At 43.4% G+C, this 72089-nt stretch overlaps 1 long non-coding RNA gene and 1 pseudogene across 2 annotated transcripts; both read left to right on the forward strand.

Annotated features, from left to right (window-relative positions):
* Positions 1 to 7052: 7052 nt before the first annotated feature.
* On the forward strand, positions 7053 to 27479 carry LOC123794609 (uncharacterized). Its single transcript, XR_006780214.2, has 6 exons — positions 7053 to 7114; positions 11365 to 11562; positions 12234 to 12410; positions 16699 to 16883; positions 18294 to 18453; positions 27299 to 27479. It is a non-coding gene; the product is annotated as an uncharacterized LOC123794609 (long non-coding RNA).
* A 10112-nt stretch (positions 27480 to 37591) lies between these two features.
* On the forward strand, positions 37592 to 52183 carry LOC123794607 (large ribosomal subunit protein eL6-like; annotated as a pseudogene). The gene is made up of 7 exons (XR_015721701.1): positions 37592 to 38392; positions 42176 to 42291; positions 43481 to 43542; positions 44181 to 44305; positions 46595 to 46793; positions 46889 to 48087; positions 48292 to 52183. The product of XR_015721701.1 is annotated as a large ribosomal subunit protein eL6-like (transcript).
* The last annotated feature ends 19906 nt before the right edge of the window (positions 52184 to 72089 follow it).

The raw sequence follows: 72089 nt of genomic DNA on the forward strand, positions 1-72089 counted from the left end.
ACACTTTTGGCAGCAATGAACTAAAACAAAAAACAAACAAAAGTTAAGTAGCGGATACTCATTTCCTAGAGAAAGCTGTTGGTGAACATGGCACTTGTACCCAATGCTTGACATTTACTATCCGTTACAGAGACCATAGTGCTATGGTTTGAACATCGTATCCCCCTAAAATTCTTCAGTTGAAATCCTCACGCCCAAGGTGAAGGTATTAGGAGGTGGGGCCGCTGGGAGGAGCTGAAGTCAGGGGGGTGGAGCCCCCAAGAACGGGATTAGCGCCCTTGTAAAGACACTCACAAAGAGAGCTCCTGTGCCCCTTCTGCCAGCTGAGGATACAATGAGGAGTTAGCTAGGAACCAGGACGAAGACCTCACCAGAGTTCGACTTGATCTCGGACTTCCCAGCTTGCAAAATTGTGTGAAATAAATTTCTGCTGTTTCTAAGCTCCCCGGCTTCTGGTACTTTTGTTACAGCAGCCCAAACGAACAAGACACGAAGTGCTACCACTGACCACAGGAAAACCAGAGGACAAGCCCGCTGGAGAAGCATTACCATCCACTGTGACTTTGTGGTGATTGAAGAAGACCGCGCTCAAAGGCAAAGCTTTAACATCGACAGCTGCAGAAAGCATATTTTTGTATTAGTCTCCGGTAGCATGGCTTTTCATTTAGATAAAATGGCTGTTCTAAACTAATTTTGTTCATTTTACACTCCAAGTTTTCTGGAGTGTGTGTGAAAAGGGAACTTCTGGCTGTTAAATTATTGGCTCCAATAACAAAAGGACTTGGCAAACATTTAAAAGATGCCCATTTCATATGAATGTCATCAGATATTTTAAGTAGAAAATCAACTAATTCCAATAATGGTTCGTTTTTTTTTCCCCATTCAATTTATGGAATCAAAATAAAGATTTTGGAAGTCCACTTGACGTTATTGGGAATGCTACGGTAAATTTAGTTAAGCAGTTTAAATTTGAAGATAAAAATTATTTGGGGGCGCCTGGGTGGCTCAGTCAGTTGAACGTCTGCCTTCGGCTCAGGTCGTGATCCCCAGGTCCTGGGATGGAGCCCTGAGTCGGGCTCCCTGCTCACTGTGGAGTTTGCTTCTCCCTCTCCCTCTGATCCTCCCCCCATTTGTGCGCTCTCTCTCTCTCTCTCTCACTCTCAAATGAATAAATAAAACCTTTAAAAAATTATTTGTTTTATGGTGATAATATGAATATAAGTTTTGGTGGATCATAACGTCATGGTAAAAATGTTTTAAAATTAAAGAAATAGGAATGTGCCTGTGATGCACATGTAATTTATATTTGGGGCCAAATAAGTGACAATATTCTGCCAATCCAAACAGAGCTACAGTTGTCAAAATTAACAAATATATATTAAATTTATAAATATATATATAAAATGACAAGCTTGCATATAATTAATGTATGTATAAGCACACATATATTCATAATAAACACGCATACACAAACATAAATAATAAGTTAAATGTATATAATTTATGAGGAAGCTGATACCATCAACCTAATTTAAAAAATAAGCAGAGTAATTATTATCGGTTTATATTCATGGACATTAATCTGTGAATTCTGAGTACATTTTGTTTCAAAATCACTGGAAGCCTTTAAACAAAATATTCATTGAATGAAATGCCAAAAACTTCAGCGTTGGAAGCTTTTAATAAATTGTAATGATTGAAAAGAAAGCCTGCAACAGAAGGACACTGGAATTTATTTCCATAAAAACAAGTGGAAAACCAAACAAATCAAAGGACCAGCACTCAAACATTGTGCAAGTTTTAGTTTTGAGATTTTAGAATAGCTCAACCTTGTGGGAAGAATGTTTTGATAGAGCTTCTATATTTAAACAAACAAATTGACATTTTGTTCTGGAATTTGATGCAATTAAGGAGCCCTCTGATGTAGCATCTCCATCTGGTGAAACATTCAATGAATCGTAGGGAGAGATTACTTGTCAATTCTTCCTGCCTTCTAAAAATATTTGTCAAGTAATGCTGCTCTGAACACGCTAGAAAGACAGGATCTGTGGAATTTCTGCGCTGAGATGTTTACACATTTCAATAAGAAAAAATTAGAATAAAGTATTTTTTTGGCAGAATTTTCTGAGTTTACAGATACTTCAGCAATTGTAGAGAGAGTGTTTTTCTCACTTAAAATATTATGATCTACAGAAAAGAGGTAATTAAAGGTGCCAACAATTTCAAGTTTATTACCATAAAGTGCAACTTTGGGAAAGGTTGGCAGGGGTAAAAATAATAAAATCATATTGAAAGAATATTCTTGAGAATAAAACCAGTTGACATGACAGGCAGAGATGGCTGAGACAGAGATTGAAGTCTGTGAGCACACACCCTGAGTAATTATTCTGCTGACATTATTTTTTAGTGTGTGGGTTGAGGCATGATGTGTCTATTACATTCTATGAACTTCAATAATTGCATTATAACTTGCTAAAAAATATTAAGTGACTGCCATTCTGTAATTTTCTGTGTTGTTCTCTGGAACTGTTAGGAATAAACGATCTTCCAGAAACAGTTCACCTTGAACTCCCTGGGTGAGCGATGTTTAATCACATTACCTGTCAATTTCTGGGGACCGCTGGGAAACTATCAGGTCATCAGAATCAACATAGTAGAATATTTAATACTTGAAGTGATTTCTTTGTCAAAGACAGGGCGCTGAGGTCTCTTGAAAATACAGCACTGGGAGCTGGCCTGGTCACCCTTCCCATCTGACTTACTGTTTAGGCAAAGAGAACATCAGTGGAAGTTCCAGTGACAAAGATGGCCCTTAGTTCTCAGGTCTGACCCTTGTGGAGAGGAAAAAGTCAAAATGGGACTTTAGGAAAGCTTTATCGCCAGAATCCATGTCTCAGAGAAATCAAAAGGAATGGAGAGTTCAGGAATACAGCTCCATGGCTACATTTCACAAAATGGTAAGCAATAACCTCAGCGATCATAATCTCTTAGGATTTGGGTCACCTGCACAAGTGTTTCTCTACTAGTTTTTCACTACATATTAACCTTTTTTCAGGGGATTCAAATATTGAAAACATTTGATTCATGTAAAGTGCCATGTAAAGACCGCCCCCCCCAAAGAACCCCCAAAACCTCGTAGAAAATGAGTCTACAATAATCTGGGAAGAAGGCAAAAGATTGTTCATGAACACTTAGACCTTGTGAGATAATCTGGTGTTGTTTATCCAGGGCATTTAAATGATAATTTAAATAATAATGCAGTTTGCATAAAATTGTTCATACTTTAGCGTAAACGAAAAGTCTGGCATAGAGCCCTTACACACAATAATGACTAAGGATCCCGAGCCTGCCTCCTTGGCGCCTGTCTTTCTTCACCTGAACGTTGTTGGAGAAAATCATAAGCTGGCTGGTCTTGGTTTAAATGTATTGCTACAAACCTATGCTGGGCACTTATCGCTGCCCCTCCACCAAGCACGTTCCTCCAGGAAATATGCTCCCCACTCACTCCTTGCCTTCCCTCTTCAAACCTTCCATGAACACTGAGCTACTGTCCGTGCTCAGGGACTTTGCATGACTTCAACCTTCTTTTCTGCAGATCAGTCCCATCTTTCTCTCTATCCCAGGTCGCTCTTCGACTTCTAGACTTGTCTGTACAACTTTCTGGTGGACTTCCATGGAATGTTTCACAGGTATCTTAAACTCAATGTCATCTTTATTACCCTCGCCCCCCACAACTGCTCTTCCTTCAGTGTTTCTCATCCCACGTAATGGTGTGAACACATTCTTAGGTGTCCAAGTCAGAAATCTTGGGCTTACCCTAGCTTTCTCACTCATCGCCACATCCAGTTAGCTATGTGACCTGGTAGATTCCTCTGGATTCTTCCCCTTGATTTTCAGTGCCAAGCCCTGACTGTCTCTCATGCCAGCGAGTTTACCCGCCCATGGTCTGCTCCATCCTCTGGTTATTGCCAGAACGGTTTTTAAAATTTAAATATGATCTTGTCATTTCCTGCTTAAAATCTTCCAACTTTCTCAGCTGCCCTTGAGAATAAACTTCTGATATTTAGCAAAGCAAACCTGGCCTTTCATGATCTGGCCCTGCCACATTTTTAGCTTTTTCTCTCCTCAATCCCTTATTGGACGTTATGCTTTCGACACAGATTTTTTGGGGAAAGTTTTCCATTAACTTACAGCTTTTCCTCTGTTGTTCCCTAAACCCGAGAGCCCTTGCCTTATTTCAGGCTTGTCTAAATCTACTCCTTCTTTTGGGGTCAGATTAAGAATATTAAAAGCTTTTCCTGGAGTTCGCTGAATCTTCCCCATTCGTTCAAGTCTGTCTCAGGGATTTTGCCCGTGGGCTTCCATGGCACCTGTGGAGGATGGGCCCAGTGAGTTTCCCCAGGACAGGCCCTGTGAGAGGTGTCGGAGGGAGGTTAAGGCATGTCTGGTAGGTGGAGAGCAGCCCTGCCCCATCTGAATGGCTGCTTCTTGTAGGGGCTGCTGTATAGGGAGGAAGGTCAGGTACGTCTGCAGGAGGCAGTGGGCTCACTGTGAAATAAATGGAAATAAAGTGATCAGGAATTGGAGGGTCTGGGGGCCAGTTGGTTCTCTGATTAAGAGTGTTCAGGAGAGGGGCGCCTGGGTGGCGCAGTCGTTAAGCGTCTGCCTTCGGCTCAGGGCGTGATCCCGGCGTTCTGGGATCGAGCCCCACATCAGGCTCCTCTGCTGGAAGCCTGCTTCTTCCTCTCCCACTCCCCCTGCCTGTGTTCCCTCTCTCCCTGGCTGTCTCTCTCTGTCAAATAAATAAATAAAATCTTTAAAAAAAAAAGAGTGTTCAGGAGAGATTTCTGGCAGAGAGGGGTAGAGTGGGGGGGGATAGCGGGAGATGGGAGAGGACAGGCAGGTGTGGGCCCTCACTTCTCCATCAGATAAACTTTTCGTCAGGCACTAGTTATAGAGAGTTGACGATGGCAGGTTCCCATCATCAGGGGATTCATGTTTGGGCTTGGGATTAAATTTGCGATGGAGAATATTTAATTTGTCTGGTTCTAGCAGGGCATGTCCTAGAAGAGAGAAAATGAGGTTGTGATGTACTTCAGGATCAGTGGGTGGGGAAATAGGGATTTCTGGATGAATATTTAAAGGCAGTATGGACCGGGCAGTTGGTTAGATAAAGGGAATGAGGGAACGGACAGGTGCTGTGTGGCTGAGGGTTTGAGTCTGGGAGTGTGCTGGTGAGTGTGTGTATGTGCGCACACGTGTGCGTGTGTAGTGTGTGGGTGGTGGTGTGCAAAGGGAAGAACTCTGACTCCAGGACCCAAACGTCTCTAGCACCAGAGCACTAGAGCTGAGCGCTAAGGCAACCACTGCAAACGTCGCCATTTGTGCAAGTCTTTCCTGAGAGGGGTTTGGATCTCCGACACCGACACCAGAATTGCCACGGGGCCGGGGCTTTATCAACATCACTGCTTATTATTGAACGTTCCTCTAGTTGCCTCACTCCCGACCCCAGGAGCTAATTGGGAAATCATTCACAGAAATGGGGGCCTCAGAAATGGAGGATATGTTCTGAGTATTTCCCCCTTTATTTTATAGTAAGTCCCAGGTTCAGTGCTACTAAATGTGAAGAAAGGGAAGGAATTGAACGTGTGTGTTGGGGAGGCACCTCTTTCAAAGAAGGTTCCTCCCCTCTCGCGTGTCCTGTTGAAGGGCTTCTCTCCACGAGGTCCCGTTAGAGCCAAGGGACATCCCTGTATTTGCAAGTTGTGTACTTTTCCGAACTTCTTTTCTCATTCTGCCTGCTTGTGCAGATCCTGCATGGAAGTGGAATCTCAGCTAGAGACCCCAAAGGGAGGAGGTGGCTTTAACTCACTGGGGTTGAGATGTAGATAGAGGCTGCGCTATGAGGGCCATCTCACCCTGACTCCTGCAATCCGCGCGACTGGTCTTCTCCGCCAAGCCCCTGGGACAGTGCCGCTTTGCCCCTCTGATGCCTTTGACACTTGACCTTGGCCTGGGTGGAGGGCGGGGAGACATGTGACTGGAAAGCAGTGGAGCTGAATTTTTACTGGATGCCTCAGAAGATCCTTGTTTCAGTCCTTGAGAGTCAACACGTGGCAAATCTTGGTCTTTTGTGGGTAAACTTGATTTTTGCAGACAGTTATGTCCGTGTTATTTTCTGACTATCGTTGCCCCCACGTTGGCTTTGTGGGATCTTACTTTCCTTTAATGACGCACTGGGCAGATACCATGACTTTCTGCTCATTAGATGATTGAGGGTCCATTCTTGAAAATTTACGTTCAAGCTTTGTATGAATTTCATCTCATTTCTTTCTGTCCACACAGGCTAAGCATGTGGACGGAGGGAGCACCGAGGGATAGGTGTGCGGTCTGGTTCTGGGATGTCTCGTGTTCATTGGACAAATGAGGCCCCAGGCCACTTTTTCTGTTCAACCCCATCTTATACTGTTCCCCCTGGGCTTCCCTCCAGCTATTGGGCTCTGGGGTCAGAGAAATTAATTTGACAAGATTCCCCCCTATAAGAAGTTTGCAGTTTAGGACTGATACTGAACTTAACACAAGAGTGTGAGATCAGTCGAACTTGTAATAAGAAGCCTCTGGAAAAGAGGGGTAGTAGTTTGGGGACAATGAAGTGGTGGAAAGGGCATGTGCTGGGTAAACCCTGCAGTGTCTTTGAGGACAGGTCTTGACAGCTGACCAGACCCAGGGAGTGAGGGGGAGGGAGAGAGTTTCAGCCTGAGTGAGTAAAAGGGCGGTTGTGGCCTTGACAGGCATGAGATGGGGGGGAGTCTGAGGTAGAAGACAAAAGTCCAAGGGGGGTGTGTGCGTGCACATGAGAGTGTATGTATGTGTGCTTGGGGTTGTAGAGACAGCCGTGGATTCTCCCCTTCTCCTTGAAAGGACCTTGAAAGCTCAGCAGGGGTGGGTCCTGCTATTTGCACCAATCTTTTTTCAGATGTAAATTAGTCTAAAGGGTTCCGGAATTCTAAACTTGCTGCAGGAAATACCTCCCCCCCTCCAGCCTCCTTGCCTGGCTGAGGAAGTGGAGGGGATACACTCACAGGAGTGGAGGTGGAAGCCAGGGATCTGAGTGGTAAAGATTTTTTTTTCATTAATTTAAAATAAGTGCCCCAAGTTTAATGTCGGTCCTAAATAGGATCGGAGTGGGAAGGCATAGGACGGGAGAGGGAGGGGCTACTCCAGAAAGGGTTCTTCTTTTTTCCTCCTGAGATGGTTAAAAAACATACCCCTTTGTACCTGGATGGCTCGAGAGGCTGTCTTCATGGACCTCCTGTGGAAGGTCGTAGTGATTCTATGTCTGACTGGCCTCACGTTGGGTGTGTTCTCTCTCTAGTTCTCCTACCTGTGTGCAGAGCCCTGTCCTAGAGAGCAGGGGATGGAAAATATAGAGTTCAGTGGGAAAGAATGACCCAATCCCTCTGGGAGCTCCTAGCCTGGAAGAAGGAAGAAGCAAGCATAAACTGTCCTTACGGGAGCTGTCTCACACTCATCTCTTTGACCTCGCTCGTCTTTCTGTCAGGCACCTGTTGGCACTGCAGGACCGAGTTCTTGCCCAAGCTGACCAGTCACTTGGGTGACGGCACTGGGTATGGGCAGCAGGCAAAGAGGTTTGCTTTCCCAGGAAAACACCTTAGAATAAATGCCCCAGGCTTTGAATACTGTCATGTGACGTGTCATAGACCTATGAAGGAGGAGTGGATATTTGGAAACAGTCAAAGGCCATTCAGTTCCAACACTGAGGAATATGAGGAGAGAGGCTGAAGTTGAAAATGGGGTTTGGACACCCTGATACGAGGCTTTCCCGTTTGCATTTGTTGCTAAAGAGATTCTAAAGTTCATTTTAAAAAGGAAGTTTCCACAAATATTTTTGGAGCAAGAGACTCTCTTTTTCTTCTTTCTACAGCTTTCTGGAGACAAAATTCCCACATCCCACAGTGTTAAATTCCAGGTGTACAGCGGTGTTGATCTGTTACATTGGTATGTTGCAAAATGGTCACCATCATAGCCTTAGCTGCCACCTCCATCCCGACACATAGCCCCTATTTCCTTTTTGTGATGAGAGCATTTAAGATCCACCTTGTTAGCCACGGTCAAGTATATGACACAGTATTGTTAGCTATCATCACCACGACATGCATTAGATCCCCAAACATGTTAATCTTAGAACTGGAAGTCCATGCCCTTTGCCCAGTCTCACCCCATTTCCTGCATCCCCCAGCCCCTGGTCACCACCACGCTGCTCTCTGCTCTTCTGCGTTTGACTCTTTCAGATTCCATATACGAGCGATAATTGGTCCTCTTTGGGACAAGTGTTTTGCCTCTCAGAATGACTAGTTTGAAGAGGAGAATGGCCCATTGGAGGTAGAAGTTCTGATTCATTTGTGACAAAGTTGTTCTCACCCTGTCATCATGTACCTTGGACTTGGCTTTAGAAGGCCACTGACATATTGAGCCAAGTTCCTCTGTCTCAAAGCAATGGAAGGCTGAGGCACCATTTGATCCTGGGCAAGTGTAGGGGAGGCAAGGGAGGCAATACATTTCGGGGCCCCCCTGAAGGAAGAAGCCTATGAGGTGGAATTAGAAAGGAGGAGAAGTAGAAGTCAGGGCTGCCAAGCTAGAGACTGCTGTCGGGAGTCTCGGATGCGGAAGGGGAGGCAAAACCAGGACAAATCAGCTTAGTGGAATTGACAATTGTCAATGAGGGTGACATAAATGTGAGGCGAAAGGAGTTGTGTGAAGACTGGGCTGGTCTTTATGGGAAGCTGGGATAAGATGTGATCCTAAACAGGGGAAAGGGGCTCCCTGTTTAACTCTGTGTCTTTGTCTACTTTTGGCAATTAGAACTGGTTCTAAAGTACTGATGGGACCTGGACTGGGTTCTCCCCAAGTCCTGATACGCCTGACCCATCATTTAATCCCTGGAGGCACCAGGGAGGCAAGCCCAGATACATGAATTGCCAATTCAATCATGAAAATGACTTGGACAAATAGGATTTGTGTGTTCCTGTAAGTTCACGTGTGAGCAGGCCTTGGGGAGAAGCAGCTGCCCAGTGGAGCATGAAGGACACTAGGGTTTCTGTTCCCTGCCCAGACTCCAGGAAGCTTAGGAGGCCATTGTATCCTGAAATGTCCCAAATGGCCACAATCCTTGATTCCCTCCGGTTCTCTCTTGGGTAGAATTCCATTCTCTCCCTCTCTTCCTGTTCTGATGGCAACAAAGAAGAGCCAGCTGGGTGCGTGGAGGGATTTGGCTTCCTTAATGGATCAGAGACACTTAGAGGGGGAGGGGTTAAGTAGATGTCATTGCATCCATATCTGTTAGCAGGGAGGACGGAAGCAAACACACCATGTCTTGTACACAGTAGAGCTGGTGTGGGGTAATTCTTTTTTATTCTGACTTTACCTCCTGCTATCAGTATGCAGCTTTGCTCTATGGATATACCCTGTGCTTGTATGTTTACAAAAACATCTTTCTTAAGGCTGGGAGTCTCCTTGTTCCCCAACCTTCTTTGATATCCCCTTTTTATACATGAGAAATACTGTATGGGGGGTTCTAGGTCGTCAGCAAGTATCAGTAATTCCCAGGGGCTTCTATTCTCATGATCATTCTCCCTATGATTTCCGTTTCTGGCAGGACTACCAATCTGTCTTGTTCCCAGGAGCTATTCTATTGGCTTTCACTCTCCCCAAACATAAGACTTGGTCCCCTTTTTCTGAATTCCTCCGAGCACGACCAACATGAGGCTGTTGTGTGAGGGGCTCTTGCTGAAGGTTTGGGCTGACAGCCCAGGACGACCATTTTTATTGACCATCGATCACCAGCACTGTATGTTCAACAGCCTTGGCCGACACAGAATTTCTCACTATCCAGCCCCCTCTTTGGGGCTGTCATCCTGCCACAGTGCTTCTCTTCCTGGACTTCCACCGTCCCCTGCTGTTGTCCCCTCCGCAGGCCCCCTCCCCTGATTTTTTCACTTTCTTTCCTCACTCATTCACAAAACAAGGGTTTATTGGGTGCTTGCCCCTTGCAGGGGCTCTTCTGCACGCTGGTTCCTTTCACTGTCCTTGTTTCTTTGTGCTCACGTGAACCAACAAGAGGCATTCAGAGATCCTCAGGATATATATATATATTTTTAAAGATTTTATTTATTTATTTGACAGAGAGAGACAGCCAGCGAGAGAGGGAACACAGCAGGGGGAGTGGGAGAGGAAGAAGCAGGCTCCCAGCGGAGGAGTCCGATGTGGGGCTCCATTCCAGAACGCCGGGATCACGCCCTGAGCGGGAGGCAGACGCTTAACCGCTGTGCCACCCAGGCGCCCCGCTCAGGATATATTTTTAAGCAACAGACAAAGCAGAACAAAACAAACAAAAGCACCATCTGCTCCTGGATGGAAGTTGTCACTCTTCTTTAAGACAGGAGATCTACACAATGTTATTTTTGTCATAGAGTTTTTTTACTCTCTGGGTCTATAATCAGGGTGAAGCTACAAGGGGTAGTGTGTGTGTGTGTGAGGGATGGGGAGAACAAGGGAGGCACACTGAAGGATGCGGTGCTTCCCTGGCCAGTGTGGACAGTGTAAGTTCATAGCAAGGTCCTGGTGCTGAGCCCAGGGCTGGGGCTTCCTCTCCCCTAGGTCCCTGTGAGCTCCCTGTCCTCTGACTAACTGTTTTACTTCCACAAGCGCTTCGCAGCTGATCTTCCGTGGGGAGGCAAGGGGCTCTTGGCAGCTGGAGGGGAGTGGGCTGTGTCATTGACAAACTGCTGGGTGGAAGGGTGTAAGAGAGTTCCTGGGCAAGGAGTGGAGCCGGATCAGGGAGATTTCTGCCCGTTGTTTCAGGGCGTTTTGGGAGCAGTGGCCGGGGAGGCGGGAGCCTGCATGGGACGGTGGATCTGTGCTGTGAGCTCACCACGGGAAGGCCAGGGCCCTGTTCTTGAGGCCGTGGAGCGCGGGCGTGTGTGTGCTATGGGATCTCTGTGGGAGGTGGGGTATTGGGTATCTGCTTTGTCTGTGAATTTGTGCACAAGTTATATGTTTAATTGAATTTAACTGAGTTTTAACTTTTCTGGGCTGGTCTTAGGGGAAGAACTGCCATGAGGGGCAGAGCAGGTGATGGGAGCTGGATGGAGGAATGTCACAGCTCCACGGCCCAGGGGGGCCTTCGGAGAGGGTCAGGGCTGAATCAGGAGGCTGATTCATGTGGTTTCCCGGCATGCCACTGCCTTCCCAAGTGTCCCAAGCTTAGAGCTTAGAGCTCTGCGGGCTGCTTATTGAGGGGAGATAGGAGCCCCAGGTAACCTGGAAAAATATCTTCTCTTACAGGGTCCATGTCTCCACCACTGCCCGCTCCCCTGCCCCAGCCTGCTTTTATTATGACCTTTGGGGACTGTACTGCAGGGCAACAGCAATGCCAAAGCAAATACCAAACCAGAGCTGGCATGGAACCCTGGGAAACACCTGCCAAGGAGCAAAGTAAATGCCCTCAGGCGGCAAGAGGTGGCCTAGTGGATTTGGAGCCAGGTGAGAGGGTGGGGGAGAAAGCCAACTGAAGAAGGGCCCTTTTGACAAAGGGGTCTGAGCCCTGTCTGCGTCCCTGGGAACTGAGGGTACATGCTCAGAGGAGGGCATGTTTGAATGAGTCAAGAGAGGGGGCAGAGCGGGGCCTGGTGTGGGTGGGTGGGCAGAGACACAGGAAGAGATGGAGACACATGCAAAGAAAGACAGGAAGGGACCAGGAGGGAGAGGGAGAGATTTGGGAGACAGAAAGTTAAGGGAGATCTGTCTAGAGGGAGAGACTCCGCAAGAGGGAGATAAAGAGACAATATAAAGACTGTCCTGAGAAACTCTCCTCTTCATGTTTGAGTTCGTGGAGAGAAGGCTGGTTCACCTTGGTGGCTGCGGCTCAGAAAGGCTTCCCAAGATCTGGGGGAATGAAGATGAAATGGGGTATCGGCAGATAACCTACCAAAGTCAGGGACCCTTACCTGGCCGGAGGGAAGAAGTTGGGGTTGGAATGGGGTGCGGCCCTGTTTCTCTCCCCCCAGGAGAGAACGGCCCGAGGTTTCAGGGAGGTGCTCCCCTACTCGGATGACAAGGAAGTGTGGGCTGGGTGAGAGAGGAAGGCCATGAAGTCATTTGCCCTGGCCGGGGTGGGGGTTAAAATGGAGTCCACTTCTCTTCCGGTTGGTAAGGGCCGGCGGAGCGCTCAGAAACGAGCACCTGTACCTGTGGGGTGTGTCATGTCTGTGTGACCTGGAGTGGAGGCTGTGACTGCGTCGCCTGCAGCAGGCGCCCTCCAGACTGGGGAGAGGCCCTCACTGCGGAAGAAGCTGAACAGCTCTGCGGACGGTGCATGTGGAAACGTGAGGGTAGGCGGCTCCTCCAAGCGCTTTCTGTGTCGCTCCCCAGCCAGCCTCCCTCCCGGGGCCCCAGGACTGTGGCCTTAGCTGCAAGCTCCTCACCGTCCTCCCTCGTGTGTCTGCCTTCTTCTTCCCCTTTCGTGCTTCTGGGCGTGGTTTCTCAACCTCCTTCACACCTGTGTAACTATTCCAGGCTTTAAATTCCCTCTGTGCTAAATGATCAGATTTGTTTCTGTGTTCCAAGTTGGGCCCCGGCTGAGAAAGACCAGTGGTCAAACAGAAGAAGTCCTTGTGGTCACGAGCTTATATGTCCCTTGAGGGGGAGCACCGAATATAAACGAAACACGTAAGATTCCAGGAGGTGACTGTCGCGATGAGGGAGATAGGTAATAGAGAACCCCACACCGGAGGTGAGGTGGTCAGAGAGGATCTCTTTGACGAGGGACATCTGCGCTGCCGGAAGTGAGGCTGGCAGATATCTGAGGGCAGAGTATGGCGGGCAGAACCCCTGAGCCTGGACCATCCTGGCGCCTCAGGGACCGGCAGGACAACCACGTGGCAGAAGCGGTGGGACCGAGAGGGGTACAGTGGGAAACGGATTCCGAGTGTGGGGGAGCAGATCATCTGGCCTGGCGTCTTGGAGACCCTCTCAAAGACTTCTGTGTTTACTGAGTGACCAGGAAAGCCAAAGGAAATAAAAAATTTGAGTGGAGAAGTGATACCATCTCACTGACACTTTAAAAGGATCCTCTCCGCTGGGGAAGCAGAGACCGCTTCACAGCTAGGCTTGCTGCGTGTTAGAGACAGCCCGAGACAGGCTTGTGTTCTCAGACGTGCGCAGCTTCGGGCGGGCAAGGCAGCTCCACGTGGTCATCAAGGACGCCCACGTCACTAGTTTTGCTCCGCTCTTCTACCTGGCTTCCAGCCTCCTACACCTCCTGTTCTACCACGAATTCTGAAACAGCAGCCCCTGAGCACTCTGCAGGCAGCGTTCGAGCAATGGAGAGGAAGGGCCAGCTCTAGCTCTCTTCTCTTAAGGCTTCACGCCGCACGTTTGATTTTATCACGCCGGCCAGAACTGAGCCACATGGCCGCACCCAGCTGTGGGGGAGGCTGGGAAGTGTGGGTTATCTGCTGCAATATTGTCCAGGTTTCGGTCACGGAGGAAGAAGGGGAGGATGGATACTGGGTGGCAATTAGCATCCTCTGCTACACAGTCGGGAGGCTACTGCAGTCATCCAGGGGGAGGGAATGCTGGCTTATACCAGGTGGTGTGGGGGACGGTTGGATTCTACACTATTTTGAAGGTAAATCTGAAGGAATTTGCTGGAAAATTGTTTGTTGGTGAGAGAGAGAGATTGGTGGTGGGGGGAGTGGAAGATGATGCCAGGTGTTTGGCCTGAGCAGCTCCGAGAATGGCAGTTGCTGTGGACTGAGTTGGGAAAGACTTGAGGGAACCCGGTTGGTGAGGGTAGTGTTGGAAATCATGAGCACTGTCCTGGCCATTTTGAGAGGCCCATTAGACATCTTGGTGGAGATTTCAAACAGGCAGTTTGATGTATAAGGCTGGAGTTCGAGGGGCATTTCTATATTTCTGGGCAGGATAATATGTAAAGCCAAGAGCCTGGATGAGATCACCTTGAACATAGAGGCAGAGAGAGAAGAGATTGAGGTCAGGAAGATGGAGGGAATCAATAAAGGAGACAGGGCAACAGTGATCAGTAGGGGAGCAGGAGAACCAAGAGCAGGGTCCTGAAAGCCTCGAGGACCCGGTGTTTCAAGGAGGCTGTGATAACTCTGTCATGTGCTGCTGATGGGTCAAGAAAGACAAAGCGAGGATTAATCAGTCACAAGGTGATCGATCATCTTGATAAGAGCGTTCCAGGGTACCCGGGGGGACTAGAGTGAGCTCAAGGAAGAACAGACGAGCATATCATGCACTAGGTGTTCTGACAGCTCTTTTCACTGCAAAACGAGTAGAGCCTGCATAGAACATATTTTGAACTTGCATCACTGAGCTGGCAAGAAGTCAAAGAGTTCTTCAAGGGGCAAAGTCCTGAAGTAAACCATGAGTTAGACCAGAGTGATGAGTGTTAAGCTTCCCCTTCTCGGCAAGGAGATTCAGGCGAGTCTGGAAACGCAGTTCTTGGCTTTAGCCATTCTACCCAAATATCCCCATTTCAAGATCCCCCTTCTTCCTTACCGGTGTCATACCTTTAGCATAAGAAGCGTGGAGGGCTGGGACTTTTAACTGGTGTTGCGATTCTGAAAGCTTTCCAGTGAAACTCTCACTGTGGTCCTCAGCCCCTTTTCCCCGTGAGTACAGGAAATGGGAGAATCCTTCAAAGGCCTCTGGTTCTCCACGTGTGTTTTCAACTGTAGATTCATAGCCTCTCTCTCCCCCCTTACTTTTCCAAGTACACATTCTAGCACCATGAGAAGAAACCAGGTGACTATGATCTTTATAAGACACCTTTGTTGTCATAGCAACTAAGTGCCCAAACCACCTGATCTCTTGATGCCTTCCTTGCTCCCCAGCTGCACTTTCCCCCATATTACCACTTGTCCTAATCTGAGTAAAATGATAAAGTGAGCTAAAAACACGGACTACTAGTGCCTCAATTCCCCACAGCAAGGAAAGCTGTTATGTCTTCTGTAGAGAAAAAGCCCCACCTTGCGTGGCCTGGCCGGACCTGATACACAAAACCCAAAGAGAGTAATAAATGGACAAACTCTAGCTTGAATTCATGGGGGAAAGAATCACATAACGAATGATTCAACTATAATTGACTTTTCAACTAGGAGAAAGTAGTTTCCTACCTCATCTAATGTATAAAGTGTATTCCCCATGGTCTAAAACCCTAAAAAATAAAAGAAAGCAATTGATGAGTATTTAAGAGAATATGAAAATACCGTGGGGAATGGAAAATACCTTCTCACACAAGGGAGAAAAACAAGAGAAACTGAAAAAGAAATGAACATTCATGATTACGCACCAATTTAGAAGTTGTGTATGTCAAAAGAGAGGAGACAGATCAGAAAATATGTTTTGTTACACATGTGATATTCAGAGGGTTACTAGTCATCTTATAAAGAGGATTTCTGTAAGATGACAAGAAGTGAAAAATAACACCAACCCCCAAAATAGGCCAAATATGCTGAAGATTTCCTCTGCTAACAATAAGAGTATAGAAATCTTCTCTACCTCATTAGATAAATGAAAATTAAAGCATCAATGAGGAACTATTTTTCACCATCTTATAAGCAAAAATTAAAAAATAGATACCATGGTGCACTGTCAAATATATGAGGAGACAGACCCTCATGTCCTCTTGGTGAGGACATGGCTTGCCATACCCCTTGGCAAACTAATCTGAAAATATCTATTAAAATTAAAAATGTATCTATCATTTGTCCCAGCATCCTGAATTATGGGAATCATTCTACAGAAACAAAAGCATCCATGCACAAACTGTATGGACAAGGATATGTATCATAGGCTTGTAGGAGCAAAATACATCCATGCATTCAATTAAAACCAAAGGAAAAGTACACTAGAACCCCACCCACAGTGTGCCAGTGTGTCTACCAGTAGGGGGATACTTGTATAGAGTAGGGTGTAATTTCAATGCAGAATATTATTCGGATGTTGAAAGAATGAAGTGGATCTGGAAGGATGTTTATACTGAATTATTAAGTGGAAAAAAACCCCCAAACAAGTCATAGATAGTACACTGAGTGAGATTTTACGTTTGAAACAAAATAGCCTATATATATATTTTATATGATCTTAGAGAAAGATGTGGAAGAATACATATAAAACTACTTACATATGGGGCTGGGATTAGAGAACGTGGGGGCTGAGGGTTTACGACCTTTTCCTATCTCTGCGGTGTTGACTTCTTGCAATGAAATGAGTGCCACGAGGACGGCAGTTTTGGTCTTGTTTATCGCTCCCTCTGTAGGACCTAATAACATCACAGGTATATTGGATCTATTCAACAAAATTTATTGTGTAAATAAACACTTATTATTTCTTTAATTAAACAAAGAGAAAGCATATGGGATGAGACGATGGAGAAAGCAGAGTTGAGTAGAAGTAAGAACAGCCCCAGAAGTGATGTGGAGAGAGCCACTGCGGGAAGAAAAGCCTTCTTCCCAGAGGGACCTGGGGGGACTATTAATTCAGAATCAGAAAGGAGGAGGGGTGGGCCACAGGGTGATCCCAGGGGTAATTAAGCAAATAACTCCCCCTGGCACAGCTAGGTCACTTCTCCTTCCCCTCGTTTGTTTACAGAGTGGCTGGTTCAAGAAGGACTGGCTGTGGTGAGAGGTCAGAGAGGCAGAGCGTGACTGGGTCTCCGGAATGGTCACAGAAAAAGAAAAAGAACTGTGCTATAGGCACCAAGATATACCAGAGCCAGTCTCTGAAAGCCGAATTGCCGCCAGGTCACCTGCTCGCTCTCCATCCGCACACCCTCGGTAATGCCTTCATCCCACTTATGCCCTGACTACAAAGTCCTTACAAATGCTGAGCATCCAACGCCCCCATCTGTAAAGTCCACTTAGCACCCCGCTTGAATCGAAGCCAGCAAACATTCGAGGGAAATTAACGTCATACTGAAGAAGGGCCGAGAAGAATAAAGGAGATAACCAGCTAGGGATGAAGCAAACTTTAAAAATCTTCAGGAAATCTTATGTTATTATAATTCATGAATATCACGAATATTTTGTTTATAAATCAAGGGCTGATGATACACAAAAAGTTTTTTTAAAAAATATTTTATTTATTTATTTGACTGAGAGAGAGATGGGGCAAAAGCAGGAGGAGCCGGAGAGGGAGAAGCAGGCTCTCTGCTGAGCAGGGAGCCGGATTGTGAGGGGCTCAATCCCAGGATCCTGGGATCATGACCTGAGCCAAAGGCAGACATTAACTGACTGAGCCACCCAGGCGCCCCCCAAAAGTCCTTACAAATAAAAAAATCACTTACCAAAAGAAAGTTCCAAATAATTGGAAGATATGGCTGTAAAATGAACCACTGACTTGGAGCATAGACCAAAAAGACAAGGAGATGGAATTAGGACGATAAAGATAGGAGTCATGAAGGACAGATCCAGGAGATCAGATAAGTTTAAGAGGCAGTTAGAAGAATAAATCAGAGTATGAAGGAGAAAAACTTTGGATCAAAATTGCCTACTGAGAGGAGAAAGGAGTGGCTAGATGAAATCGCTGGAATCTGAATTTTGGGGGTAAGGATAATGATTTACCAGTTTCCAGAAAAAAATCACAAGCAAAGGAAAGCCAACTGTAATGGCCCAAGACTCATCATTAAGATTAGATGCCAGTGGACAAGGAGGGAGAGGCTACTTGGTTTTGAGGAGAAAGGATTGGGAAATGGAACTTATGTAGTTAGAAAATGTCAGAGAAGAATTAGGTACAAAATAACAGGGCCACTCACAGACCATTGAAAAAATTACTCTCGACAGATTAAAAATTCAAGAAAGAAGACGATGTAGGTTACAATAGCAGTTGGTAAGCGCTAATTATAATTTACAGTTAAATTTAATAATAAATATTGTTAATATATTTTATACAATTTTTGAAAATTGATCTCTAATGAAGGAGTATACAGTATGATAATTGATCATAATATGGAAGTAATACTTCACTATTATTTAGGAGGGATGGGTGGGAAAGACAGAAAATTAAAGAAATGATACACTTTCTTATTTTGAGGAGAGATCATAGTGTTTAGTTGCTGATATTTATAGAGAAAGGCCTGTTTAAATAGCTTTGTTAAAAAATTAAACGTCATGGCTAATAGAATGTTGATTCTTGGTGGTGATCTCCGTGGGCCATATCCTTTCTTCTTCTCTTCTTCCTGCGTGGAGCTTGGACGTGATGGTGGGAACCCTAGCAACCACTGTGTAACTCTGAGAATGGAAATTATTCTGTGAATGTGGAGCAGAAGGAGAGCAGGAGCCTGGGTTCCTGGGACTGTGGAGCCCCCACCTCGGCTCTGAACCGCCTGCCTTTGGACTCCTTTTACATGTGAGAATACATATGCTTTTTTTTTCTTTTTGAGCAAGTGTTCTTTATTTGCAGACATTAACTGTTTAATCTGTCCCAATGCCTTTTTTTTGTTTTGATTTGCATGAATTTAATCAAAAATTGTTTCTAAATTTAAATTCAATTAATTAACATATGATGTAATTATTGTTTTCAGAGGTACAGGCCTGTGATTCATCAGTCTTATATAACACTCAGTGCCCTCCTTAACGTCCATCACCCAGTTATCCCATCCCAACACCCCCCTACACTCCAACAACTCCCAGTTTGTTTACTAAGATTAAGAGTGTCTTATAGTTTGTCTCCCTCACTGGTTCCATTTTGTTTCATTTTTTCCCTCTCTTCCTCTAGGATCCTCTGCCTTGTTTCTCAAATTCCACACATTAGTGAGATCATAGGATAATTGTCTTTCTCTGATTGATTTATTTTGCTTAGCATAATACCCTCTAGTTCCATCCACGTCATTGCAAATTGCAAGATTTCATTTTTGATGGCTGAGTAATATTCCATTGTGTGTGTGTGTGTGTGTGTGTGTGTGTGTGTGTGTGTGTATCACATCATCTTTATCCATTCATCTGTTGATGGACATCTCTGCTCTTTCCATAGTTTGGCTATTGTGGACATTGCTGCTATAAACGTTGGGGTGCAGGTGCCCCTTCTTCACTACATTTGTATCTTTGGGGTAAATACCCAGTAGTGCAATTGCTGGGTTGTAGGGTAGCTCTATTTTCAACTTTTTGAGGCATCTCCATACTGTTTCCCAGAGTGGCTGCAGCAGCTTGCCTTCCCACCAACAGTGTAACAGGGTTTCCCTTTCTCCGCATCCTCGCCAACATCTGTTGTTTCCTGACTTGTTAATTTTAGCCAGAGAATACATACTCTTAATTCAGCTTCTCTTATTTTAGTGTTTCTGTTTTAGTCAGTGGAATCAGATACTAACTGATACGTAGATTCTGAAACCACTAGGAGAAAAATAGAAGCAGCAGCCTAAAACTCGATTGATTTTGGAAAGGCCAGCAAGGGTGTAAAAATACAAAAAAGAAGGGAAAAATGCCACACATAAAACAGATGGCAGAGTCACAAAGTAAAATCCAGTTGTATGCTTTTTATGAGAGATGCACCCGAAATAGATGGACACAGCAAGGTTCAGCAACACATTGATAGGTAAGGATAGGAAAGGTGCATGCTGACCAGGAGGAAAACAAGATAGGTAAGGATCGGAAAGGTGAATGCTGACCAGAAGAAAACAAGATAGGTAAGGATCGGAAAGGTGAATGCTGACCAGAAGAAAACAAGATAGGTAAGGATAGGAAAGGTGAATGCTGACCGGAAGAAAACAAGATAGGTAAGGGTAGGAAAGGTGCATGCTGACCAGAAGAAAACAAGATAGGTAAGGATAGGAAAGGTGAATGCTGACCAGAAGAAAACAAGATAGGTAAGGATAGGAAAGGTGCATGCTGACCGGAAGAAAACAAGATAGGTAAGGGTAGGAAAGGTGCATGCTGACCAGAAGAAAACAAGATTAGCCATGTAAGTATCAGACACAGCAGATTCAAGGTTAGCAGTGGAAGAATTCTAAAAAAAAAAAAAAAAAAAGAGTGGAATAATTCTTTAAGTGGAAAAAGGAATGCCTTTTATTTGGAAAAAAAATTGTGATTTGCTAAGAAGTCAGAATAGTCATGAACTTCTATATACAAAATTACTTGGCACTGGGACGTGCAAATATATAAGGAAAGAAGAAGGATCCCAATACGGGACATTAAAACCCCCCCACAAACCCAACGTCGAAGATTTGAGTGCTAGGGTGAAGAAGATTTATGGCTGTGTACACAGTGAACAAAGAATAAACATCAGTTTCAGTTCCCATGGGGCATATAATAGGGACATCGATCCATACTAAGCACTAAAGAAAATGTCAATAAATCCCTAAGGTTGAAAATGTACAGGTCACATTTTCTAAAATAATGTAATGTAATTGAATTAAAAACAAAATAGTAATCAAAAATTTTTAACCGCTTGGAAATATTTTTAAAGTCCGTTTCCTAGGTATCTCTTGGCCAAGAGTAAGCCAAGCATTCAGTTTCTGGCAATTTAGGAATTGAAACACAAACACTTTACGTCTTCGCATGTGGGTTGCCGTCAATGTGGTTCTGAGAATTCTCCATTTTTACTACAAAATGAGATACAGCAAAAGTAAAGGAACAAAACCAGTTAACTTTAGAGGCTAGAATATAAAAGCCAAATAAAGCAAAAGAAAGTAGGAAGGCATTAGCACATATAAAAGCGAAACCCATTTAAGTAAAAACTGCAAATGGAGCAACGCACGGTTCTCAGGTGCCCCCTTCCCTGAGGTGGGACACACAGCATGTTGGCCCCTCCGTGGGCGGTGCAGTCTGCAGACCGGGCAGCTGACTAACACCCCTGCTTTCCTGACGTTCCTGTCCTCTGGTTACCCTCCTCACTGCTTCACCGGCTCACCTCTCAGGGACTCCTCTTCTTTCATTTAAGACTGGCTCCTGGATTGGTCTTGCTTTCCATCCCATGTCCTGCCAACGTCCTAGATAATTTTCTTTTCTTTTCTTCTTTTTTAAAAAATCACTTATTTATTTATTTGATGAGAGAGAGAGAGAGAGAGCACAAGCAAGGGGAGCAGCAGCAGAGGCAGAGGGAGAAGCAAGCTCCCCGCTGAGCAAGGATCCTGATGTGGGGCTTGATCCCAGGACTCTGGGATGGTGACCTGAGCCGAAGGCAGACGCTTAAACCGACAGAGCCACCCAGGTGCCCTTAGATAATTTTCGTTTCCTGGAGCTTCCCAATTCTTTGACCAATTCTGCTAAGTTTCATCTCGACTGCTTTGGACGCCCATGGACCTAATTCATTACTTAAATTAGCTGCATTTATGAAATTCTTAGTTCAAATATCCTCCCGTCCCTGACCCTGACCTTGACTTCCAATTCCTAACTCTCTGACATAGATATTTCATGTACACCTCCTCTTTCACCTCCAGTGCCTTGGCTGCTTTGGTTTCTCCACTCCTGTCTTTACAAGTTTCCCTTTCTGCATTAGATTTCATGATCGAATGCGCTCAACTCATGACACGTAGTTCTGGTTCATTTGTGAGAAGTGACAGCTGACTTTGCTCACCTTACCATCATTCTCTTGGACGTGACCTCAACAAAGTCATCAGCTGATTTATTACAAACTGTATTTTTAGGTTCTGAGGAATCATCGGGAGCCCTGAGGACTCCTCAGATTTTGGAGCGTGGGGGTCATCTGGGGAAGCTTCACGAAGGAAGAGGCCTGTGGATGGGTGGTGTAGAGCTTGTTAGCAGGGGAAGGAGAGGCAGAGCGGGGTGGGAATGCCACTGGGAGCCCTGAAGAATGAAAACGTGGGGCTGATTTGTGAAAGAGCCAAAATACCATGGTGGTGCTGTTAGAATGGCCGGAGAATTAAGGCCTGGGGATACAGTATGGACGAAGCAAATTCTGGTCCCCTTTAAGGTTCCGGGAGCTCCAGGTAGCAAGTGAGACCAGAAATCCTCCAAGCATGCCACATACGCTGGATCCTTCCAGTCTTCTGCCCTTCTCTGGGCAGCGCTGCATCTCCAAGTCTGAAGGAGTAATGAACAAAGAAAGGGACAAGCTCCATTACAGATACAGGCACGGTGAGGGGAAAGGAACTCAGGGAAGTTGTCCTAGCCATACCCCGCTCACGTAGGAAGAGATCAAAGTTGTCATTCCTATTTTTGGGTACCTAAGGGGTCCTGTCTACAAAGCACAAAGGAGGAAGCCCTTCCCAAAACACCTGTCAGTCAGCTGGTGGGTCAGTCTTCTCTGTGGCTTACGAACGCCCTGTGCTAGGTTTTAGGCAGTGAGGAAATACGGAGACAGAAGTCAGGACACCCACTCAGATTGTCTTCAAGGCTTTTTAGAACCCAATTCAAACTTCTTTCAGCCTCATCTCCCAGCCTTTCATCCACTGCATATTCAAGACACATCCAGCTGTTCCTGAACATTCCAAGGACATTCTCATCTCTGACTGGGACGCTCTTTCTTCCTTTTCCTCTTGTCAAAATGCTATCGATTCTCAAGGTCCTGCGTAAAAGCCATCTCCTCTATCCCAGGCTCAGAGGTAATTATCCCCTCCCGGCACTCAGGCGCTTCTCCAGTGCAGCACTGAGCTCTGAAGTTAGACCGTGTGTGTGTGTGTGTGTGTGTGTGTGTGTGTGAGAGAGAGAGAGAGAGAGAGAGAGAGAGAGAGAGAGAGAGACCAGAGTGTCAGGGAAGATTAAGAGAGAGTGTCAGGGAAGGTTAAGGGAAAGACCATGAGCTGAAGTGTGCAGTTTCTCTTCAGGCCAGCACTGGCTGGGACGCAGTGTGCTAGGCAGAATAACGCCCCCGCCCCCCAAGATGTCCACATCCTCATCCTCACAGCCTGTGAATATGTTATGTTACATGGCGCATGTATGTTACACGGCACTCCTGTGGGGTGATTGTCCTTCCAGCGGAAAATCCAAAGCAGTTCTGAGTTTCCAGCTGACGTGGCAGGACAATTCTGTCCTAGCCCCCTCAGGCCCGTGGGGTGGGCGATGGTGAAGAGGGGAGCATCTTAACGGGGGCCTGCTGCAGCATGGAATTTTATGGAAACAATCAGGGATGTCAGTGAGGACTCATCAGGGACAGACTGCCTTCTTCCCACTCTCCCTGGGTGCATTTTGTCATGCGGCTTGAAGTCCCTGGGACCCAGGAGGAGATACTCTTCTTCTTTGAGGCTCAAACTCCTCATTTGTAAATAACGAAGTTGGATCAGATTTCTCTCAGGTCACTGGCAGCTCAGATATTGGCCTTGATGTCCACTCAGTGTCCCCCCCCCCACCCCACCCCTGTATTCTCTTGTGGAAACACACAGACACCCAGAGGGCCTGAGACAGTCGTCTCTCCGGATGTGCGCCCAGCAGACAGCTTTACTCAAGTTCCCGGCTCCTCTTTCACCTGGGAGAAACCCCTTCTCTACAATAATTTCCACAAATTGTGTGTATTTGCTATATTTTCTGAACCCCAAAACATGAAACCGCTTCTTGCTGGAGTGGAAGGATAGGAAGTGTGGGAGATCTCTGGTTTCTTGGGTGGTGTTGATTTTTGCAGAAAATTGTTTGCCATAGCCTATTTGGAACAGCAGAGGGCACTGTTAGACCACTAAATTTTTATGTGTGCAATGACCCGCTGTATGAAAATCAGCTTCGATAATTCTGTTATAGGTATTTCAGACTGATCGCAGCTATTCTAGTTTCTGAAATACTTCAAAAATACACGAGAACAGAACAATATAATGAACACCCATATTACATACCCACTGCCCAGCTAGATCAAATTTTAATAGTATGTGTATTTAATGAAAAGAATAAACATAATCAATTGAAACTTGAATGTTCTTCCTTTCAAATCAGAACTAGCCACTATTTTTTAACTGAGTATTACTCCTTTTTTGCATGTTTTTGGCTCTTTTATTCCATAACCATATGTCCATTAATATTACAAAGTATTGCCTTATGGATTTTAAACATTAAATAAATGCTCTCACATTTTTGTTTCCTTCTGAAACTTGCTTTTTTTTTTTTTTTTTTTTACCCCACATTTTATTTTGAGACTTTTCTCTGGTGAAAATATACCTGTAGTTCATTATTAAACTGCTCTCCAGGATTCTGTTGTGTGAACATAACTAATGTATTTCTATTCCCCTGTTCATGGATGCTTGTTTTTCCATTTCTTTCTCCTACTAAACATACTACGAAAATATTTTGTTCATGTCTCCTTGGGTATGTGGGTTAGAGTCGTAGTTGTGTGATATGAGCCTCTTCAATTTTTTTAAAAAGGTTATTTATTTATTTATTTGAGGGACAGAGAGAGAGTGCGAGAGAGAGCAGGAGCGGGGGAGAGGGAGAAGCAGACCCCCACTGAGCAGGCAGCCTGTTGCGGGGCTCCATCCCAGGACTCTGGGATCACGACCTGAGCCAAAGGCAGACACATAGCGACTGAGCCACCCAGGCGCCCCTTAGCCGACTGTTTTGTTTTAATTGTATCCATTTGCCAGTCAGGCCACTTTTTTCGGGACCCCGCTAAAAGCCCTTGAATATCTCTGAAGGTGCTTGCTCTGTTCGTTCTGCATTCTTGGCCGTTGTTTCTCTTTCTTGTAATATTTAGTATCTCTCATAATGCTGGTTTTCCTGAAAGGCTTGCTGCATGTCTTTCCGTTTGAAAATCTGGGTTTGCTTATTCTGTTACTGCCGTCTCCCTGCAGTGGTTGTGGGTAATTCCCCACTGTGGGGGCCCCTCACCCTTCCGAAGCTCTGGAAAGGCAATGCCTCTGAGCCCATTGCCCACGGCCTTGCCTGCTGTCCAGAGCTCTGCACAGCAGGGGAGGTCAACTGTCTCAATGACCTGAATGGCGTTTCTCACGGGTCACACCACTCATACCCTCGAAGCTCACCGGTCTCACATTCACTGACCTTGCGCTCAGTTCCCCGAGCCACTCTTTCTTCCGCTGCTGTCTCTCTGAACCCTGCTCCAGATGGGATCTTGTCTCATTTTGCTCCTCTGTTCCTCTGATTCTTACTGCTTCCTATTTTGTGAAGATTCCTAAAAAAATGCTGGTGGTATTTACTTTTGATTCCCAGACTATGATGGATATATTCTGGTTTCATGTCTCTTCTATGTTCTCTCTTGGGGGTTGAGGTGAGAAGGAGAGTAGATGTTTGTGATCGATTTTCCATCTTGCTCGGACCTCTTTTATTGCCTTCATTCCTACCTTCTCTATAATGTCAATCCTGATTTTTCATTTAGCAGAACATGTATAAATTTCCAAGTGGATTATTTGAATTTCATAAATTGAAAATATATTCATGTTACTTGTATAATAAAAAGACGACCAAAAAAGAAGTTAATGGCTGTGAGAATATTGTCAGACCTTATGGACTGCGGCTGACGTGAGTCTGACCAGGGAGGCTCTGAATGCATTAGTTATGAAAAAATGATCTCATTTAGAGAAAGAACAATAAACTAAACATTAGGAACATAGCGTAGAAGTAAAGAACAGAAAACATAGGTCTATAGACTACAACATAGAGAAAGAGGAGAAATAATAGACGAATTCCCGTATTTTTTTTTTTAAAGATTTTATTTATTTATTTGACAGAGATAGAGACAGCCAGCGAGAGAGGGAACACAAGCAGGGGGAGTGGGAGAGGAAGAAGCAGGCTCAGGGCGGAGGAGCCTGATGTGGGGCTCGATCCCAGAACGCCGGGATCACGCCCTGAGCCGAAGGCAGACGCTTAACCGCTGTGCCACCCAGGCGCCTCATGAATTCCCGTATTTTTTAAAAAGACTGATAAAATTAGTCAACAGAAAAGGTACAAGACCAAATACCTATTGACAAAAAATTAAAAATATAACCGTATATACAGAACTGAAAACCATAAGATCACTCTTTGAATACTTCCTGTGAAAACATAAATACCTAACATTTACTCTGAAGCATTAAGAATACAAATAAATAGAGAAATAATAATGGAAAATGTTCTAAAATCTGTCAGCACCGTTTCCAAACTCCTTGCATCTGAAGGCTCAGATTTACACGGCCTTGCTGTCTATTCAATCAACCCAGAAAGAGAGGATTCTTACGGCTATTTAAACTATTTTGGAATTTGAAAAGATGGAAAAATTCCAAATTCATTTTATGAAGCTAACATAACCCTGGTACTAGAACTTAAAGATGGCAGAAACCAAAACACTGAGTAACCCTCCTTGTGAAGCTGTACAGGGTTCTAATTACCGTACAAGACTAGGGCAGACCAGATTCAGAAATTATGAATTATGAGAATAATACGTGATTTATGATCAAGGATGTTTTTAAAAAAGAGCTATAAGGATGGTTTAAAATTCCCTTTCTTCACATATTCTCATCACCACAGAATATACCAATATTTGGTTTTATCCACTTTTCTAGGTTTTTTTTTTTTTTTCCAAATTAGTGGTGATAAGGTTGCTCTAATTAGAATATTTCGATTTCTAGTACGTTTGGAATATCTTCACATACTTATTAGCCATTTGTGTTCCCTCTCTGTGAATTATGTATCCTTTGTCCATTTTTTTCTGTTGTGTTTCTTGTATTGATACAGTAAAAATCAGCTAACATTTATTGAGTGTTTTCAGGCAAAAACGCTTCTAAATAATTTTATCCTCACAATAAACTTATGAGGTAGGTAGTCCTTTTTTTTTTTTAAAAAAGATTTTATTTATTTACTTGAGAAAAGAGAGAGAGAGCATGAGCAGGGGAGGGTCAGAGGGAGAGGGAGAAGCAGACTCCCTGCTGAGCCGTGAGCCTGGCACCGGCTCCATCCCTGGACCCTGACATCAGGACCTGAGCTCAAGGCAGACGCTTGACTGACTGAGCCACTCAGGCGCCCTGAGGTAGGTAGTCTGGTTGTTATCTTCATATTATTGCTGAAGGAAGTGAGACCGGAGAGGTTACTCGAGGTGTTCAAAGTTACAGGGCTAGTATATTGTTGAGCTGGGTTGTATAGGGCTCCTTTTTCATTTTATAGATTTTGTTGCCATTTGAACAGTATCCCATCATTTTTATCCCATAGTTAGTTACTGACAGGAGACTTTGTAATTTTTAAATTTGGCAAATTTGCTGAACTCCTTTGTATTTCCGTTGATTATATTGACTTTTTAAATGTAGATGATGATAATATCCACAAAATACATTTCTTTATTCCACTTATCCCTTACCTTTAATTTCTTACTTATTGTCTGCCTTCCCTCTCAGGACATAATCTCCATGAGACCAAACGCTCGTCCTGCTGTACCCCAGGGCCTAGAACAGTACCGACCACACAGCACGTACTCAATAAACAGGTCTGCGGTGAGTGAATTGCAGCGGCTGAGACACGTTCTCTTCTCTTCCTTACGTATCACTAATGAAAAAAATTATTTTGTATTGTATTATATTTGTCCTAGGAATTATAGGACCATATTAGATCACAGAGGTGATTCTGGGAATACTTTTTTTGCACCTGATCTTATAGGAAATGTTATTTAATATTTTCCATGATTTGTTGATTTCTTTGATTTTATTGATATTCCCTCTCATTCTTAGCTTCTGCAATTTGACTTATTTGCTTATTTCCTTTGGGTATTGGCCCAGAAGTGGGATTACTAGATCACATGGTAATTCTATTTTTAATTTTCTGAGGAAGCTCCACACTGACTTCCGTGTGGCTGCACCGATTTACGTTCCCACCAAATTTGCATGAGGGCTCCCCTTTCTCCGCATCCTTGCCCACACTTGTTTATCTTTCTGATTCTAGTCGTTCTGACTGGTGGGAGGTGATATGTCATCGTGGTTTTGATTCGCTTTTCCTTGATGATGAGTTCCTGGCTGGGTCCCTGGCTGGGCAGAACTGACCCTGGACTGTGACTGACTGAGAGGCTGGCTCTGAGTATGGGGCTCTTTTAGGCTCTTTGGGGGTCACGGATGGGAGTGTCTCCTGCAGGGTCTCTGCGCCAACAAGACTGATTGTAGACTGTGACTGGGATGGGCCGGGGCCCAGTTACAGGGCATTTTCAGAATCTATGGTCTGACTGAGTTTGGTGGGCTTACCTCTGGGGTCATGACTGTGAGGGGCTGGAACTTGTTTGTGGGCCAGTTTGGTATCTGCAGGAGGGAAGGAGTTTTCTGTGCCTTTTACCTGACACCTGACGTATGAACGTGTAGGATTGCTCCTGGGTCCCTCGGCATATGGTGCTGGTGACAGGACCAAGTCAAACGGGGCTACCGCTGAGTCCTCTGGGGTACAGAGCTGTTCCATGTTTGTAGCTGGGACCATGGTTGGTAAGTTGGCCATGTGGGCCTGCATTCTGAAAATGGCTTTCCTAGGCCTTAAACTACACCTCAGTTTCACAGGCTCCTACCTGGATCCTGAATCTTCCATGAGGTACTTTTGTCCATGGATGGCCACCAAATTATTGTTATTCATAGGGGAAGTCCATCTTGCTGATGTCACTTACAGGCTTCTTCCTGACTCTAGCTCCTGAGCTCCCTTTTCTTAGAGCATTTCTTTAGAAGACTTGTAATTTTTATAATTACAAGTTCTTTCTGCCCCTTTGAGATATAAATATTTTAAAAAGCTTTTCACCTTTTTTACAATCCAGGATTGTCCTTCTCAAAGACTTGGGAACCATCTTTTCGAAATGTAATCACTGAGGAAGACAGTGCCCCTGCCTCCCGGTCTCTGGGAGGGTGGAAGTCTCGCTTCAGTGGGAGCCTTGTTCCAAGTTGTAAAACCACCCCTAGTCTTGAAGATGTGAGAAAACTTACTTTTCCTCTGGGTGAAGTCAATTAGCAAACACAGCCAGTCTGCTCCCTCTACCTCAGTTCTGAAACCTCTGCAGTCCTGTGTTTCCTTAGATTCAAGCTCAGACTGAGTTCTGACTCTGAGTTCTGAGTTCTGGCCCCTATTGCAATAACCTTGAATTAAGTCTTTCTTGCCTCTTTAACGTTGTCCAGTGTGATTTTTGAATTGGTTACTTCCTGAAAGTAAAATAATGACCATATAAACCCTGCATGAGAGCCCATTTGTGTGAAATTACACATACACGTATGTGCATGTGTGCATAATATATGGAATGTGGTTCTAAACGTGAAAATAATGGCAACCAACCCTAAAATGGTGGAATTGGGAGTTCTGGTGATCTTTAATTTCTTCCTTACTCTTGCTTATATTGATTGGCATTTTCACAGTGAACATCCGTTATCTATGCTGTCTTGAAAATGGGTCAAATACATAGTAGCACTGTTTTATAGGCCGAGCTTCTGAAACAATGTTAAGAGCTGGACAAGACAAGGTAAGACAGATGGAGGTAAAATTATTAGCTCCATTATTGATATTTCGGTACTGGAGTACGTGACACATAGGGAAGCGGGCTTCCTAATTCTGGTCTCTAGGATTAGACAGATTGACACCTAGTCACAGGCAGCACTGAGCTCCCGTGATTCTTCAGTCAGGGAATATCTCCACAAAATTTGGGACATGGAGGGGCAGAGTTTATTGTGTTCTTTCTGCAAGCAACTTATTTTCAAGAGAGAGATGAGAGGAAGGAGGTAGGTTGAGCATTCCCAGTTATACTTTTCAAAGTCACAGATCTGATGGAATCACTTTCCCCACCTCCCAGGAGAGAGTGAGAGGCCAGAACTGTCGTACAAGCAGAACCTTGCTCATCCAGAGGGAAACCACAGACAGAGAGGAGAAGCACTCCTCCTTGTGCTAGGGATTCTTTCCTCCTTTATCAGTACTAGAGTCCCTAAACTCAGCTGAGCCCAGGGCGTCCCAGAGGGAAAGTTCCATTTCTGAATGTTCTTCGCAGATCAGCTGTGGCCACGTAGCTTAAATAGGTCAGCCTGAGGTAAGTGGGAAGAGTATCGTTCAACTTCTGAACAGTTTCCAAGAGGGCACATGGCTTTCCCCTTTCTTTTCTTTCCTTCCTGCTGCTTGTAACGTGGGCATGATAACTGAGGCCAGAACAGCCATAAAGTGAAAATACACGGGGAGGGTGGTAGAAGATCAAAGAAGGCCGGGTTTCTTATGGTGGTGGGTTGATCATGCAAACTCTAGACTTTCTGTGAGAGAGAGAGAGATGGCGAGAAGGGACACATTACCATATTTAAAGTCCCGGAAATGGGAAGATGCATCAGACGCAAACTAAAAATATGACATTGGCTTGGCGACTGACCATTGGGCAGCAAAAACCCAGACTTTGCAGGGTGAAAGGCTAATGACTGCTGTTATTTAGTGTCAGCACATTCGAAGAAAGGAAACTGCCAGAATTGGAAAGCTAAGCACCTGCCAACTAGGGGTGACTTGGGGCAGATGACGGTTGGCAGCTTATAGGTCTTCAGATCACAGAGACAGATCTCGACCTGATCGAGAAAGAGTTCATCACCCAGAGATCCGGGACTTTGATCTGGAGGTGGTGCCTGGTTGGAAGGTTGCTATTGTCTTTTTTGAGGACGGGGTGTGTGTCCTCTAGGGAGAGGAAAGTTATACACAGATAGTTGGGTGGTCAAAGGGACAGATGGTGACAGAGGTGGCAAGTTAGTCCCTAATATCCACTCTTCTCTTCTTCCTCAGACATAGAACCTTCAAGGGTTAGCTGGACACTTGGCTGCCAGACCTAATGACGATTTCCCAGCTGCCATTGTTACTGTTACGGCCACCAGACTAAGTTCAGGCCAAGAGTACGCACATGGAGCTGGCTGGTGTATTTGCTGAGCAAAATCCTTAGAGGGCAGAATGGGTGTGCTCTTCCTTTTCCCTTTTCTCCTCTCTACTGGTCAGAATGAGGACATGTGAGCTGGAAGTGGAAGAGATATCTTCACCAGGTGGTAACGTAGAATCCATGGGCTGAGGATGGTAGCATAACAAGACAGAAGGCAACAGGGTCACTGCTAATTGTGATCCCAGTGCAAGTTAGGGTTTGCCTATCCTTTTGCGAGAGGAAAAAAGAGTATTTTTGGTTCTAATCCTCACATTTGTCCTCAGATATATATAATCATAAAAAAACCCCATTGCAGGATTAAAAAAAAATGACCCACCCACCACCGCCACCATCCAAGGAATGGACTTGAAGAGAAGGCACTGTAGCGAGGAGGGAGCAAGGAGCTGGGTGATGTTTCCTGTTCAGTTTGACTATCAAGAGACAAAAACAAGCAAAGCTGTGCTTTCTTTTCTTTCAGAGACCATCTTGAGTGAAAGCGCTTGATATTCTCCTTGAAAAAGAATTTTTAATTATGTTATGTTAGTCCCCATACAGTACATCATTAGTTTTTGATGAGTGTTCCATGATTCATTGTTTGCGTATAACACCCAGTACACCATGCAATACGTGCCCTCCTTAATACCCATCACTGGGCTAGCCCATCCCCCACTCCCCTCCCCTCTGAAACCCTGTTTGTTTCCCGGAGTCCATAGTCTCTCATGCTTCATTCCCCTCTGATTCCCCTCTTTCGCTCTTCCCTTCCTTCTCCTAATGTCCTCCATGCTGTTCCTTATGTTCCACATGATAATTGTCTTTCTCTTCTTGACTTATTTCACTTAGCATAATCTCCTCCAGTTCCATCTCCTTGAAATTTGGGGATGGGGCTGCTTTGCAACTTGACTGGCAATGACACAGCAGGCAGGTGTCCCTGATCTTGGCTTGATCCACCCCTGGGGATGGACATTTTCTCCACTTAATGATATTTGCCAGAAGTAAGCTTCTATTTTCTTCCACATTGGGCATAAATTGCATTCACAAACAGGCAAATAGGTTGATTCAGTGTTATAGGGTGGTACATTAATAATTTAAATGCTACATAAATGCCACATAAAGGTAAAATATTTGAAGCAAGTTGCAGTTATTAGCCCAGTTATGATACTATATAACAATGAATATGATAACAATAGTATGATGCTGGCCATTTTAAGAATAGATGGGTCTATATTCTATTTATATTGAAAATACTCTATAGATGATATATTATTCAAATGGAATGATTATACCACACTGAAAAGTCTAATGCTAAAAGCTAATATTTGAATCATTTAAATGTCGTAAACATTTCAAATACATATGCAAATAAATACCCACGATACACTTTGCTTCCAATTAAATCCTACTCAGAAGTGTGGTATTTAAAGAAGTGAAAGTTGAGCTCTTCTGATGCCAGCCCTGGTGGGTGAGTGACCCTGCTCACCCGGCCCTGGCTCCAGGCCAGCTGTGTTCACCCAGGAGCCCAGGGGAATGCCCTGGGTGGGGGGGTCTGTGGGGGTAGTTAGGTAAAAACCTCTCTAGTTCCAAGACTTTATTTAACTTGGGAGGTAACTGCAGCCCAGAGGGGATTATCCCATGGCTTCTTCCTCCTTGGGCAGGTGAGACTCCAGATGGGGCTTGGCAGGTCCCAGAGCTCTAGGGTGTGATGGCAGAAAGTGCCTTTTTTTTTTTTTTTAAGATTTTTATTTATTTATTCGATAGAGATAGAGACAGCCAGCAAGAGAGGGAACACAAGCAGGGGGAGTGGAAGAGGAAGAAGCAGTCTCCTAGCGGAGAAGCCTGATGTGGGGCTCGATCCCAGAATGCCGGGATCACGCCCTGAGCCGAAGGCAGACGCTTAACCGCTGTGCCACCCAGGTGCCCCAGAAAGTGCCTTTTAAACAGACACATAGACCAATGGAACAGAATAGAGAACCCAGAAATGGACCCTCGGCTCTTTGGGCAACTAATCTTTGATAAAGCAGGAAAAAACATCCAGTGGAAAAAAGACAGTCTCTTCAATAAATGGTGCTGGGAAAATTGGACAGCTACATGCAAAAGAATGAAACTTGACCACTCTCTCACACCATACGCAAAGATAAACTCCAAATGGATGAAAGACCTCGATGTGAGACAGGAATCCATCAGAATCCTAGAGGAGAACATAGGCAGCAACCTCTTTGACATTGGCCACAGCAACTTTTTTCATGACACATCTCCAAAGGCAAGAGAAACGAAAGAAAAAATGAACTTGTGGGACTTCATCAAGATAAAAAGCTTCTGCATAGCCAAGGAAACAGTCAAAAAAACTAAGAGGCAGCCCACGGAATGGGAGAATATATTTGCAAATGACACTACAGATAAAAGACTGGTATCCAAGATCTGCAAAGAACTTCTCAAACTCAATACACGAGAAACAAATGATCAAATCAAAAAATGGGCAGAAGATATGAACAGACACTTTTCCAATGAAGACATACAAATGGGTAACAGACACATGAAAAAATGTTCAAAATCATTAGCCATCAGGGAAATTCAAATCAAAACCATGTTGACATACCACCTTACGCCAGTTAGAATGGAAAAAATTGACAAGGCAGGAAACAACAAATGTTGGAGAGGATGTGGAGAAAGGGGATCCCTCCTACATTGTTGGTGGGAATGCAAGTTGGTACAGCCACTTTGGAAAACAGTGTGGAGGTTCCTTAAAAAGTTAAAAATTGAGCTACCCTATGATCCAGTCATTGCACTACTGGGTATTTACCCCAAAGATACAGACGTAGTGAAGAGAAGGGCCATATGCACCCCAATGTTCATAGCAGCAATGTCCACAATAGCTAAATCGTGGAAGGAGCCGAGATGCCTTTCAACAGATGACTGGATTAAGAAGATGTGGTCCATATACACAATGGAATATTACTCAGCCATCAGAAAGAACGAGTTCTCAACATTTGCTACAACATGGACAGCACTGGAGGAGATAATGTTAAGTGAAATAAGTCAAGCAGAGAAAGACAATTATATGGTTTCACTCATTTATGGAACATAAGCAGGAAGATCGGTAGGAGAAGAAGGGGAAGAAGAAAGGGGGGTAAACAGAAGGGGGAATGAAGCATGAGAGACTATGGACTCTGAGAAACAAACTGAGGGCTTCAGAGGGGAGGGGGGTGGGGGAATGGGATAGACCGGTGATGGGTAGTAAGGAGGGCACGTATTGCATGATGCACTGGATGTTATACGCAACTAATGAATCATCGAGCTTTACATCGAAAACTAGGGATATACTGTATGGTGACTAACATAATATAATTAAAAAAAAAAAAAGAAAGGACCTTTTGTATTAGTCTTCAGGTTGTCTGGTAGATTTACTAGAGAGAGCTGGCAGAGGGAGGAGGGGCAGAAAGGGAGAGGAGAGGTGATGAGGGGGAAGGGAAGTGCCAGGGTTACTCATTTTATGGAGAGTACTCTGAGAAGAAAATCTCTTTTTTCCTTCTTTCCTTCCTAACTTCCATCAAACTCTACTTTTCAAAAGCTTGGGGAAAAAACCCTTGACTCTCATACAACGTGGTATGAGACTACATAAAAGACTTACTTATTAATGAGAGAACCAGCAAGATAGGAGAGACTAGTAGTCATGAAATTAAATAGAGTTCTTGCTGAGTGGGGAGCGTGACGTGGGGCTCGATCCAAGGACCCTGAGAGCATGACCTGAGCCACCCAGGTGCCCCAGGGCACATGCAATTCTAATCTTAGCTGATCAGTTAGGAGACAGGAATGGGAAGTTGGAGGTTCTGAGCCTGGCTTGGTCAGCTGGTTCAGGAAAAAGGGGAAAGGTCTGTGTTTGACCTTGTTAGAGTGAACGAAACAGAACAAGGCTCCTGCCCTCACAGAGATAACATTTGAGTGGAGGAACGTGGACAATCCAACAGGTAAAATACATAAATTGCATGTCAAATGGTTAAGTGCTTTGAGTAAAGGCAGAATCAGCTGTGACATCCTTCTTTATGATGTTGTGATTAGGGAAGAATTCTCTGAGGAGATGTCATTTAAGGAGCGAGCTGAAGGAAGTGAGGGAGGGAGCCTTGTGGATGTCTGGGGACGAGTGATGTGGGCAGAAGGGGCTGTGAGTCTAAAACCCCGGGGCGGAGCGTGCTTCTCTGCAGCTGAGGAACAGCAAGGTGGCCACCATGGCTGGGAAGAGGTGTGAAAGGAGGGGAGAGGGAATGCGTAGGATCAGAGGAGTGGCTGGAGGCCAGATCACATGGGCTTCGTGAGAAGGAAGAAGCCATTGGAGGTTTTTTTTTTTTTTAAAGATTTTATTTATTTATTTGACAGAGAGAGAGACAGCCAGCGAGAGAGGGAACACAGGCAGGGGGAGTGGGAGAGGAAGAAGCAGGCTCCCAGCAGAGGACCCTGATGTGGGGCTCGATCCCAGAACGCTGGGATCACGCCCTGAGCCGAAGGCAGACACCCAACGACTGCGCCACCCAGGCGCTCCAACCATTGGAGGTTTTTAAAGTGGGTTCTCCATAAGCCCAAAGCCGTGTGTTCGGGACTCTGAAGGTGCAAAACCGTACCTGAGGTAACCAGGAGAAACTGACCAAATGGCATTTACCGGTAGCGGCTGGGCTGTACCCTAATTTTCTGTCCACTAGGCACCAGATCCACTTAGCATCCTGAAATCCGACCCCTCAGAACCAGATTCCTCTTCTCTGGGCAAGAGTGAAGAGGAGGTTGGAGACTGACCAGCTTTATTTTTCTTCTCGGTTTGACAAACCTGTGGTCGGTTCCTGAAGGAGGAACTGTTAATTGATCACTTACTATGTTTCAGGAGCTGTTCTAAGTTTAATCACATGTATGGATGAGCCTGATTCTCAAACGCACCCTCTACATTAGATGCTCTTATTAACCTCATTCTTCAGATGCTGAAACTGGGATCAAGAGAAGTTAAGTGCCTTGCTCAAGGTCCTCCAGGGGCCAAGCTGGGATTCAATGGCAGGCGGCCGCTCTCCTCACCATTCCACGGGTGGGGTAGCTGGTGCTGTGGAGAATCAGTGATTCATCCGGTATGTACCCGCCCAGACCAAAGTAGTTGACCACACAGCTTCCTTGGTGTTGCCAGGTTAGCTTACAAATTATGTCAACGTAGAACTTAACTCAGTTCCAATACCACGTGGTAAGAATTGGCCTCTGCTTGTTCCTTCTTCCTGTTCTGTTTGGACGCAGTGTTTGGTCATGGCAGTATTACAGTGACCACCAGATGGCAGTAAAACCCAACTTAATACGGTGCCAGCAATTTAATTTTTTTTTTTTTTTTTTGATTTTAGAGAGAGAGAAGGAGGGAGAGAGAGACCGAGAGCGAGCTGGGTGTACGGGAGGAGAAGAGAGAGAAAATCTTAAGCAGGCTCCATGCCCAGTGTGGAGCCCCATGGGAGCCTCAAGCTCAGGACCCAGAGATCATGACCTGTGCTGAAATCAAGAGCTGGACAATTAACCCACTGAGTCACTCAGCCGCCCTAAGTGCCAATAACTTTAAAAAAAAAAAAAAAGGCTTCTATCGAATAGCTTTGCTTTCCTTCCCATTTTCCTGCCTCCATACACAAGCGATGCCTCTAAAGTGAATATTCTGTCTCTTGATCCCGCAGGGAAGTTAACTGTCAAGAACATTGCCTTCTCTTTGTCTCTGTTACAGCCCTTGAGTCTTCCCCGCCCCCGAGGCACCTGGGTGGCTTTCCTGCAGCTGCCTTAGGGCCTGAGCTTCTATGGTTTGCACCTGGAAGCACTAATAGTGCCATCTTGCATCCCCAGGGATTTTCGGAGACCTCCTTCTTCCCCCACAGGGAACATGGATACAACTTTAAAATTCCGGCTTTTTTCCTTTCCTGTAGTTCCAGGAGTCCTGGCATTTGGCTGCTGAAATTCGTGCGGTTGCTAGCTCTGGACACCCCGGTGATCTCACCTACAGTTCATTCTGTTTCTCCATTTCCCGAAGGACCTTGACCAGACTGAAGCTTGTCCTTTCATTTATGACGGCTTCGGAAGCCGCCAAGAAGGATGTTTTTAGGGCTGCAAAGCCTACTGATGAGGTCGTGGAATATAGTGAGTTTCCGTGGGGTGGAGTCCGGAGCCGACGCCCAAGAAAGAATTCTTGAGGTGTCTTTGGTGCAAAATTGGTGGTTTATTAAAGCACAGGGACAGGACCCGTGGGCAGAAAGAGCTGCTGCCCCGGGTTGTGAGAGGTGACAGATTATATACCATGGGGTTGGGGGAGGTGAGGAAAAGGGAGGTTGAGAAAGCACTTTCATATGTTAAAGAAGACTCGCAGGACACTGGAGGCCTTGCTATTGTCAAGTTAAGGTTGTTGACCCCTGTAGAAGGTGTTAATAGTAAGAGAGTTGGGAGATCCCAGGAGAATGTTACTTTCCTCCTATCACGTGTCCTTATCAATGGGCTGCAGGTCCGGAAAGAAATTCCGTTTTATTTACATTTCCTTCTGCCTCAGCCTCCCTCAGTTTTATGGAGGGGGTGGAATTGTTAGGGCTCCAGGAAACTGAATTATGGGTCTCTGGAAGTTAGGCTATCGATAAGAAAGCTTCTTCCCTGTAAATCACTAGGACAGGTGTCAACTGAGGGAGACCAGGGTCTTGCAGGATTGTGATCTCTGTTAGTTAACTATTTGTTTTTCTTTTCCTTAGCTTTTGGGCAGCCAGGGGTGCCTGAGGAACGTCACGTACATCCCATGGGGGGGGGGGGGGCTGGGCCTGCAGGGCGTCAGTTTCTGCTTTGTTCTCAGCTTGCCTTCTGTTCCCTCATCACTATGAATGTTCTCCCTTGGCCAAGTCACCTTTTTCTCAGCAGAGCTCCTTAAGGAGATAAGTCTACAAAAGAGTCAAGGGAAGGGAAAGCAACCAGAGTTTTGGGACGTGGTTAAGCGAGATTCTGTCACATTTAACACCTGTGTTCCACCCCCTCCCGGCATTGTAACTAAGAGCTGGCTCTCTCTGGTGGATGCTTCTATTCGGTGGCCCCCCCAAGTGGAGGGCGTTCGCGATCCCACATTGGGTGTTCAAGCCAAGGATCTTCTTTGAGCTGAACCAGCTTTTACCTTCCGCATTTTCAGACTTGAAGACTTCAGTGCCTGCTCAGTCTTCCTCCCGACACTGTCACTCACTGTGCCCATCTCTATGTGTCCTTTTATAGCTTTTTAACTAGCTCACTCTGGAAGGGCCCAAACTCTACCCTTTGTTTTCTCTGTTGCTACGTGGTAGTCAGTTATTAAACAGTTACTGAATTAGATTGATTGAACGGATTGTTACCGTGTTTGTCTCCTAAAGTAGAGACACCTAGCAATTTGGGTTAAATTAGGAATCCCCAGCCTGGTGTACCCTACCTTGGAGGTAAACAGTTACAGATAGCTTAAAGGAAATAAATGTCCAGATTCTCAGTTTCCACACATTCTTTCCTAAAATTTGTTGGCCTGAGAACCAGCCTGGGATGAAGGAACTAACCTGATGTGTAAAAACCTCTGGGACGTGCAGCGGAAGGACACTTGATCATGGCGCCCGTGCTGACAGTGAGTGACCCTAACCAAGTAGCCAATCATTTTGCAAATCAAGTGGCCTCTAAATTTTTGTCATCTGATTATTAAGTTTTTGATAATAAGTGTTTATTGATTTTTAAAGCATATAACTTAAAGGAATTTGAAGAATCGGTTAATATTGTTAAAACAAAAAATTATCCTTTTTTTTACCGACTAATTTGCTTGAAAATATTTTGTCAGCCCTCACTAAATAAATAAATAAATAAATAAATAAATAAATAAAAATAGAGCTAGTATTCATGCTGAATCTGGCAGCTTTAAGTAATATTTATCCTTGGATGAATGAACTAATTGGAAAAAAAGTCCCTCCATGAAATGCATTTCCAATGATATATTTTTGTGTTTGATATTTGTCAAGATTTACAATTTGCATCTACTATTTTGACCAATAGTATATAAAAATTGTATTAATATCTAAATTCAGAAATATATTTTTAGCACTTGGAATTGTGCAAAAAGATTTAAATAATATACGTATTTTGTTGCAGAAAAAATGTGATAAAGGAGTCTATAAAATGTTTTCAAGCATAAACATATATGAGGATAAAGTTCTAGGGGACAGTGAAATAAAAATACAGGTTAAGGAGAAAAAAAAATGTTGGAAAATTTTTAACTTTAAAAACATCTTGTCTTTTAAAAATGTTTGATAGTGGGTGTCAAATTGCTATGGCATTTAGATCCTGTGGGATACATTTGAATGAGTAAAGTAGCAGTTTTATTTTAAATGTCAGTATTCTAATGTGCTGGAAGTTATATCACTTGCAACTATTTAAATTTAAACAATTTCTTTAACAATCTTAAATGTCAATTTAAAAATGCGTGAGAGGGTATGCAGTTTTTCCAAATCCTTTTAGGATGCCTGTGAGTACAATGTTCGGGGTCACTGGGCCCTAAGGACATGGACCTCATGGGCATCTTTCTTGACTCTGGTGTGCATGGTACCCTCCTTCCTTGGCCCAATACCGATTCTTGGAAGTTACCGTTCAAATGGGATGAAGAGTTTACTCCCACAAATCTTAGAGGAGAAATAGCCAAAGGGAAAATTTCCCCCTTGCCTTTACACACGCACACACACACACACACACACACACACACACACACTCTGAAATCTGAAGTTAGAGCAGTACTCCTTCTCCCCAACAAACAGTGACCTCTCAGTTGTTAGAGGAGCCAGAGAGGGGTTTGGTACAGCTCCCAAATGATACTGTGAAACTAAGGAATAAAGGAAATGAAACTAGGTATGACAAATTGGAATGTGCTTATAGTATTGGCTTGTGGCCCGGGAGTGCTTATCCCATGTTCACTGTTTGAACGCTTGGTCCTGAGCCGTAGTGATATTCAGACCTGCTACATGATTTTCGTGTTCTCCCCTAAGAATGTGGGGTATTTCCCAGAATTTGTCCTGTTTAGTATTACACTGGGTGCATTAACCTTGATGTTTGGTGTTTAATATGTCGAATTTTCTGGTATTTTGGATTGAATGTTTAAAAGTGGATAAATGCCCAAGGGACTCACAGGCGTTATTGTCTGGTTAATAAGTAATAAATGAATATTTAACATCTGCGGGGTATCTATGGAATCGGTTTATGGCATGCCCCATGACTCTGGGCTCTCTGCTGTGCTGTGGATTTAGAACAATCAGAAGGAGTCAGAAGTGAGATTCCTTCTGAGGGTGGACATTGCTTATGCAAAATTAACTATATTAGTATAAAAAGCGAATGTAATTATTGATGCTTGAAGCTAAACAGGTAAGGGGCATGTCATGAGTAACTTCATGACAATGAATTTGAAAACAGATGAAATGTGCAAACTTTTAAGAAATATAAATTAAGGGAGTGATGTCAGCAAGATGGTAGACTGGAAGTTTCCAGCCCTCATCACGTCTGTGAATCATACTAGCAATGTAAAGAGTAAATACTTCTAAACACAGACAACTCCTCCTGAAGATATAAAAGAGGGAATGTTATTCTACTTGTTTTATGAAAATAGCATAACTTTGATACTAAAATCTTTCAAGGATGATGTAAGAATCAGGCATTACAGGTGGGTCTTGTTTATGAAGAGATGCAAAACTTATACTCAAATTAGCAGTGATGTGAATCTATCTTTAAAGACAAGACACTGTGTCTGGAAAACTGGATTTCATCCTGGAAAGAAAAACTATTTTAAGAGAAGGAGTCTTTTAATGTAATTCAACATATTAAAGGATGAACAGAGAAAATACATATATACTTATTAAAAGTCTTGGCCAATGAGGAGTAAAAGGGAACCCTCTGAACATGAAAAAGTTAAGATCATTTACAAATAACCTACAGCTGATGTTACAAATAACAGCACAGTCAGTTATGAATTATAAATTCCTAAAGACGTTTATCATAAGACCAGGAATAATTCAGTGAATGATGCCATCACTACTTTTTTTTCCAACACTGTACTAGGTGCCTAGCCTGAACATTGGTATGAGAACAGGAAATAAAAGTTTAAATAGTTGGAAAGGAAGAGTGAAAAATGTCCTTCTTTGTGGATGACAGAAGACCTCAGTGCTTGCTCTGTGTCTCCCTCTCTGTTTTAAGCCTCGACACCATCACTCAATGTTCCCATCTCTATGTGTCCTTTTATAGCTTTTTAACTACTCACTCTGGAAGGGCCCAAACTCTATCCTTCATATTCTTAGTTGCAGTTTTTACAATCTGCTACTGAATAGTCAGTTATTATTCAGTGATTAAATTAGGCTGATTGAGATGATTATCTTGTATTTGTCTCCTGAGCTAGTGGTATCTAATAAATTGAGTTAGACTGACAATCTTCAAGCTGGGGTACCCTACCCTAGAAGTACACGGTTACAGATAGCTGAAAGGGAATACACTTCCAGATTCTCAATTGCCACATATTCTTTCCTAAAAAACCCCAAACAACCTATAATTTATAAAATAGATACATCTCAATTTCTCTATTTGGAAAATCTAGATTATAATGTTGGCTGTTTTTATGAGAATTAAATAGGATGCTGTGTATAGTTTCCCCACAGTGAAGTTGGGAAGTTTCTCAGCTTCTAGGGGGAGGTGTGTGAACGAGTTCTGCTAATCTTAGGAACGTTCCCGAGACCTCGGTCTGAAGATAAGCAGACCAAGCGGTGTGTGCAAACGGCCTTTGTTTTGCTGGCGTGTACTACCTGCAGAAGCATCTAGATTGTAAGGAGAATGTATTTAGCTGGTACTTTATGCAATGTAGGATTGAATTCTGACACAGAAACATGTTTCACAGGCAGCAATCGCTGTTTTCGCTAGTCAGATTCTTAGCATCCAGTGCCCGGCAGCAGCGCTGGCTAGTGGTCCTGGTGGCCGTTTTCTCACCAGACTAGTCCTGTGGCAGGGATGGTGGTGGTGCCCTTGGAAACATAAGCTTCATCTGTTTCTCTAGCCCTTCTAGTGATTTTAGGAATCAGCTGACAGTTCATATTAAGTTACTTTTCTGCTAAAATTAGCCTTAGTTGAGGCTAGTTTGCAGTAAGTACTTTCCTAAAACACAATTATTTTTACTTCTTTATCATACATGCTAATTTTATATAGTTGTTTTAATTGTGTTTAGACAACACTGATCTTCTTTCCCTCCCTCCCAACACCCCTTCCCTCCTTCCTTCCTTCCCTCCTTCCTTCCTTCCTTCCTTCCTTCCTTCCTTCCTTCCTTCCTTCCTTCCTTCCCTCCTTCCTTCCTTCCTTCCTCCCTCCCTCTCTCCCTCCCTCCCTTCCTTTTTAGAGAAAGAGAGAAAGAGAGAGAGAGAGCGTGTGCAAGAGGCGATTGATCTCACAACCCTGAGATCATGACCGGAGCTGAAATCAAGAGTCGGGCGCTCAACCAGCTGAGCCACCCAGGTACTTATTTCTTGCCAGTTAGTTTTACTATATTCTTTTCATGTATTTTCTTTTCACTGTTATTGAAAATTTGCTTTAATCATTACAAAATAGTCTAACATTTTGTTAAATTTATTTTATCGTGAGACATTTAGGTTATTTCCAGGTCTTGGTTATTGTAATCAATGTAGCAATAATCTCGTTTATGCATTTAACTTTTTTCTTCCTTTGAATCCCTTCTGCGGATCGATTTGTAACTGAACTTGACGGGGGTTCACTGCTTGGGGTGCATCGGAAATGTGAAAAGCAAAGAACGTTTTATTACTGGTCCAAGTAAGGAGACGGCTAGCTCTCAAAGCACTGTTCCCTGGGGGTTAGTACAGGAAGCTTCTATTCCGTGTATTAGGGGTGGGGCAGGGAGCTCACACAGGCACTTCCGGTTCAGTTGCGTGTATTTAGTATGTCAAAGTGCTAGCACATACATTGTATGTTCAAAAATGGCAGAAAGCTCTACCAATAGGAAGAGATCATAGTATTATGAAAAGCTAAAGGTAACGTCAGGTCAGCTCAGAGGGGCTTCTGGGCAGGTTCCCAGATCCAGTGTGGCTCAGACGGGCTCACCTAAGGGGCTGTCGGGCAAGGCATACCTAGCAAGGGACTATCAGGGAAATACCTCGTTGAGTGTCTTCCTGGCTGGAACTGTTGGTTCTGCCAAACAAAACATTTTGTCCCTTCACCTCCCTACTGCTGATAGCTTTCAGTCCTCTTATTTCAGTAACTTCCCATTACATCCTACCTAACAGTTTTATGAGTGGCTTTTGTACTTACCCCTGTGTTACTTTCCAAAATACCGTCCCACTTTTCTCAACATAACTTCCAAAACCTTAACGTGTAGAATACCTTCAAAGAAGTTTTATGCCCATTGTTTTATTTGTTTATCAGAAAAAATCCTTTGGTTTGACAGGGTAGGCTTTATGGAATTCTTCCAATTGATGAAACTGAGCCCCAGATTTTTCTGTGACATGTCAGTTTTCCCCTGTCATAGCAGAGCTGACACCAGAACTCTATGATGCCAATACTTTATTTCTGAAGCCTTTAATTTCCATTAAGTACCTGACAGGTCCTGGACACTGTTCCAAGCTTCATGGAGACAGCTATGAACAAGGCAGCTCAACACAATTCTAACTGTCATGGGGTTTGCCTTTCAAAGGGGAAGACAGAAAAGAAACAAAGAAGTTTGAAGAAGTCCTAACCTTTAGGAACTTCCTTTAGGTAACAGTTGCTTGCCCCAAACTGCAGCACTTGAATGAACCCTTTTGCCTGCTCCCTTTCTCCTCCCTCTCCCTGTCTTCTACTTTCCATTTTGACTCCTCCTTCCACCCTGTATTTATTGATGTATTTAGCTGGTACTTTATGCAATAGTTTAAGACAACACGAGTGTTGTCAGAGTGCAGAGTCTAGATGTGGAGAGAGAGAAGGAAACCGATGGGCATAATAAAGGTGAATGCCATAGAGAGATAGCCAACTCGTACGTAAGGATTATCAGTCTCTGCATACACATGCTAACGAACACAAGAAACGCGTTATAATAACATTGCGGACTCATCCAAATTACGTACGGTTCCACATGAGCCACCTTTCGGAGTACCAGTCACAGCCCCGGACACAGCTAATCCTCCAGAGACGCCCTATCCATGGCAGAGGGGGCCCATATCATATCAGGCCATAAGAGAGTGACAGCACTCCCTGACTGGGCTCGCAGGTGCTGCATCCCCCTCACCCCTGCTTTAGACAAAGTGGTGGCAGATAAGTGCCCCCTTTGCTCCCAAACAAAACTCCGAAAACCTCCCAGGTGGGGACATGTGCCCCTTGGTGACAGAACTTATTTGATGGCAAATTGATTTTACCAGACTGCTGCCACTTTCTGCTGGAGCTCCCAGGTATGCCGCGAGCATCACAGAACCTTCACTGGACTCCTGCTGGCTGCTCTTTCCAGAAACGCTGCTTCCCACCACAGAATCTCCTCCTTCACCAGGTATGTGCACGCCCCCTTTGGCCCACGAGACATTGTAGATTCAGATCAAGGTACCCATTTCACCTCCTAAGCTGCTCAGACGTGAGCTCCAGAAACATGGAGTCTAGTGGAATTTCCACCTGGCCTACGGTTCTCAAGGGGCTGGACTTAGAGAGGCAAGTGGTCGCCATCCCGGTTCCCGAGGCATCGCGGCACAGATGGTTGTGAGTTTAGCCAAACTGTTCCATGATGTTGCTGTCTTGGCATTTACTGTGTGTTGCCAAGTGACCGGCAGCGGCCTCGACTGACACTAGTCCCCTCCAACAAATTCACGCGCCAGATGACAGCCATAAGCAAACGTAAATTCCTGATAGGATCCCCTCCCCTGAACCCCCAAGGACTTGTGAGCAACAGTCTCCCTTGCTTTTCAGAGCCTTTGCTTTGGTGTCCCTTGGATAACAGCCCTGTGGAACTTACTGAAACCTGGCTCTTTTTGGTTTGAATTGACCAATCTGACGTTAGTGCAAGAACTCCAAAGCCTTCCTCCCACAGAAAGCACGTGCCCCAGGTCCTGCCGCTTACTCTCTGCCTCCACCCTGTCTTGACCTCCGATGTGGCCCCCTCTACATGCTGTGTACTTTCTCCAGGCCCAGTGAGTGCTAGACTTCTCTCTTTCAGCTTCCCTTGTGGTCTTTTGTCGAACTTATAGCCCGCCATTGCATACCCTGGTGTTGTGCTTACTAAATGTTAATTTAACACATTCACAACGGAAGCTCATTCGAGTTGTTTTGTAGTTCTCCCTTCTACTTCTCAAGTTTAAGAACATTAATATAGACTCAGGGCTTACGATAGTGAGAAGCCTACTCTGGGGCTTCAGGTGACCTTAATGAACTCTGTCCACGCAATTGACACCTACTTCCATGCAGTTTCATACAGTTTTGGTCCTTTACCCTAGTTCATCGCAGTCAACACTGGGCAATGCTGGTGTCCAAGGAACCGTTAGCAGAGCAAACTCTTGACGGTCTGCACAGCGTAGGGATCCGTGTGTGAGACGGAGGACGATGGTGGTTGAGGCCCATGGTCAGTCTAGGGAAGGAAGGACTGTGGTCTTCTTTCAGGACACACCTTAGTTTCTCTTTCAGCTTCCTAGAAGCTTTTCTGTGCGTCTCATTTTTTTTTTTCACTTTCTTAATGATATTTTATGCTTTCACTGCATTTCTTTGGCCCCTTAATTAGGCTCTTTTTTTTTTTCCCCTAGGAAGACAGGAGCTTTAATTTCCTACTTTTTGGGAGACTCACATGGGCAGCGACAGTGTGTATTCTGTAATTTACACGTGAATTTGTAACACAAATTCCTTTTTTATTTATTGGGCTTATAAAAACAGTGAACGTAAATGATAAGATAGCGTTACAGAAGGAGATACTTTATTTCATTTGACCCCCGTTTCTTACATCCATTACGCCGTGTAGTATCTGGGAGACCGTGTTGTTCGTTTCCACAGAGAATTCGTTTCGTTTTAATGACAAACACAGTTTGAGATAGAAGTAATTTTAACATCTTAATGTCTGTTTTCTGTTGGGTCACCTTTAAATTCAAATGAAATCTGGTTCAGTTGCCCTCTGGCAGTTGCTTCTCCTTACTTCCCCTCTACCCTCCTTTTCTGTTTCTGTCCCCCTTCTCCCGTCTCAAGTAATGACTATATTCTTCTCTTCTATCTTCTAGAAACGTTTCTGTTTTGTCATTACATTTAAATCTAAAATCTTCCTAAAGTCATTTTTTTGTGATAGTAATGTAGAAATCAAATTTTATTTTATTCCATACGGCTATCCAACTGACCCAGTGACACTTATTTAAAACAAACAAAGAAACATACGAACATTTTCTGACTGCTCTGCCTTGCCACCTTTGTGGTAAAGAAAAAAAAATACAGTTCCTTTATTTCTGTTGTCTACAGTATATTCTTTTCTCGCGTTTGTCTATTCCTAAGCAGCACCACCCTCTCTTGAGAAGGGTGGCTTTATACTAAATCTTGGTATCAGATAGAGCAGGTCTTCCACCTCTGATTTTCTTTAGAAATATCCTGGCTCGTCTCTGTTCTTTGTCTCTTTTGAGAGGGAGAGAGAATGAGGGTGGGGAGGGGCAGAGAGAGAGAGGGAGAGAGAGAATCTTAAGCAAGCTCCATGCCCAGCATGAACCCGATGTAGGGCTCGATCTCACAACCCTGAACCCAAATCAAGTCAGATGTTTAATGGACTAAGCCACCCGCACCCTAGTCTGTACTTTCTAATTGATTATGTTTTTCTTTCCAGCTTATCTCTGAACTCAGGCAAAGACTCCTGGGGCAAAGCATTCCGTGATGTGAACCAAAACTTCTTCCTCAAGCAATAAGGACTAACATGAACCAGCAAGATCCCATGTGATTGACCCCAAAACAACCACCAACCTGACCTTATTGCCCATCTGCACATACCCACTGACCTTTGTCCCACATTTCCCTTCTGTAAACCAGTGAGTGTTTTTAGCACTTTGGAGACAGTCTTTGGGATGTTATGCTGCTGTCCTCTGTGTTGGCCTCACCAGAATAAACTCCTTTCTCGTCTCAGCATCGCTTGTCTCTCTGCCTTGGGATATCGTCGGTGGCGAGTGGCTGATCCCCGGAGCCAGGTGCCCTACACTCCTGCGCCCCAGCTACATTGCAGCCCTGAAGGAGGCCTCCACGACCTGTGAATGAACAGATGTGTATGAGTTCCAAAAAATTCTGTTTACCTAAAATAAGAGAGTGGCTGGCTTGGGAGCTGAGGTTTGCTGAGCCCTACTCTGGACAAGCAGGTTTGTTTATTACACCCTAATGCATCTTCTTTTACTTCCTCATTAGTGTTTACTGTTTCCTGTTTAATAATTATTTGCTATGTCAATATGTGAAGCTATTTCCTTCTGTTACCTTATTCCTTGTTTTATTTTATTTTTACATTTCACATTTACAGAGACCATCCATGAAGAATAAATATTGCTCTTTTGTATGGAGGTCCGCACTCATTTCTACCTATATATCCAAATTTCCTTGCAACATTCATTTAAGAGTATGTCTTTTCCCCAGCTTTGTTACAAATCAGATCGCTTTCTGTTTGAGAATTTTTTGAGCCCTCTGGCCTGTTGCATTTTTCTATTTCTCTTTTCTTGGCCCAATCCAGAATATTTACTTAATAATAGAGCTTAAAAGTAAATCTTTAAATAAGCTAGTTAATTCCTGCAACCTTGTTCTCCATGATTATCTTGACTATATTTACTTTATGAATTTCCCTACTGCTATGTAACAAAATGGGACACAAACTTTGTATTTTAAAACAAGGAAATTTATTGTTCTTCCCATCTTGCAAGAAGGCGTGTGAAAAAGCTGAGAAGCCAGATACCAAGGAGAAGAAACCTGAAGCTAAGTAGGCTGATACTGGTGGCAGGATTGAAGAAGGGCAACCTCAAGGCTAAACACCAAAGAAAGGGAAGCCCCACTGCAGCCAAAGCCCTGTCCTAGTCAAGGGATTGGCAGATATTCCCCATGAGCTGTGTATTCCAGAAAGGCCACGCACAGCAGGAAGTATTCAGCAGCTAAATCCAGAGGTGAAAAGAAAAAGGAGAAGGTTCTTGCTACTGTCACAAAACCAGTTGGTGGTGACAAGAAGGATGGTACCTGAGTGGTTAAACTTCACAAAACGTCTAGGTATTATCCTACTGAAGATGTGGCCTGAAAGCTGTTGAGCCACAGCGAAAAACCGTTTCGGTCAGCATGTGAGAAAGCTGCAAGCTAGCCATCACTCCTGGCACCATTTTTTTAAAGATAAGATTTTATTTACTTGAGAGAGAGAGAATGAACATGGGGAAGGGCAGAGGGAGAGGAAGAAGGAGAAGCAGACTCCCTTCTGAGCAGGGAACCCCATGCAGGGCTTGATTCCAGGACCCTGAGATCATGATCTGAGCAGAAGGCAGACACTTAACTGACTGGGCCACCCAGGCGCTTCTCCTGGCACCACTGTGATCAACCTCACTGGGCTCCACAGAGGCAAGAGGTGGTTTTCCTGAAGCATCTGAGCAGTGGCTTGCTACTTGTGACTGGACCTCTGGCCCTCAGTCGAGTTCCTCTACGTAGAACACACCAGAAATCTGTCATTCCCACCTCCACCAAAATTGCTGTCAGCAGTGTGAAAACTCCCAAGCATCTCACTGATGCTTACTTCTAGAAGAAGCGATATAAACCCAGACACCGGGAAGGTCTTTGGCAGGAAGAAAGAGAAATGTGAGATCACAGAGCAGAGCAAGGTTGATCAGAAAGCTGTGCACTTGTAAATTCTGCCAAAACTCAAAGCTGTCCCTCAGCTTCAGGGCTACCTCCGCTCCGTGTTTTCTCCCACAAATGGAGTTTATCCTCACAACCTGGTGTTCTACGTTTCTCACAAAGAACCTCATTAAATAACTGATCTGTGAAAACAACAACAACAACAGCAGCAAACAACACAATTTATTATCCTCCAGGTCTGTGGGTCTGAAGTCAAGGATGGCATTTTTGGGCTCTTCGCTCAGGGTCTCTCAATGCTGAAATCAAGGTGTCAGATGACTGTGCTCTCATCTGAAGCCTGAAGTCCTCTTTGAAGCTCATTTGTGTTGGCTGATTTACGGCCATTCAGTCCTTAGTTACAGGACTAAGGGCCCCATTTGCCTGTTGGCTGTTGGCAAGGAGCTGTTCTTAGCTCCTTGTGCTCAGTTTCTGTTGCTTATGTGTTTTCCTCTTCATCCTTGTTTTCCCTTTCACTTTATCACTTATAAAGCCATACAATGGGTTGCAAAGAAAGGAAGCAGCTGTCCAGGAGTGGGCCAGCATCAGCGTACGACACATTCATGACCGGGATAAGCAGCATAGGTCAGGATTTATACAAGATGGCACTTCATCTTTAGAGCCAGTAACAGTGTACCGAGTGTTCTGAGTTTCAAATCTTTCTGACTTTCTTTTCTGTCACTAGGGGAAGAAAGCTTTCCTTTTTAAGAGCTCATGTGATTAAATCAGGCCCACCCAGATAATGTCCTTATGTGAAGGTCAACTGTGCCATATAAACTTCATCATGAGTGTAATGACTCATCATATTTACAGGCTTCAGAGACTAGTGCAAATCATCTTTGGAGAATTACTTTAGAAATTCTGCCTACTGCAGTCTGCCCTCTGGCTTCCAAAGATTCTGTCTGTCCCAAATGCAAAATATGTTTGCCTCCTCCTATAGTTCTGTCACTCCATTTTTCAGCATCAACCAAAAGTCCAAAATCACATCTAAATGTCAGCTCAAAGATTCCAGATCTCATCATCTGAATGAGGTGGCTGAAAACCCTGAGCACAATTCCTCTACATCTGTGGGTCGTGCAATTAAAGGGATAATTTATTTGCTCCCAACATGCTACAGTTGGACAGATATAGGAGAATAGCTAGAACATTCCTGTTTAAAAAGAGAGAAAATAGAAGAGTCACTAGTCAGAAAGAGTTTTGAAATCCATTAGGTCTCTAGGCATGGGGACAATCCTCCCTGGTACTTGCTCTGGTTCTGCTGAGTCAAACTTTCTTTTTTATGAAAGCTGGGTGGTATGTGATGTGCCTAGCTGCTTAATTTCATCAACCTATTTCCTTGTCTGTAGAAGTTGGGCTGTCTTTCATTTTTACTCTCTCTTTCTCTTTCTGTCTAAGTTGGAAGTGTTTCTAACGCAAATCTCTTGTAAGCCCTGTAGGCCTTGTGTGGATGTCATGATGACCCACTCCACTAGTAGAAAGATACGTCCACAGATCTTTCCAAAATAATCCCTTCTCTATCTTTGGCGAGGCTGGGGTGTCTAAAGGTCAAGGCTCTTAAAATTCCTTTGATGAGAAGCTGAGATCTATGCGGACACCTTTACTATTTTAGGAGGATTTTTGTGTGACCGAGTATCTGACTTTTGATCTTTGAGGTTCCAGCAAAAGGAGTTGTACAGTCACACAGTTAGCTTTTTCTCTAGGACCACTCTGTGAGCAATCTGTTAACTTTAGGATCTTTGCTGTCTGGATAGGCGAGAGTTTTCTGAGTCCTCTATTCCTGGTTCCTTCTTTAATAATTCTTCCCTCATTTTCCCTTTCCTCTTGGATTTTACTAAAGCAACAAGGAGAAACCAGGCTGTGCCTTTAATACTTTTCTTGGAAATCTCCTCGGCTTAGTGTCCAGGTTCATCATCTACAAACTCTGCTTTCTGCATAGCTGAAGGAGACAACTCCGCAAACTTTCCGCCAGTACACGAGAAGGATTTTCTTCTTCCAGTTTCCAATAACACGTTCCTCACTTTTTTCTAAGCCCTCACCAGCGGCCTCTTTTGCATGCGCATTTCTACAACAGTCTCTTTATTTATTTATTTTTTAAAAAATTTATTTATTTATTTATTTGACAGAGAGAGCGTGAGAGCATAAGTCGGCAGAGCGGTAGATGAGGGAGAGGGAGAAGCAGGCTCCTTGATGAGCAGGGAGCCCGATGTGGGGCTCGCTCCCAGGACCCCGGGATCATGACCTGAGCCGAAGGCAGACGCTTAACCGACTGAGCCACCCGGGTGCCCCTACAGCAGTCTCTTTAAGGCAGTTTAGATTTTTCTATCCTGTTCCTCAAACTGTCCCCAGCCCCAAGCCCTGCCCAGTTCTCAAAGTGACGGTTGTAGGCATGTATTAGGCAGCATCTTTCTTCGAGGTACCGAACTCTGTGTTTATTTTCTCTTGCTGCAAAAATTAGTGATTTTAATTAAGAAATTACCACAGATTTGGAGCTTGTACAATATCTTTTTATCATATCGTAGTTTTTTAGGTCAGAAGTCTGGCATATCGCAATTGAATTCTCTGTTCAGGGTCTCACAAAGCCAAAATCAAGATATCAGTTGGGTTGGGCTCTCTCCTGGAAGCCGTTGGGAGGAACCCTCTTCCAAGCTCACATTGTTGGAAGAGCCCTGTTCCTTGTGTCTGTGGTTGAAGGTCCTGTCTCCTTGCGGGTTGTCGGCTGCAGGCCACTCGGTCCTCTGAGAGGCTCTTCACATTCTTTCTCACATGGTTCCTTCCATCTTCAAACCAGCAAAGGCTTGTAGAATACTTCTAACACTTTCTCTCTCTTACTTCCTGCTCTGGCATCACCTAGAAAATCTCTATTTTAAAGACATGCAATTAGATCAGACCCACCTGGATAATCTCCCCGTCTTAACCTGGACTCTGCTATAGGATTTAAATTAAGTGCAGGTTTGGTAGCTCATGAAATCCACAGCTTCTGACGATGAGGGTTGTACGTCTTTGGAGGCCATTTTAGAACCCACCCTACCGCAAGATTGAAATCGTAGAAGCTACTAGCCAGTGTTCAAGAACAAACTGCCCACGTTGTGACTGGGATGTCCTCACATCTATAAATCAACTTGGAAAGAATTAGCATTTTCAATATTGTATCTTTTAGGGTGTTTACGTGGTTTATCTCTTCTATTTATTTGTAGTAATTTCTGTATGGAAGTCTTGAACATCTTCCCTTACGTGGCTTTTTGAGTATTTGATTTTATTAATGGGATTATAAAGGGTATCATGTAAGCAATTCTAGTTTTTGCTGTTATAGCATATATAAATATGATTGATTTTTGTATGTTGTCCTTGTGTTCGGCACAATGATACATTTGTTTTTTGATTCTGATAACTTAGTAGCAGGTTTTTGGATATGTTTTAAAAACTCTAGTTGTCTTCTATGAGTAATAATTTTACCAATTTTTCTGCATCATTTGAGATAATCATATGCTTTTCCTCCTTTGCTCTGTTAATTAGATACCCAACACTGGTGATTTTCTAGTATTAATCCTATCTTGTATTCCTAAAATAAATTTGATTCGGTTGCATTGTGTTATTATTATTTATTTACAACTGGATTTAGGTTGGCAATACATTATTTAGGGTTTTTGCACTTATGACCATGATAACGATTGTCTTACAATGTATGCTAGTACCTTTTCAGACTTTGGCTTTTGGTATCAAGGATATGCTGTTTTCATATATTCCCAACCACAGTTGAATTCCCAGTCCTGTTCAGAGTAGATTAACTCTGATGAGGCTGATTTACGTGGTTTTCTAATATATACACCTGTTCCCTAAACTTCATTTGAAATTATTGTATACTAAAGACTTGGTGCAGTACAGACTTTCTGTTGCACAGACCTGTTCCGAGCTTCTTAGATGGTTAGGAATTACTCTTGCCTCAAAAGTTGTTTTTCTTAATGAAGTCTTTAATTTTTTCTATACTCTTTTGCTCAGGATCAACAGTGATGGCAGAGAAAAAAATACCAGACTATTGTATGGTACCTAAGATGGTTTTTGGAAAAAGTTGGCAGGGTACAGAGTAAACACTCTGGATCCTTCAGCAAATAAGATGATAAACACTGATAGGGTGTGTGTGAGGGTAGAAGGGGTTCTGGGAAGAACACTTCTGAAGCTTTCCAGGGTGAGCATGGCACTGTATCAGATGGGTATTGACAAGGAGTCAGAGAGAGTCTGAGTATAATTGTCTTCAAGCTTCCAAGAAAGAAGTTTTAGAATTCTAAAAATACTGTGCTAACGGCAAACATCATATAAATAAAACAGTGTTAGCGGAGTTTGAAGTCGGGTAAGGGATAATGAGATATGTGGATAAACTGAATATGAAAAAATATTCAAAGAAACATGGACAGTAAAAATAGAAAGGCTTTCAAATTTAGAAAAAGGGAAAGGGAAAAATGATAAAGGAGAAAGAAATAGTCCATATTCCCAGGAAAAAAGGGATAACACTCAGAACTATCACTCTAATTGTTTAGCTTTGTGGAGGAATCTCTGTTAATTTGTTTTATGTTTCCAGGCTTGGAATGGCCACTCAAAATTAGTGCTTTGTATGTATAAATTAATTTGGAGAAAGCAGTGTCTTCAAAATACTGAGTTTTCCTATTCATTGATATAATTTACCATTCATAGTTTATTTTTCATAGTTACTGCATAGATGTTTTGAACATCTTTTAAAAGATGTATTACTAATTACTTGGTTATATCACTATTACAAGTTGTATCATTAAAAATTCTATGAACAGTTCATTAGGTACAATCCTATACTCTACATTACTTCAGGCAAGGGATTTCCCAATTTTTATGCCACTATATAGCAAAGTTTCCCTGTGCTCCAGGTTTTTTTTTAAATTCCTGAAAATCTTTATTGAAAAGTATTTAATACAAACAAAGATATAATAATTACTAAGCATCATTGGAAGACACAGTTCAGAAGAGAATCCTGTTTGAGCACACAAAAAAATACCAATTATATTCTACATAACTTTAGGAAAAAGCAAAATAGTGCATATAAAACCACCCATATTATCTACACTGTCATCGTAACACGTATGTAGTGTAACCGAACAAGCCAGTTTAATTTATGGAACTAATCTGACCATGCTTTTAAAGTTGATATGTAATTATTAAATAATTGAATTCATTTATGAAAGCAAATACTAAGAAATGCCGTAGGTTACTAATCATTTGCTAAGAATATGAGGTTTTGAAAAAAATGCCATTGAAGTTTCAATTCCTTTTTTCATGAACAAGTCACTGGTTTCTCAGTCAGCTTTTCAGGTGGAATCTCTAGAGTCTGAGATATTGTGATGAAAAGGAAAGATGCGTGTTACAAATTACCACATTTCCCCGGAAGAAACTGATTGGCAGATGAACGTCTATTGATGAGTTTCAGCAGGTAAAAAATATTCAGTACTTAATTTGTGTATTTGGATTGTGTTAAATATTGTCGCAGATTCAGAAGCGTCAAAAAGCGTGGCTACAAACTTTTAAAAGCTACTACTAATAATTAAAGCAGTAGCAGAGACTCAGCTGAAAGGTACTGTTTCTTCATGGAAAGAGTTCTGAGTAAGGGGATCTTGGTGAGGTCGGAAAAATGAAGAGAGGCTTCAGGAGTGGAATGGAGTTTGGAGTTCAGTTTGAGAGGTGGGGAGGTAAGAAGATAGACCGAGAACAAAGTATGCTCCAGCTTTTAAGGACTTTTTCCTCAGTTTCCTTTAAGCCCTCACCACCAAGCTTCAGTCTTGTCAGGTGTTGCCTAATTATCGCCTTTTATCTGTGACTTCTTACTCCCTGTGCCTTTGCTAAAACCCAATGCCATATGTTTTAGGTTTTTGTTATCACAGCATCCGTTTCTGGTAAGATTTTATACAACCACCGCTTCTGTATGCTTAAAGAATCCGCAGCTGAGGTACTTGGCTAAGGCACCAAAGCGATGTCTTCTCTCTTTCTCGCTCTCTTTGGGGCCACACTGGGACTCTGTGAGTGTCTGGAGGCTGAAGTCATTTCGAGGCTCTTTCAAACATATTTCTTTTACTTGGTCTGGGATGACATTAAGATTCGGTTTAGTGAGGACTGGGGCCCAGAATGCCTACCCGTGAACAATTTTTGCCACTCGGTCTCCTCAGTACGGTGGCCTCAAGGACGTTAACACAGTGCAGACGCGTTATCTCCTTACCAGATCCAAAACTTCACCAGCTGTATTTCTTTACCACTCATTCCCCTAGTGTATATTTCTACTGAAATTTTCCTCACAAAACCAGAGTATAGTTTTTCATTTTAGTAACTTCAACATTGATGCAATACTTTTATCTCCTCTAAAAAATGTATCTAATATCAGTCAGTGTTTGCCCCAGAAAGATCCCTTATAAAATTTTATTACTCTAGTAAATGATCATATATTTCATTTAATTTTCTGGTGTCTTAGTTTCCTCTATTTTGGAATATTGTTTCAGACTTAAAAAAATCTTTTTTGGTATTGATAAATTTAAGAATACATTTCCCTTCCCATTTTTGATAAAAGTAAGAATTTCCTCATTTGGGTTTTTAAAAATTGTTCCTTGCAATTAGATTCAGGTTATGCACTCCCCATGTCAGTACTACATAGGGGATCTTTTTCATCATTTATCCTATGCAGGATAAATGATGAATTCTTTTTTTTTTTTTTTTAAAGATTTTATTTATTTATTCGACAGAGATAGAGACAGCCAGCGAGAGAGGGAACACAAGCAGGGGGAGTGGGAGAGGAAGAAGCAGGCTCATAGCAGAAGAGCCTGATGTGGGGCTCGATCCCAGATCGCCGGGATCACGCCCTGAGCCGAAGGCAGACGCTTAACCGCTGTGCCACCCAGGCACCCCTAAATGATGAACTCTTAAGAAGCCAATTCATGCAGATGTCTTGTCTACACTCACAAGGAATTATTGTAGACTCAAGGCTTGATGCAGCACAGACTTCCTGTTGAAAGATGTGTTCTTGAGGTTTTGGTATGAATTAATATGACCCCAGAATCTGTTCTTCTCATCAAAGGGCTATAAGTCTTTTTTTTGTTTTTTTTTTTTGGACAATGGTGCAAAATAGATGACCAGTAATGGCAGAAAAAAATTACGCAATGTCCAAGAAATGTGAGCAGGTTTTTCAACAAATAGTTGCCAGTGTGCAAAATCAACATCCACCAAGTGTGATGACCCAAGCCTGAGAAGGTAAATGTCAGGGTGGAGGGTGGTGAGCAGGAAGAAGGAGGCTTGACTGAATTTCAAGGTCTGCTTGGCACCATATTCAGATGATATCGCTCTAAGGAAGAAAATTGTGGAACTATGAGTGTTGTCTAATGTCCAGAAAGGTAATGGGATGATCAAAGATCGAGGGAGGTGAGGAGGAGGGAAAAGTAGGCTCCTTTAAGTATTCCAGGGTGCACCTGACACTGTATTCAGAAAGGTGTTTTGCTAGGATGTCAGTGAGGACATTCTGGAAGTGTCTTTGTTTCCAGGAAGGAGATTTTGGATGCCTGAGAATGATGCACAGTCTGCAATATTTAAGTAAAAAAAGGCAATTTGTTAGCAAAGATTGGATGTGGTCAAGGGATGAAGGGAGCTATCAATTAACTGGTAGGACAAAGACATTCGGATTAGAGAGGAGCGTAGAGAGAGACAGGAAGATCTTCAGAAAATGAAAAGAAGGCAAAATACAATAAAGGAAGAAGTAACAATGCAGTATTCCTTGAAAGACAGAATAAAAATAAAGCAATAAATTTGGAAACTATCACTCCTGTGAATGTTTAGCTTCTCAGGAGAGCATTTGGTGGTTTGCTCCGGGTTTTCCAGCAGTGAGCAGCACTTAGTGGGAAGACGATGGGCAATGGTAGGAGCTGATACAAACTGGGAATAGGGTGAACCTGGATTGGGAAATGAAGGGAACTGGTGGACTATTTAGAAGTTCTTTTTGTTGGTTATGAGAAGCCAACGGTGGGGAGAATTTGTGCGTAAGAGAGATCTTTCTGACGGCAAAATAATGAACAAGGACACACACAAGTTCTGGAAAGAACTTCCCTGGGTTTTCATTACAGAAGGTACTGTGAGGTGTAAGGTACAGCTGAGTAACGGGTATGCGTCACTTGTGTGTGTGGAAGTTGTATCTTCTGGGGGTGCGTGCTGCTTCTCGTGCAACTCTCTGTAGACCCGGATTTCTTATTTATAGAGATTTGAGACAATTAAGTACCTTTGTAGCTAAACACTGTTGGAACTGACACTCAGGTAATTTTGTTATGGGATTCCTGCCTGCCTAAGTCTTTTGGTCTATTCTACATCATAGTTCACAGGCAGAGCCTGAGGCTGGGCTTTCCAGGATGTCATCCACACCTGCTGTCCTTACTTTTCATAGTATACGCCCTCGCCCTCGCTGATCCTTCAAGAAAAGTTCTCCCTTTTTGTTTTATGCCATTATGTAAATTTCTATTGTATTCACTTATGCATTCTTAACTCATTTCTCAGGAGCTTACTAAGTGCTCCGTACTCTTCTAAGTCCTACAGAATAGTGTTGAACAGAGTAACCTTTTGTTCCCTTAGCTTTTATTTATTGAGAGGGGAGGCAGAAAACCAGTCAAAGAAACAGCAAAGAAACAAAGAGCCGAGAAAACACCAGGTCGTGATAAATGTTATGATGGGAATAGAATCAAGTTATGGGACTGTGGCTGAGGGGACTCCAGTTTGGAAGCCATCAGAGACTGTCCTGAAGAGGCGATGTTGAGGTTGAGCCTGAATGGCAGTAACATAGGACAGCCGCCAGTCCCAGGTACCGAGCAGCGCAGGAACGCGCGGCGTCTGTATCCGGCACTTGGCGCACTTTCAGATTTCTAACGCTGGAGAGCCGCCGTGTGCTCTTGCGTGTACCTGAGCTCCTCGAAGGCAGGACGGGACAAGAGCTCACCTTTGGTGCGAACGCCCAATCCTACTGGGCCTCCCACCGCCCTAGGACTTCTCTTCAGCCCTCATCAGTCTGTGTCCTGTTAACTCTTGTTTTGTTGAGAATCGGTTGTGTGTCCGTGCCCACGGCGGCCCAGGATGGCTGCAGAGGCTTCCACCTTCTGAGCGGTGCAGGGTGGCGGGGAGAGGGGTCTGGTTTTGGACTGAGTCCTTGATGCTTCCCTCTAGGGCCTGTCTTCAGACTGAGGCTGCTTTCCTGGTTTTGTCTCAGAGCCTGTCCCCTTTCGAATCTGCTCCACGTAGAGTGTGCAGTGGGGACCAGGCCAACCTCATGATCATGGGAAAAGTTAGGGATTAGAGAGCTGTGATCTCTGTGTGCAGGAGTAGTCATGTGTAAGTAATTCAAGATGACCCCATTACATGTTGTTTAATATAGAAATTACAATAAAAATGAAAGCACTCCTTGAATTAAGACATCGCAAAGTATTTTGTGAATAAAATGAGACGTATGTGTTAGATTGGAAAACTTTGTGATTTTAGGAAAGATGAAAATGTGAATATTACCCATGTGGTGTAAGTCCATAAACGGTAAGAACGGAAGACAGAGAGATAACAGATGTTGTTGGGCAAAACCTGAGAGTGACAAGTCACGTGGAGAGCAAATCGATCGGTCTGTTCCAGTGTGCTGTGGTCAGGAAATGCAAATAAGCAAGACAAATACTGCTTCTGACGTACCAGATACGCAGAGTTAAACCAGGTAGCAGTTAGTGCTGCCAGAGAGGGTAGGAAAAGCATGCTCCTCTAGTCTATTCTGTCAATATTAATTTTTAGGGTCCTCTGGGAAACAAAGTTCAATATATCTATTCAATTTAAATGGTACATACGATTTTATTGGAAACCCTCTGGAGACCTATAGCCACTTTTGTAAGGACACAGTGCAAAGGACATGAAGGACTTCATGTCTAAGAACAGCAAAACACTAGAAATGACCTGGTTTCCCATCAGCAGGAAGAGTAAGTGAGGACACCATTGAGAAGACGGCTGTAGATGTGCACTGGCTGACTTGGGTTCCTAGGAAGTAGAGTTGGTTGTACAACAGAGAATGGTCTGGAACATAAGGCCATTTTTGCATATGATTTTGTAAGACACAAGTACATACAGACATACGTTTGTAGAGACACACATTTGCAGGTGAGAATGAGCACGTGGACGAACTCATTTCACATGTGCTTTTTGGTGGTGGGAACAGCGAGAGAATGGGATGCTAGGCAAGGAGAAGCGTGTTCGCGTCTGCGCACAACGGTATAGGGGATGTGACCTTACCAAAGTAATAACGGCGGTTATCTCATTGTGTTGGGAGGTCTGGTGACTTTTATTTCTTACACATACTTCTATTTTAATTTTTACAATGAATATTATGAAAATACTATGTTTTGGGAAAGGGCAGTGGTTAGAAGTTTTGGGGATTCATTATGGATTTGACTTCCTTTGGATACAAATATATCTTCTTATTTTCTTAGTAAGAATAAGTATCCTGAAGGACAACTGAATTGGCTACATTGGCTGATATATATATGTATATATACATATACTTGTAAGCTTGGTTTCACATAAAGTATATTTAAATAGAATTTGACAGATGCCACATCAATGTATGAAATTAAAGGTGTGGGAATGATCTCCGTGTAATTTTAATATTGCATCTATCTATCTATCTATCTATCTATCTATCTATCTATAAAATGCCGTTTGTTTTAGTGAAAAGTTTGTTGGTATTTGTGAGCATATTTCCAATACTTACATATATTACAACTCCAGTTCAGATGCGTCTTAACATAATAATGCAAAAAATACTCTTTGAAGCATTACAACGTCCTTGAAATTCCCATCGTGTCGGAAGGACAAACTCGGAGAACTCCCTGTCCACATTTACTGTGGAAGCTGATTGGAGGACAGATGAACGTCCGCCGTGCGGGTGGAACCCTTGGTGGGGGACTTGGGTCCTGCTACTAACCTGGGAATCGGAGGCTCCGAGTTATGTGGATTTTTCTGTGTCCCGTTGTGTCAGTGGTCAGTTTGCTGCCCTTGAGTTCCAAATGCGCCCTTCAGCATAAGCTCCGCCACAGCGCAGAGGACTCCTTAGGCATCTGCCCTTTACAGTGACCGTCATGTGCGCTTTCTCCGCAGAGGCCGCTGGAGAGAGATTGCAGGAGGAGCGGCTTCCCCGTGGCTTGGGCTGCAGCACGGGGATCAGCAGTGCGTGTGTGGGACTGTGGGGGTGAGTCCTGCCCCAGCCACGTGGCCAGCATTTGCAGTCCTGGGGGCACTGGCAGCCTGGGTCTGGACTGGCACTAATGTCTCCACAACCCTCTTGACATGGGACCTGGCATCCCAAAGGCCCTTTTAGCCCCAGTCCCAATTCACTCAGCAGGCCCTGCTAGTGGCCTGGGGTTCCCACTGAGCCGCATCTCTCTCTGCAGGCCCCATTGGCCCACCTTCACCCTGAGCCCCTACCTTCTCTGCACATTTAGGCCATGGGTTGCTAGTTGTCTCCTGCCCCTGCACTCTTGTTTCATTGATGACGAACATTCTAAAAGGTGTGAGATGCTATCTCAGTGTGGTTTTGACTTGTAGTTCCCTGATGATTTGAAAGCCCTAGAGATTTAACACATAATATAGTGATAGGCACAATATAGACAACAATATTTTGTTACAATCATCTGACTTGCTAGGGGAGTAGAACTTAACTATTCCAAACTGTAAAAAGAAATGTTCATTATGTAACATGATAGGGGTGGTAATTAATGCTCCAACGGCAATGCTCCAATATATGCAATATATGAATCTATCAAATTAACATGTAGTGCACCTTAAATATACACAGTGTGAAATATCAAGTATATTTCAGTACAAAGGAGGACGTTGATGTTCAGTGCTGTTCCATAGGACAGAGAGTCTCCCATTGAGGGTATGTTACTAAAAGGCATACCTTGTATGAACAAGAACAACTTGAAGTATTAGAGCCATTTAACTGTAAAGGAACCTTTAGATGGTGGTGATTTCTCATTGATTCCAAGTTTTCCAAGACATGTTCAGTACCTTTCATTGGCGACCTAGATGGTCCCACACTTGGTTGGGATGTGAATGTGGAGCTTTGCCTCACCGTCACATTGACTTCGCTGGGGTGTGTGACAAATAAGGGCAAGTAGTTTGACAAGTCGTGGGCCCTACTCAGCACCTGCAGACAGACGTGAAGGAATAAGGGACTTGCACCTACTCTTTCCTTTTCTGGGAACACACTTTCCAGAGATGTAACAGGTTTGGTTCCTCAATATTTTCAAGGCTTTGTTCTGATATCACCTTTTTTGTATACCTTATCTATGATTATAACCCTACTTTCTGTCCACAGTGATACTCTCCTTTCTTCTTTCCTGTATTATTACTTATTAGGCATCATCATTTTACAAACTACACAGTTTCCCTTCCTCCCCCTTCCCTCCTTCTCTCCATCCCTTTCTTCCTTTCTGTTTACTTTTTAATGGATGAATCCCCACAAGTGCACGTGTCACATAGTATTTTTATGTGCTTTGTGCATTGCTGCTTCTCTAAAGTGTAGCAGTCAATACATATTTGTTGCATGAATGCTTTGATTCAATGCCTGCATCAATCAACAAATGTTCATTTCATTTTCTGTCTTCTTTCTCTTTGACTTTGAATTTTTCCACAAGAAGTGTTTAAATCCAGAGAGATCCTATCAGTGTGGGCTCACTGTGTATGAGTGTCAGATGAGAGTGTGTACATGAACATGAAGGAGGCCATTGCTGGAGGAAGGTACAGCCTGACCTAGGTGGATGGTTCTGAGAGCAGCCGCCATACCCTGATGATTTGGATTTCAGGAAACCTAGGGTGAGAAAGCTGTAGGCATGCAACTTCTAAAGTGTATGAAAGGAGCGCTGCAGGTTTGAGTAGTCTCACAAGGCTCGGTATTGGGCTCCTCCAGCTTGTCAGCAGAGCTGGTAATCATGATGTGACTCTACCGTACAAGGTGAAAGGATCCTGGAGGCAAAAGTTGTTTTCTGGAAAATGTTCAAATATGGGAAACTCTTGACCTGAAAGCCGTGTCAGAATCAAGGGACCGAGGTTATGATCTTTCCAAAGGGCCTCTGGCTGTGCTGTTGACTCTCCCGTGGTTTCTCTGAGTACCAACATTTCCTGACATTAACTAGCCCGGATTCTGGTCTGGCAGCTCCTGATTGGTGCCCTCTGCCTATATAATGTCAGGATGTGGACTGCCAGAGTCAGAATCCTACCTTCTCTTGAGCTCTGACGCTTTCCTGTCTGTGCTCCGTGCTAATCGATTCACCAGCATGAAGGTCTTGGCGCTGCTGGTACTGGTGGCAGTTTCCACCTTCCTGGTCTCGGGCCGTAAGTAAAGATACTTTCCTGAAATAAGGGCTGGAGCAAGCGGACATCATGATAAAAGCTCTGTGTGGATGTGGGTTTGGAGGGGCTTAGAATGCTGGCCTCTGTGTCCTCCACTCCACTACCTTGTTCCAACCCCATTTTGACTGACCACTCAAGATAGAGCGCACTCTCCCTTTCAGCTTTGACAATTCAGTCAGGTGTTTGCTCAGTTTTAACCTTGGAATGCAACTTCAATGTTGGTTCAGGATAATATATTTAAGAAGGTCATAGGAGGTTTATTTCAGGAAAGCAAAATGGAGATGTATTTTTTGTAGGGTTTTGCGGGTTTCATATCATCTGTGCATCTTTTTGCCCTCAACATGTGTAGGGAAGCCTAAGGTTCTTCAGTTGTGACAACCTGCACTATTGTCCATATTCTTTCTTCCCTTATACCCCCTAACTAGTGTTCGACTCACACCTATTTTTTCTGTTTCTCTTTCAGAGTCTACGACCAGTGCTCCTTCTGATAGCTCTACTGGTAAGTCTTTGCTTGCACCTTCTTGTCATGACTGTTTTCCAAACCAACTTAGTCTCAAAGCTGCCATATGGGACAGAGTAATAGACTCTAAACCTGAAGCCTGGGGAAGCCACATTCCTGCTTCTAAAGTTCATTGTGAACATAGAAATGTACTGATTTCTTATACTTTTTTAGAGAATATAAAGGTTCTGGCATGGACTGACATAAATTGTAGATTATTATTCATTGTCCTGTAGCAGAAATGACAAGGGAATGTGATCTGAATTTGTGGTCTGTGAATTCAGGGAGATGCATGTAAAGCCTTCGTGATTACCATAAATTGTTGGGCGGAATATATGGCCAGAGTGAAAAGAGGGATTAATAAGTCTCAGGATGACGGAAGAGAGTGTAGACAATGAAGATGTAGAAATGTGATGTAGAAAAGTGGGCATTAGGAGCACGTGGGGTGTGGAATGCACACTGTAGAATGTAGGGGGGAAGTAGAAGGATGGCCTTAAGGTTTGCTCTTTGGAACGGTATATATGCTTTATTCCCAGGCTGAAGTGTGTTTTCCTTCTGTGATCTGAAACCCAAGGTTGTGGACCAAAGCCCCTAGTATTTCTTGGGCTCCTCCCACGGTGTCCTGTATGTCCAATGCCATGTGTGTTGTGCTCATGCAGACATGAGGGAGATTTCTCTTTTTGTCCTCCACAGTTGGGGACCAGTGTCTTTTGGTTGTAAGGACATAGACTGCAGTCAGACCTCACACACAGAACCATATGCCCTACCTGCCATGTGGGACCAATTGAAAACACTATCCTCTCTCCCGAATGAGGACTGAGACAGCATGGCCGGAGTGTGGCTATGGAGAATGATCTATCCACTTGTTGAGGTAGATGTAACTTACAGTCGTAGGGTCTGACTCTGCTTATCTGTCAGGAGCTCTGGTGTAAGGTGTAGAGACTGATAATGGTCATCAATCTTGCCATGAACATGGGATGACTGATGGAGCATTTACTTACTTTTATCATTGCCAGAATAGAATTAATGTCTTCTGTTATGTCTAATGTGGCTCTCCTAGATATTTCTGTAACAGATGGAGTCTAAGTTGAACAACAGGCCATACAAATATAATCCCATTTCAGGCTGGAGCCTGAGGGAAGGAATTGTGCTTCTTTCAAAGAAAGGAGTTCCTATTGGTCTAATGTGAGATGCATGATCTTATTCTTTCTTCTCTTCTCCTGTACTGTTTACCCCACTACTCACACTCATTCATGCTGCAGTGGAAAGTAAAGAGTTCAAGTTAGCCCATGGGAGGGCACCAGAAAATCAGCCCACTGGAGCTTCTCTTGTTGCCTCTGAGCCACGATCCCTGTGAATATGAACACATACGGACTCGGCATTTTTTGCTCATCCCATGGGAGAAAGTATTTTCTTGTCTCCTCTCTTAGTCTCACAGTGTTTGTAGGGAAACCCCCATTTTTTTCTGTCCTAGAGGGCAGAGTTGTGAAGACTGAGGCTAAAGGATGTGGGTAGCCAGGCTAACGGTAGGACAGAATTGTTGACATTCGCAGAGATGAGTTCAGAACGAGAAATGTACCTCCAAACTCAGGTGGAACAAATTTTGATTCCTGGGACGGAGTCAAATGTCTCAGCTGGGTATTTTCCTCCTATTTAAGCTGCCGCTGATGCCACCACTGCTGCGGCCACCAGTGCCGCTGCCACCAGTGCAGCTCCTGCCTCCACGACCAGCGCTGCTCGAAGCACCCCTCGACTTAGTAAGTCTACCTCATCTAAATGCTTTCTTTATGGGCCTCCTGGGTTCTTCCTTGCTTGGATTCTATTGTTAGTGCAGACTCTCTTAAGAGGAGGGGGTGGGTGGGGTTGTGGGGAGGGTGGGAGGGTGAAGCCCCGAGAAAGCTCTGTTTTCATTATTCTCTACTTCCTTTTGGTTTTATAAATCAAGTCAACACGTAGATCCCAGAGGAGCCTGAGTTTGCAACCTCTTGTTCACCAATATTACCTACATGGTCTCGAAATGTTAGCATTTCACAGGGAAAATTCATCTTTAGAAATGCCATTAAAAAGACCAAAGTAAGTGGTCTCCTTGGGGATAGGTAACTGTTTATGTGTGTTTTTTTCTTTTTCATCAGAAAATTTTCTGTTTCCTTGAAAGACTTTTCCAAAAATAGACAATAGCTCTAAAGCCAGGCTTCCTTGAGGCAGAAGCTTCCAAGCATCATTTAGGATATTTCTGGGGATTTGGACATTCCTTGAGGGTAGTACAGTCTTCCTGGTCCTGGTTCATCTTTCCTGTCCTTCACACTCATGGAACATCGATTACAAAATTGGTTGAGTGTGGACACATGCCAGGCATTGCGGCATACAATTCACATACCAATGTAATTTAAATCTCAGCGACATTCGACTAAGTAAACACTGCAATGATGAACAAATGGAAGACTTACGATCAAAGGCTCTCCCCTGAATAGAAGGGAGAGATTGGATTTGTACTTAAGCAGTCAAAGTCTTGAGGAGACATTTTCAAACATGTCTTATAGTCTTTCAGTGTCAGGACCATTGCTTGGCACCTTGCTTAAGGACGTGTAGTGGCAGCCTGTGGGGGGGGGGAGGAGTATTCATCCCTCTTGAGAAGAGGACTGGTTGCTTTGTGCTATGGTGGAAGGAAAATTAATGCATTTTGTCCTACTTCCTGTTCTCTCTAACCTTCCAGCTTCCCTAGGCTCCTGTCTAGGGTTGCAAAACCTGGTTTTTGGGGGCATGAACATGTCATGTTCCCTTGATTCCATGGAATTCAGTGCCATTTGACATATGCTAGTCTCCTTGCAGATTCCCAAGGAAGAAGCCACGTTCTTCATCCTTTTTGGAAACCTTCTTGACAGTGTATTTTATTTTCTTGCAGGCCTCAGCGACATCCTTAAGAAGCTGCTTGGTTGAAATATTACTAAGATGGAATTAGCCTGGGACTTCTGCATTTGATCCTCCTGGACTCAGCCACAATGGCCATTGATTTGATTTAATTCGACTACTTACCATGTGTTCCATCTCTTTCTTATCCCTAATCATTTAATCTGTTTTCCAATTAAAATAACATTGAGCAACATCAAGAATTGTTTATTTTTAAGAGGTTGGAGAGTGGTTGTCCAATGTTTCAGTCAATCCCAGTGAGAGATGCTTTGAATTTTATCTAGTCCTTCCTGTGCGAGTGTGAATTGGAGTTTGTGCAAGTGTCCCCAGTTTTTAAATGTAGGACACACTTCTTGAACATATCACTAGATACTAGAGGTTTCTTTCACTTGAATGCACTAATTGGCATTTACTAGGCACCAATGTCCATTTTGGATTCCATCAAACTCTACTCTTAACTGAGCCATGCTTATACTCTCTTCTGTAATGACTTAGGAGGTGAGAAGCAGGAAAGCAGCCTTGCCATCTGGGAACAGGCCTGGCGCGACTGGGCTTGTTAGGGGCTAGGAGATGGCATTCTCTCGTTGCACACATGCAAAATCTCAGAAGAGCAAGGGCAGACAAGGGCACTCGGTGACTATGATGAAGGAGGCAAAGAGCAAGATCACTTCCCAGTGTTGTTTCCATGCAGACAGAAGTAATGTCAGTGTGCCAAACTCAAAAAAGCACAGAGCCCTTTTTCCTAGTTAATGAGTGATACTGCTTCATTACCTATCTCAGCTTTGCCTCATTCCTGTCTCTTCTTCCTCTAGAAAAGGCTTGGTAAGATCCCCAATCATAGCATACTCGTGCTTCCTGACCAAATCCAATCCAGGGTAGAGGCCTGCTTCCCTACAACCTCCCCCAAATCACCTAACACAAGCCCCAATCCTATGTAAGTGTTTTCTAACAGCCTTGAGCTGGGACACCTGTCTGCAGTTCCCCATGGGTGTGCTCTCCCCCACTGCAGTGATGACAATCCCAAGCTTCTGAGCTACAGTTGGGCCCCTGGTGGGTTTCGGCTGGAGGGCTTCACACCTTAACTGCATAATGGGACGGATATTGTATATGAATGAGTGGTGGCGTATTGTCCTTTCCACTGTGGACGTCTGCCCAGTTTTCACACACTTGCTCAATGGGAATGTTTAATCTTGCCAGGTTTTTACCAATAGTACACTAAGCCATGCACAATTCATGAAAAGCAACATGTTCGTGCTTTGATAAGGAAATGATTGATTTTGGAATTTGATTCCCACTAAATCTGTTTTATTTTTTAGTGACGATTTTGGCATGTTAATGGATAAGGGTAAAGGGGATGATCGAAGATTAAGTAGGTGTGTTCTCTTGTTTGAGCTGGACTCGATGCGATCAAGGCTACGTAGGAAGTGCAAAGGCCCAAGAGGGATTGGTATAGCTCAATAGACTTAGCAAACACCTTCTTTTCCGTGATAGTTGGAGTGACCCTTGGACACTTTGAATTTTCATAGACTAGATCTCAGTGTATGTTTACTGCATATCCACAGGGAAATGTGTGTATGTTAGCATGTTGCCATAATTTATTTAGACAGGATTTGGAGTTAATGACCACTAGGGGCAAATTGGCACAAGTTGTGATTATTCTTTCCTCAGAGGAATAAACTCAAAGAAGGAACATCTTTCGTATCCACTGAAATGCTGAAATTGCCAGGTAACTGGAGGGTAGCTGAAATTGCCAGGAGGGTAGCTGAAATTGCCAGGTAACATTCCAGGCCAAGCACCATCTGTGAAATTCATGAGAATTATCACAACTGGAGCAATAATGATATTGCTCAAATTTTGCAACACATTGTCTGGGTTTTGAGATCATGATAATAAGCAAGAAGGTCAGAGACTATTAGGACTATTCTGATTTTGCCAAAATCATACTCTTAATGTAGAAGCCCTGTTAGCCTCTGCTCACAAAGTGACCAGAGTTATCTGATATTCATCAGACCCTGAGCCAAAACTGTTAGTAGATTTACTTAGAGTTGTCCCCAGGTAGTCCCTATGAACCCATAGGATGCGACTGTCTGATAGAGGTTTCTGCCATCATACATATGCTGCAATGAAATTGGATTGGCAGAAATTAATAGGAATTGGTAGAAATCAAATAGGATTTCTTTATAAAGTTGTCTTGGGTTTTTGGATTTGAAATCCACTTGAGGCGTATTCTTCTGCCAGTCTACTTAAAGAAGAGTTGCTAGCAACTCAGTGGTGTTTGATGAAAGAAACCCTCCCAAGGAAGAGCATCAGGCAATGTATGGTTTCCTGTCGTGTTCTGGTTGATGCCAGAGAAACTGTCAAATATGTGATGGTCAAACAGGAACGTTCACTCATAGAGTGGCGATTACTTTTTAGGTGCATTGTAGCAGAAGTTCAGGGAAAGTCCCACACAACACAAGCATGTTGTGTTGCTACTTGTTGGGTGAAAAATAGAATTGCAAGGACATCCCTGACCTCAACACTGAGTGGGGTGTGGCGGGAAGGATGACTGGATTTCCAATGGGAGTTCTTGAGTTGAGGCCTATGTTGCTGTTTGGAAGTCAGTTGCAGCAGGCTCTGTTGATACTGCAACCCTGATGAGAAAGTGAAAGGTCAAGTTGGTCCAGAGGGTAGAGTTGAAAGCTCTTCATTTAGCAGTGGACAAAGTTTTAGGCTCTTGTCTCTAGGGAAGCACGTAGATATTAGTCTGTTGGGCTGTAGCCAAGAGTTGCATGTATTGTCAGGTAAATGGGCTCCAGGCAAGTAGGAAAATAAGCTACTTGTATGATGCACTCAAATGAGGAGATGTCTTTGGGAATTTAGGAGGAGACTTAAAATCATCAGGATTTGAAACAAAAGAAATCTTTGGCTACAAAATGGATTGAAATGCTGACATAGCTCCTTAGACATCCCTGTGTCCTAAAGGAGATGCATGGGGATGCTCTGGTCAGCCTCCTGTGAGCTAAAGAGGACACAGTTTCCTTGAACACATACGGGGAAATGATTTGCACAGGAAACTGCATCCAATATTTACAGGAAAGGGTTTGCTTTGTGTAGGTGAAATGAGCTGATGTGGGCAAGTGGACCACAACAAACCCCTCTTGGTAGCGGCAGGATTCTGTAGTGGGTGCAAGTACTGGTATTAACCTGGCACCTGTTTTTCTCTAGGATTTGCTCATCTTGTAAAGAAGCAACCCTGGAGATGCAAAGAATGTTTGGAAGATCCAATTCTTCATCCACTTGGTCCACTTGAATGTATTTCTTCTCAGGTTACATAGAAGCTTACTGCTACTAGGATCTACTATTTAATGGACAGGGATGGTAAATGAAACATAACGGTTTTCATAACATCCGGTTTTTCAATTTTCTTTTTCTTGTTAGGGTTTTTTTTTTTTTTTTTGGTTTTCTGTCTAAGAATTGTTACCAACCCCTAAGTTTAAAGAGATACAATTTTCAGTCTTGTAGATGATTTATAATATTATGTTTTATGATCAGGTCTTTGATTTTTGTGTATGGTAAAAGGTAAGAATCATGATTTATTTCTTTAATGTTCAGGTAATAGTACTTTTTTGCAGTATACTTTGTTGAGAGACTTTTCTTTCTTGAGTAGCCATAGCGTTTCTCTCAAAAATGTCTTAATTGTATATGTGTGGGTGTATTCTTAGATTCTCTGTCTATTCCACTCTAGGTCAATATCTCGGTGATTTAATTAGTGAGGTTGTATCAGTTTGATATCAGGTGGTGTGATTCTTCCAACTCTGTTCTTTCTCAGGGTGGTTTTAGCTACATGTCAATTCTTACTTTGTCATGTATATTGTGGAATCTGCTTGTCAATTTTTCCAAAAATCCTGCCAACACACTGAATGAGATTGAAATGAAGATGTATTGTTTTGATGAAGAAAAATGTATAACATTTTATTTATTTATTTATTTATTTATTTATTTATTTATTTATTTATTTATTCATCAAGGTCAATTAGCCAACATATAGTACATCATTACTTTTTGATGTAGATTTTATGTAGTGTTCAATGATTCATCAGTTGCGTAGATAAACTGATACCTTTTTTTTATTATGTTCAGTTAGCCAGCATATAGTACATTAGTTTTTGATGCAGTGTTTAATGATAAATTGATACTTGAACATTATTGTTTTTTCTAAGACATGAACATAGTGTACGTAAATTTACTTATGGCGATCTGGTTTCTGTCGTCAATGTTTTGTAGCTTCACTGTTGAAGTTTGGCATATTTTTGGACAAATTTGCCCATAAATAAATACATACTTTCCATGCTGTTTTATGTTTTTATTTTTGAAAAGATTTTATTTATTTATTTGACAGAGAGAGAGAGAAAGAGAACACAAGTAGGGGGAGTAGCAAGCAGAGGGAGAGAGAGAAGAAGGCTCCCCAGAGCAGAGAGTCTGATGTGGGGCTCAATCCCAGTATCCTTTGATCATGACCTGAGCTGAAGGCAGACACTTAACTGACTGAGCACTGAGGTGCTCCTTTCATGATACTTTAATGCTTTTAAAATGTTCACTTACCCCTTAATCATCGCTAACATGTGGAAAAGAAAATTGATCTTTTTATATCAACTTTGAATTTTATGACATCACTTTAGGTTATTTTTTCTAGCAGATTTTTTTGCGTGTGTGTGTCTGTGTACGTATGTGTCTGTGTAGGTGTATGTGTGTGTGACCATATCATGTGGAAGGAAAGTCAGTTTATTTCACTGTTTCTGAGCTCTTACAAGTCTTTTTCTGTTTTGTTTTGTATTGTTTTGTTTTTCCAATTGCACTGGCTAGGACATTTATAAAGATTACCTAGAGGTGATAAGAGCAGAGATCTTTACCAAATTCGGATTCCTGTTGTTAGGGGAAAGCATTCAGTGCTTCTCAGTTGTATACATTATTAGTTGTAGCATTTTATTGATGCCATTTAGCAGATTGAAGAAATTTCTTCTACTTCTAATTCACTCATAGTTTTCTTCTCTACTCTCTCTGTTTTTCAACATGACTGACTGTTTTGATTCTTTAAAAGGATTTTTTGTGCACCAGTTGGGAAGATGCATGTGTTTTCTCTTTTATTCTGTTAAATTGGTGGATCTCATTGGTTAACATTCAAATGTTACTGCACTTTGCCTTCCTTGGTTACACTCTACCTGCTGCTCCCCTTTCATATTATATTTTGTTAAAGCTATTTATTTTGTCTACCTAGTGTGTGAGTATAAGGGGCTGAATTCGTGGGGGATATTGGTATGTTATATAACTTATTTTTAGTATTTTTTTGGGGTTTGGGATCAACGTTATGTTAGCCTCATAAAAACAACTTGGGAAATTTTCCCTCTTCAGTTTTCTAGGAGAGATTTTGTTTTTATTTTGATATGTTAGTCACCATACAGTACATTATTAGCTTTTGATGTAGTGTTCCATGATTCATTGTTTGCGTATAACACCCAGTGCTCTAGGAGAGATTCGATTTGGTTTGTTTGTCCATTTGTTTGTTTCTAAATATAGGACTCTCATAAACTCTCCAACCTTTGTTGGAGGTGCTTAAGGAGGACTCCTGAACCTGGAGTTTCAGGTATCTTAAAATTTTTCATCTGAGGAGTGAGAGGAATGAATTTAGCATAAAGATTTGTTATTGAGAGAGGGGCTGTAAGCACCTGTTCATGACTGGAAGGGGATGTTTGATTTCTTTTGTAGGAACAGTGTCCTGTGACGGTGGGTTTACCTACGATTATGGAGTGGTCTTGCTTTTGTCTTGATCTACCACAGTCACAGACTAACCACAGTTCATTGCGAGTTACCCACTATCAGTTGCCTTGGTTAGTTTTTTAACAAAATTTTCCTGGTCTCAGAAATAAAATTGAGAACCCTCACTGATCATATTTTTTAGCTGACTCCATTCTTTCCACTTCCCACCCTTAATTTGTAGCCATGTGTGGTCCGACTCTAACTACCTACAAGGCTGTCATGTACGGAAGGCCAGGGAGGGCACAGCTTGTTGGCAATCACGATGACTTCAGATTTTGCTGAAAGAGTATAAGGCTTAGAGGGTTGAGAGCAGAGGAATTACATGACACGATTAACATTTTCACATGATTATTATGGCTAATTTCCTGAAGGCAGAATATGGGAAGACACTGTGTGTGCAAAGACAAAGTATAGAAAGCTATTTTGGGCCACCTATGGTGCTGACCAGGTGCAGGAGAACATGGAGGTGACGAGAAATTGTCTGTGTGTGAGTATACTTTGAGGTGGAGCTTAAGGATTGCTGACAAGTTGGGTACGGGTTGTGAAAGAGAGGAGGAGTCAAGCATAGTTTTGAAGGCTTGTACTTGAGCAGCTAAAACAATGGTGACATCATTAATGAAGGTTGACTGCCTTTATAGAACTATATATACATATGTATATATATGTATATGTATATACGTGTGTACACACACACACACACACACACACACACACACACACACAGGTAGAAGGTGAGGCAGACAGTAGAGTGGCCTCCAAGATGGTCTCAGGTCCCAATCCCCAGGACTGTGAATATGATGAGGATCATACTCTGATGAATATGTTTTGTTACATGACAAGAGGGACATTAGAGTAGTGAAGT

Source organism: Ursus americanus, chromosome 25, assembly GCF_024610735.1.
Source record: "Ursus americanus isolate L20-20 chromosome 25, mUrsAme1.1.p, whole genome shotgun sequence".
NCBI classification, from domain to species: Eukaryota; Metazoa; Chordata; class Mammalia; order Carnivora; family Ursidae; genus Ursus; species Ursus americanus.